The 70,783-nt window shown below is 48.0% G+C and overlaps 3 protein-coding genes across 3 annotated transcripts; 2 read left to right on the forward strand and 1 right to left on the reverse strand.

Annotated features, from left to right (window-relative positions):
* Nucleotides 1-18,151: 18,151 nt before the first annotated feature.
* Nucleotides 18,152-45,460, reverse strand: POFUT1 (protein O-fucosyltransferase 1). Its single transcript, XM_080814290.1, has 7 exons — nt 45,215-45,460; nt 43,449-43,570; nt 37,866-38,048; nt 36,386-36,498; nt 26,711-26,903; nt 24,236-24,478; nt 18,152-21,786 (listed from the first exon to the last, which is right to left on the reverse strand). Exons 1-7 carry the CDS (start codon nt 45,345-45,347, stop codon nt 21,598-21,600), a joined length of 1,176 nt encoding a protein of 391 aa, XP_080670416.1. The 5' UTR covers nt 45,348-45,460; the 3' UTR covers nt 18,152-21,597.
* Nucleotides 45,461-45,574: 114 nt separating this feature from the next.
* Nucleotides 45,575-57,825, forward strand: PLAGL2 (PLAG1 like zinc finger 2). The gene is made up of 3 exons (XM_080814765.1): nt 45,575-45,648; nt 51,031-51,404; nt 53,980-57,825. Exons 2-3 carry the CDS (start codon nt 51,145-51,147, stop codon nt 55,211-55,213), a joined length of 1,494 nt encoding a protein of 497 aa, XP_080670891.1. The 5' UTR covers nt 45,575-45,648; nt 51,031-51,144; the 3' UTR covers nt 55,214-57,825.
* A 3,679-nt stretch (nt 57,826-61,504) lies between these two features.
* LOC308349053 (putative testis-specific Y-encoded-like protein 3) lies at nt 61,505-62,521 on the forward strand (the record flags this gene model as incomplete). Its single annotated transcript, XM_080813599.1, is given in 3 exon segments — nt 61,505-61,980; nt 61,982-62,289; nt 62,292-62,521. Coding segments are annotated over 3 exon segments (1,014 nt in total).
* Nucleotides 62,522-70,783: the final 8,262 nt, after the last annotated feature.

The following is a 70,783-nucleotide window of genomic DNA, read 5'->3' on the forward strand; positions in this document are numbered from 1 at the left end:
GCAGTCTCCTACCAGACCAGGAGAAAGGCAAGTTCTAGCCTAGACACCCATGAACAGTTTTATTATGACCTCACCTAGAAAAAATAACTTCTGATGGGTTCCTCACAGGGTTGACAAATGACAGATGGTCTGGCTCCTCTCGCAAGGGGAAAATCATCCAATTTGCTCTCTTCTCTCTGACATTCAAGAGCAGCGCTGTCTAAAAGATCTTTCCACAGTGACAGAAATGATCTATGTCTGCAGTCTCTAATATGGTAGCCAGCAGCCACATGTGGCTATCGACCACTTGTAATGTGGCTAGCGCTCCTGAGGAACTGAACTGTAAATTACTCAATTTGAATTAATTTAAGTTTAAATGGACAGTGCAGCTCCAGGCTATGGAAAAATGACAAGCCTGGACTGTGGGGTCTGGATGGTCTTATGTTTAAATCCCAGCTCCTCCTCTCTCCAGATAGCTGAGTGACCCAGTGCAAGTCACATGAACTTTCTGGGAATCCAGAACTTTCAGCATCCCATCTGATATTAATGGTACCACTTGCATTTGTTGTGAGGATTGACTGAGATATGGTGTGGGACCGTGCCTGGAACTTAGTACGTGCTCCGTAAATGGTGGATCTTTTTCCTTCCTTGATTGGGTGAAGGGCCATACTATCCTCCAGGGAAACAATCATTGCAAATGTAAGGAGTCCTGCTGGTGAAGAGAGCTTGATCTTTTTAGAAATTTAATACCATTTGGGGAAGAGGGCTGAAAGGGGATCCTGTAAACAGACTACAAAGGTGAGTGAAGTAAGTCAGACCGAGAAAGAAAAATGCCCTATGATCTCACTTATATGTGGAAACCAAAAATCAAAATCAAAAACAAACAATGACAAAAATCTGAGCTCATGGATACAGAGCACAGATTAGTAATTACATTAGGTGGGGAGTGGAGGGTGGGCCACATGGGGGAAGGGGGCCAAGAGGTACAAACTTCCAGTTATAGAATGACTAAGTCCTGGGTAGGTAATGTACAGCATAGTCACTATAGTTAATGTTTTCTATAAAAGAGAAAGAGTGGATCTTGAAAGTTCTCATTATAAGAAAGTTTTTTAACTGTGTGTGGTGATGGATGCTAACTGGATTTATTGTGGTGATCATTTTGCAACATATACAAATATCAAATTATTACATTGTACACCTGTAACTAATATAATATTATGTCAGTTATATCTTAAATTTAAAAAAAAAAAAAGAAAGAAAGACCGTAAGGAGAATGATTTATTAGAACACAAGGAGGTGGCATCCCAGAGCCCCTTTCAGGAAGAAACAAGATGCCAGGCTTGGACCGAGGCCAAGCACCTGAGACAACCTGGATGGTTCTCGCTTGGCTGAGTGCCCAGGTTCAGTGTGGATGAGGCTGTGGGACCTGAGGGAGGCTCTACCAGCTGAGAATCAAGCTAATGCCTTCTAAATACACTAAGCTAATGCCTTCTAAATTCAGCTCTTCGATGTTTTCTGAAGAAAACCAGATGGGAGTTGGCTGCTAATTGCTTCCTCCTCAGGCACTTAACTGGCTCTATGACCTTGGGCAAGTTAGCTCACCTTTCTGGATCTCATTTCCCTATTTGCCCCCTGGAGGGCTGCTGTGAGAACTTAACCCAGAGAATGGGTGGGACATTGCTCTCCCAGCTATCAGGCACCATAAATCATGGGGGATGAAGAAAAAACAATAACTAACATCTCAGAGCCCGAAGGAGGTCATAGATGCCTGTGGCTGAACTAGTACCAGAATCAAGGTCCCAGGACTGGGTTTTGTCTTACTTACTTGTGTCCTCTGGGCATAGCACAATGCCCGGCACATAGCAACACACAGCAGACTATTAAAAAACATATATTGGGGCATCTGGGTGGCTCAGTGGGTTAAGCCTCTGCTTCAGCTCAGGTCATGATCTCAGGGTCCTGGGATCGAGCCTTGCATTGGGCTCTCTGCTCAGCAGGGAGTCTGCTTCCCCACCCCCCCTCTGCCTGCCTCCCTGTCTACTTGTGATCTCTGTCAAATAAATAAATAAATAAAATTTTTAAAAAAAATGGGTAGGAGCTCCTGGGTGGCTCAGTGTGTTAAAGCCTCTGCCTTCGGCTCAGGTCATGATCCCAGGGTCCTAGGATTGAGCCCCGCATCAGGCTCTCTGCTCAGTGGGGAGCCTGTTTCCTCCTCTCTCTCTCTGCCTGCCTCTCTGCCTACTTGTGATCTCTGTCTGTCAAATAAATAAATAAAATCTTTTTAAAAAATGGGCAAAGGACTTGAACAGACATTTCTCCAAAGAAGATCTACAAATGGTGAATAAACACATGAAAAGAAGCTCAACATAGCTAATCATTAGGGAAAATGCAGATCCAACAATGAGATCCTACCTCGCCCATTAGGGTGGCTATTGCCAGAAAACAGAAAATGACAAGAGTTGGTCAGGATGCACAGAAAGTGGAACCCTCATGCACTGTTTGTGAGAATGTAAAACGGTGCAATCACTGTGCAAAACAGTATGGTGGTTCCTCAAAATACTAAAAATAGAGTTACCATATGATCCAGAAATTCGAATCCCGGATATATACCCAAAAGAACTGAAAGCAGGGTCCCAAAGAGATATTTGTATACCTGTGTTCATAGCAGCATTATTCACAATAGCAAAAAGGTGGAATCAACCCAAGTGTCCATTGGATGGATAAACAAAATGTGATATAGACATGCAATGGAATATTACTCAGCTTTAAAAAGGAAGGAAATTGGGGTGCCTGGGTGGCTGAGTCAGTTAAGCATCTGCCTTTGGCTCAGGTCACAATCCCAGGTCCTGGGATCGAGCCCTGCGCCGGGCTCCCTGCTCACTGGGAGAAAGAGAAGAGTTTTCTCTTTCTCCCTCTGCCTGACGCTCCCCCTGCTTGTGCTCGCATGCTCTCTTTCTGTCGAATAAATAAGTAAGATCTTAATAAATAAATAAATAAATAAATAAACAAATAAATACTAAAAGGAAGACGATTAGGGGTATGAGCCTGGCTCAGTCAGTAAATCATGCAACCCTTGATCTCAGGGTTGTGAGTTCAAGCCCCAGGGTGGGCATAAAGCTTTAAAATAAGCAATAAAATAGAAGGAAATTCTGACAGAAGGAAATTCATGCTATCACATGAATGAATCTTGAGGACATGATGTTAAGTGAGGTAAGCCAGACATAAAAAGGTAACTACTGGTAACCCAAGTATAGGAGTTACTTAAAGTAGTTAAAATACAGAGACAGACTGCAGAGCAGTGGTTGCCAAGGGCTGCGGGGAGGGGGTTACGGGGAGTTGTTGTTCATTGGGTAGATAAACTGTGGCACATCCAGATAATGGAATATTACTCAGCCCTAAAAACAAATGAGCTATTAAGCCATGAAAAGACACGGAGGAAACTTATTAGTAAGTGAAGAAACCAAACTGTACCGTATGATTCCAACTCTGACATTCTGGAAAAGGCAAAACCACAGAGATGGTAAAACATCAGTGGTTGGTTAGGCATCTGCCTTCGGCTCAGGTCATGATCCCACAGTCCTGGGATCGAGCCAGCATCAGGCTCCCTGCTCAGCAGCAATCCTGCTTCTCCCTCTCTAACTCCCCTTGCTTGTGATCCCTCTCTCGCTGTGTCTCTCTGTCAAATAAATAAATAAAATCTGAACAAACAAACAAACAAACAAACAAAAAGATCAGGGGTTGCCAGGAGTTGGGTACAGGAAGGGAGGAATAGTCAGAGCGCAGAGGTATTTAAGGACAGTGAAACGTCTCGGTATGCTACCATAATGATGGATACACGTCATTACACATGTGTCCAAATTCATAGAATGCACAATACCAGGAGTCAACCTGACTGTAAACTTGGATAATCTCTGGGTGATAAGATGTGTCAATGGAGGTTCATCAATTACAACAAAGGTACAGCTCTGGGGATGTTGATAACACGGAAGGCCACACATAAGGGGACAGACAAGGAGTGTGTGTGTGCAATCTCTCTCTGTACCTTCCCCTCAGTCTTGTTGTGAACCTAAAACTGCTCTAAAGAATAAAGTCTTGGGTGCCTGGGTGGCTCAGTGGTTTAAGCCTCTGCCTTTGGCTCAGGTCATGATCCCAGGGTCCTGGGATCGAGTCCCGCATTGGGCTCTCTGCTCAGCGTGAGCCTGCTTCTCCCCCCCTCTCTCTGTCTGTCTCTCTGCCTATTTGTGATCTCTCTCTCTGTCACATAAATAAATAAAATCTTTTTTAAAAATTTAAAAATGGAAGAATAAAGTCTCTAAAAAAAGAGAACCTAAGTAGGTATTGTGGTCATAAAGCAATCTGTCATTGGTGAACCCACCATCCTGGTGCTGGTGATTACAGTTCCTGGGATGGCCATCACCTGGAAGGTCATGAAGATCCATCCGGACACTATTATTTCCCTTTCCTTCCCCTGAGCAGCAGGGCCATCTCTGGCGCCACTCACAACCAGGCCCAGTCTCTGCATAAAGCTGGCATCTGACACAGGGTAGCTGACCACCCATTGGGAAATGTTTACTTAAACAACCATGGGGTGAGCACGAGTAATTGTAGGAATAACAAGGCACCTGAAGGTGGCTAAGATGTGGAGTTTGCATGAGCTAGGGCTCTGGAAGCACTGGGAGTCTTGGATATACCAGTTCTGTGTGGCCTTGGGCAAGTCACTTTCCCTCTCTGAGCTTTGGTTTCTTCATCCACAACCCAGACGTGACTCCTGCTGGATGACCTCACAGAATTCCAACAGGAGAGTGGATAGTGAAGTGCTGTAGTAAAATGCTTCATTACTTAATGGCCAGATGGGAGGAGCATGGTGGTTATTCTAAAGGGCAATTAAAGATTCCGTATGAGAACTGGGGGACGCAGCATAAGAGAGAATCCCCAGGTATGGAGCCAGGCGGATCTGGGCTTAGATCCTAGCTCCGTCATTGATGCTGTGGGGTCTTGGGCAAGACACTGAATGTCTCAATGTCTCACAGCCAGTGAGTATCAGGCCCAAGGAGCACAGTGTGGCATCAAAGTTTATGAGCTGTTCTAGACCCACCTCTGCCATTTATTAGCTATATGTGATCTTTTGGCTTCTCCCAAAGAGCATCACAAGGAAAGAAACTCAAAGGCACATTTTTTTATCAGTAGGAAAGTGGGATCAGGGATGAAATGAGAAAGAGCAGATGGGTACAGATAATCCACAGATACAAGGTGGTGGCCTATGGCAAGGAGACAAAGCGGAAGGGGACTGGGAGAGCTGAAAGTTCCGGAAAGGATATTTATGGGGGACTTACAATGAATCAAGAACGTCAGTCCTCACAATTCTCGAGTATGAAGACACTATTACATCCCCATCCGACAGATGGGCAAACTGATCCCGGAGCCCACCCTCTCCCCTCTGCACACAGCCAGGTGTTCCAGTGCAGGCCCTTCACTCTCTCATGTCCTCTGCAGATAATGGGTGTGTCTCTAGGGCACAAACACACACACAAAAACATTCTATTTCCCCCTTCCCCAGAGGCTCCCAGACTTGTGGACAGGAGACACAAACCATACTCTGATTTGAGGTAAGGCCCGTGGAAGCACATTCAGTCACTGGCAATCCATGACAATTCTCAGTTATTCCTGTCCCACCCCTGCAGACCTGCCCCGCCCACACCTCTCCCAGGACTCCTCACCTCCCGGAGGGACAGGCCTGAGCTGCTCCTGCTGATGTGGACCCACCTCGCTTTTGGCCGTGTTTCTCTTTTCTCTCTGGCTTGACTCCACGAGCTCACAGGGTTCTCTGTGCCTTTGCTCTAGGGGTTTTCCCTGCCTGGAATGCCCTCTCCCCCAGATCCCCTCACACACACACACACACACACACACACAGAGGCACGGCACATCTCTGTCCCTATCCATTCATCACCTCCACCTGGATAGAGGAATATGCTGCATGTTCCAGCACCTAAGAGGAAAATGTGAACAATTAAACAATTAACATAATTAAATCACAATTAACTTAAATTTAAACAGTTATATTAAAATTAAAACAAAGTCCCCTAAACTTTGGAATGTACCTCAGAAACCCTTATCGAAAATCACCTTCATAGGCAGACTTGGGATCAGTGGATGGGAACCCAGACAGTCCCTCAAAGTGTGTTTATTTCTTGCATTTATTTAGCACTGTGTATTTATTTATAAATATTTTCCTTTCCTGTCCTGTCCTGTCCTGACCTGCCCTTCCCTCCCCTTCCCTTCCCTTTTTTTCCTTTTCCTTCCTTCCTTCCTTCCTCCCTCCTTCTTTCCCTCCCTCCCTCCCTCTCTCCCTTCCTTCCTTCCTTCCTTCCTGTTTGCTCACAGCACCGCATTTATTGGGCACTTCCTATCTATCAGATGCTGCGGTAAGGGCTTTACAGTCTTTCTTATCATGTATCTATCTCCTTAAGAGGCAGGACCTATTATTATCCCCATTTTACAGATGACAACTGAGGCTGAAGTGATTACCAAATAAGTAAGGGACAGAGCCACAGTCAAAGTCTGCTCTAACTCAACTTCAGAGCCCACAACTTTGGCCTTTTCTGGACTCACCAAATAGTGGACCATAGGTAGCATCTGCCTGCAGTTGTTTCATTTGGCCTACGGTTTTATAAAGAATTAATTGCCAATATTTAAAAACCATATTTTCCATATACATTGGGATATCCAACTTCTCTTGAAATACCCAAGGACTTGGCCATACTGGACCTGGATTTCCACGTGGCAATCATTAGCTGGAGGGAGTTACAGTTGCCCCAGATACAACCAATGTGTGTATTCCACTTGGTCATATGCTCCCCTGCCCCCCATAGACCCACCTTATTTATTTTTATTGCATGTCTGGCTCCTGGAAGCATTTCAGTTTATGTATGACTCCTGGGTTCATACCTTCTAATAGCTGGGTTTGCCTTGAGAATATCATGAGCTCCCCATCACCAGAGGTGTGCAAACTCAGAGTAGCTGGCTAGTCGGTAGGTGTGTTGAAAAGGGATTTCAAGGTCCAGTGGGGAATTGAGTCAAATAACACACAGTCCCTTCTATCCCTGCAGTGCCAAATATTTACTTAAGACTTTGCAGCATATATTGTTAAAAACTAACTTCCCCTCTGGTCTCAACTTACTGTTTCAACTTTCCCTTCACCCTGGTTTCTGATCTATTTCTATATTTTGATCATATGATTATGCTGTATGAATTCTCATAAGCTTCCTCAAATCCTTTTTGGAACAAGGCATGGGGAACAGATAAATCTATAATAAATATTTACATAAAGGGCTTGGTTCCACGAACAGAAAAGAAACAACAAAAAGAATTTTAAGTTGTATAACCTGTACAGCTTGTAAGTTGTAGGAGTTGTAACTATCAAGTTATCTCAGTTTCTCTGAAATTCTTGAGCTCAAGGACTTGAAGAACAGAAGGACCTAGAAGTCTGGATGTTATAGTACTAGTTTGTGCTTAGGTCCTCCCAGGAAAGGGAGCCTCAGGAAAGACAGCCTCCTAAAGTTTTATTTCCCCACTCTTTACCTGAAGTAGATTTTAAAATTATAAACCTTGGTAGGGGTTTCTGGGGGGCTCAGGTGGTTAAGTGTCCAACTCTTGATATTGGCTCAGGACATAATCTCAGAGTTGTAGAACCAAGCCCCACATCAGGCTCTCCACTCAGTGGGGAGTCGGCCTGGGATTCTCTCCCTCTGCCCCTCTCCTTGCTCGCATGTGCGCGCTCTCTCTCTCTCAAATAAGTAAACAAATCTTTAAAATTATAAAACTAACCATGGGGGCGCCCGGGTGGCTCATTCGGTTGAGCATCTGCCTTCTGCTCAGGTCATGATCTCAGGGTCCTGGGATCGAGCCCCACATCGGGCTCCCTGCTCAGTGGGGAACCTTCTTCTCCTTCTGACCCTCCCCCTGCTTATGCTCTCTCTTTCTCAAATACATAAAATCTTTTAAAAAAATTTTTTAAACCTTAAAAAAATAACAAAACTAACTACTGCAGGGTTTGTTTTTTTTTTCACTGCATATTTATTGAAACTCCTCCTGTTGAGAGGGGGAATCTATGTTCTCTTTCGTCAATTCTGAGTGGGCTTGTAGCTGACTTAACCAGTAAAGTATGGCAGAAGTTATGCTATGTGACTTCTGAGACTGGGTCATAAAAGACACATAGCTTAGTCTGGTTCTCCTGGAATATCTTTACTCCAGATGCTTCCTTCAAGGACACTTTCTCTTAGAGCACAGTTTCCATTCTGTGAGGAATCTGTGCCACACTGAGAGCATCTGTGGGTATTCTGAACAGTGGCCCTACCTGAGCTCAGGTGCCACAAATGAAGTCACTCACCTCCCACTGTCATAGTCTCCCACCTTTGGAGCAGAAACAAACCAGTTCTGCTGTGCCTTATCCAGATTTCCAACTCATAGGATCTGTGAGCAGAATACAAGGATTGTTGTTTTATAGCACTAGGTTTGGGGTGGTTTGCTCTCCCACAACAGAAAACTGGAACAGTCACCCAATGATCCAAACCATAAAGAAAAATATGTGTAAAAGTGGTAAGTTCCATTTTGTGACATTTCATTTCATGTCACTCCCCAGAGGTAACACTGTTAGCAGTTTTAAAGATTTTATTTATTTATTTGACAGACAGAGATCACAAGTAGGCAGAGAGGCAGGCAGAGAGAGAGGAGGAAGCAGGCTCCCTGCTGAGCAGAGAGCCCGATGTGGGACTCGATCCCAGGACCCTGGGATCATGACCTGAGCCGAAAGCAGAGGCTGTAACCCACTGAGCCACCCAGGTTCCCCTGTTAGCAGTTTTAAGTGTATCCTTCCAGATCTTTTTCTATACATTTATATATGTATATATAATAGAAATATATTAGGTTTTGTGTTTCTTTTTTCTTTAAGTAAGATTATATAAAATGACAATTTGCTTTTTTCCTCAATAACGATCTCTCAGTGATCTCTTTAAATTTTCAAAAGAACTTGAATGGGTAGTGATCCATTCACATGCTGCGGTAGTCAGCTTCCAAGGTCACCCTCAATGACCTCCCCCACCCCACTAGATGCAAATCCTTATACAGTCCCACTATATGCAAATCCCTGTCTAGTCCTCTCCCATACTGAACTGCAACAGCTTGCATGACCAGTAGAATATGGCAGAAATGTTGGTGTGCTCTTCTAAGATTAGGTTCTAAAAGGCACTGCAGCTTTGTCCCAGTCTCTTGCTCTCTCTCTTTTAGGTCTTTTGTTCTGGGGAAAACAGCTGCTGTATCATGAGCACGTCTGTGGAGAGGCCCACACGGGGAATAACTGAACCTTCTTGTCAACAACTCATGGCTCAGGTGCATGAGCCATCTTGGAAGTAGGCCCCCCAGCCCCAGGCAAGCCTTCTGATGAGTGCAACCCCAGCCAAACACTTGGTTCAACTTCATGGAAGACCCTGAGCCAGAACCACCCAGCAAAGCTGATCCCAGATTCCTGACCTTCAGAAACTACATGAAGTAATAAATGTTCATCGTTTTAAGCTACAGAATTTAGTCAATTATGAGTAAGTTGCAACAGTATAGTAATTGCAATAATATATAACTATATGTGGTTCAAGTTTCCAAAAAATATTAAAAAAAGATGTAGCAAATCTCTTTGTCACTTTGACCTCTAAACTCTCCCCTGGTCCACCATCCTCTCCCCCACCCCTACTTAACTTGGAGTAAGGTCTTGGGAAATGTTAGATTTATTATCTTGGGTATGGAAGCAGGCATGCCTTTGGTCCCTCTCACAGATCGTCTGACCCAAGAAAGGCTGTAGTAGTGTGGCGTTCCCTTTCAGCCGCTACAAAACTGTGCCCTTCTTTCTCCACAGAAACTGAGCCATTGGCCTTTTCAGCCTAGATGCCATTTTTCCCTGCCAAGGTCTGACACCCACGTGCATCCCCACATCCTGTCTCAGGTCTGGGGGTGGGGGCTTCCTTTCTGTGCACACTAGTGGAAAACATTACCTGGCCTTTTTCTTCAACCCATAGAAATCAGAAACCAACCACTCACTTCCCAGCCTGTAGTCCCAGCCTATTCTCCAGACTTCTCTTGCATCGTACTCCCCCTTCACCCCGTCTCAGTCCTAAAGCCTTCACCCCAGACTTCCGATCTGCTCTGAAACTCCCTTAAGACATCGCTCATGCTGATCCCTCTGCCTTGCATGCTCTACCGCACCCCCCCCCCCCCGCCCTTCTGAAAACAACCACCAATCTTTAAGACTCAAACCAGGGGTCATCTCTATGAATCTTCCCCTATCAATCCCACAGGTCTCCCTGCTTTCAACCTAGCCCTGTCGGTCCTCTGTGTGCTTGACAGCCAGAGGGACTGATGTGATGAAACCTAGGATCATGCTCCCAGTTCCGGTAAGATGGGTGAACATTCTCTATCCTACCTCTGCTGCTGAAGGTAGCTCCAAATTCTGGACAGAAGGCGTGGAGCAGTTAAGTCAGGCCTCAGAAAGTCAACAGTAGCAGGCAGACCAGGGAAGAAGTATCACCAATCTGGCAGTAAGTTTACACTTGTTGTTTCCTCTGATATTCCCTGGGCTGTGTCAGTGCAGCCTTGAACCTAGGACTGGGCATGGGCGCATGGGCAGAGGGTGTCAGGAGATACCCTCTAGTTCTGGCTCCAGAAACAGGAATGAAGAATGAGGTCTCCTAACCTCCAGAGAGAGTGAGGAAGATCCCCATTTCTTTTTTTTTTTTTTTTAAGATTTTATTTATTTATTTGACAGAGAGAGAGAGAGAGAGAGATCACAAGCAGGCAGAGAGGGGTGGGGAGGAAGCAGGCTCCCTGCTGAGCAGAGAGCCCGATGCAGGGCTCGATCCCAGGACCCTGAGATCATGACCTGAGCCGAAGGCAGAGGCTTTAACCCACTGAGCCACCCAGATGCCCCGAAGATCCCCATTTCTTTTCCTCATTTTCTTTTATCCTAGCCCCCAGGCCTCCCAGGTGGTGGAGGTAGTGGCAGGTGCCGACAGGAACCTGAAACTATGAGGAAGAAGAACCTTCCGCTCTAACTGAATGGTTAGATGGTCCCAAGATGGTGGGATGAGCCCATACTGCTTTGGCTCCAGATGTGGGTGTGGCTGTGGGAAATACGCATCAGAGTCTGGTAGACGAAGCCTCAGGGAACCACAAAGTCACAGGGAGTTGGCAAGGAGAGAGGAGTTTGGGAAAGTGACCCCACAAAGTTATTTATGGATTTCCGGGCTCACCCCCTAGGTGCGTAGAGTGGATCTAGCCTAAACAGCTCACCACAGACTTTGAGAGACTGAATCATAAACTAGGCCATTGCCTGAGTTGTGGCCAATGAGTGGCACTCCCAAGGGGCAGAAGCAAGCGGCATCACACAGGGTTTGAAAAGAGGACTGACACTGGAACCACAACCCAGAGAAAGCAGGCAGAGATTGCGGCTTGAACCCACTTTGCCAATTACCTGCAAAGACAAAAATATCAATATTCTCTACAGGATTTAAATACGACCCAGAGCTTATAACATATTTTTTTTTAAAAGATTTTATTTATCTATTTGACAGAGACCACAGCAGGCAGAGAGAAAGGAGGAAGCAGGCTCCCCGCTGAGCAGAGAGCCTGATGTGGGGCTCTCGATCCCAGGACCCTGAGATCATGACCCGAGCTGAAGGCAGAGGCCCCAACCCACCGAGCAAAGTACTTCCAGTATAAAGAAGTAGGAAAATTTCAGCTTGCTCGAGAAAAGACAGTGAAAAGATGCAAACCCTAAGATGCTGGAATGACCTGAAAAAGCCCTTAAAGGAACTGCTGCAAAAATCCTCTGGGGAGAGGATGGGGAGTCAGCGCTCGATGGGGATGGAGTTTCAATGTGGGAAGAAGAAAAAAGGCTGGAAGTGGATGGTGGTGATGGTACGCAACAGCGTGAATGCATTTATTGTCATTGGACTGTATACTTAAAATAATGAAAATGGTAAATTTTAAGGGGGACCTGGCTGGCTCAGTCAGTAGAGCATGTGACTCTTGATCTCAGGTTCATGAGTTCAAGCCCTAAGTTGGGCCTGGAGACTACTTAAAAACAAAACAAAACAAAACAAAACAAAAACAAAGCTCCAAGAAATAAGGATGAAGACTCTGAGTTTTCTTCAGTTTTTTATTAAATAGAAGATATATATTAAAATTTCCATGGGGGGGGTGCCTGGGTGGCTCAGTCGGTTGGGCAGCTGCCTTTGGCTCAGGTCATGATCCCAGGGTCCTGGGATCGAGCCCCGCATTGGGCTCTCTGCTCAGTGAGGAGCCTGCTTCCTCCTCTCTCTCTGCCTGCCTCTCTGCCTACTTGTGATCTCTGTCTGTCAAATAAATAAATAAAATCTTTAAAAAAAATAAAAATAAAAAATAAAAAAAATTTCCATTTGGTATCTGTATATATACCAACTATGTATTTGAAATACAATAACCAAAATTTAAAAGCTCACTGGAAGGGCTAAACAGCAGAGTGGAGATGTCACAAGAAAGAGTCTATGAACTCCAAGCTAGGTCAGTAGGTAGAAACTGCTGAATCTGAACAACAGAGGGAAAAAAGGTTGGGGAAAAAAAATAAATAAACAGGGTCTATGGGATCTGTGGCACAAAATCCAAAGGTCTAACACAGCTATCATCAGAGTAGCAGAAGGACAGGAGAAAGAGGCCAATGCGCGAATGCTTTGAACAGCTCTGTTCACCCTCTCTCTCAGTTTGGAAATGACCCCTCCAGTGAGTAAATCAATAAATAGAGTGTGGTACATCCATTCAGTGGAACACAGCTCAGCAATAAAAAGGAATGAACTGTTGACACTCTACAACTGAGATGAGTCTCAATGGCATCATTCAGAGTAAAGGAAGCCGTTTCAAAAGGTATGACATGCTATATGATTCCATCTAGGTGACCTTCTCCAAAGGACAAAACTTTAGCGACAGATCAGCGGTTAACACAGGTTAGGGGTGGGGAGAGTGTGTCACTACAATGGGAAACACGAGGGTTTTTTGAGCGGTGATGGAACTGTTCTGTTTCCTGTTTGTGGTGGTGGTTACGCAAATGTACATGTGTTAACACTCGTAGACTATGTACCAAAAAAAAAAAAAAAAAAAGGAGTGAATTTTTACTCTACGTTAATTGAAATAACAAAAAACTTGTGGTAGAGACGCCTGGGTGGCTCAGTTGGTTAAGTGTCTACCTTCAGCTCAGGTCATGGTCCCAGGGTCTTGGGATGGAGCCCTGCATCGGGCTCTCCGCTCAGCTGAGAGTCTGCTTCTCCCTCTTGCTCTGCCCTCCCTCTGCTCATGCTCTCTTTCTCTCTCCCCAATAATAAATAAAATCTTAAAAAAAAAACCAAACCTGTGGTAGTCAGACTCCAAGATGGCCCACAGTGATCCTCACCTCCTCATATGTCTGCCGTTGTGTGGAGGAGCCCCATTACATGGAAGAGGGTTGACCTGTGTGACCAATAAACGTGACAGAAGTGACGGGTATGACTGAAGAGGCCAGATCATAAAAGCCACCGCAGCTTCTGTCTTGGTCTCTTGAATCACTCACTCTGGGGGAAGCCAGCCCGTGTTGTGAGGACACCCAGACCATCCTGTGAAGACAAGCTAAGGCACCTTAGCAACAAATTCCACTGCCAGGAACATATCCTGCTGGTGTATTTGCCCATGTGGGAAATGGTGCCTGTTCATGGCAGCTTTGTTCCTGATGGCCAAAACGTCAAACTTAAATATCTCAGAAGAGGCTAACTGCATTATGGTCCATCATTCATGTCGTGGAATATTAGGAAGAGGATAAAAAGAATGAAAACGAGCTGCATATCTGATATTGAAAAAACTCTTAAGTGTGTCATATGAAAAAAGCAAAAGCCAGAGAGTACGATTTTGTGTTTGTTTTTTTTTCTTGGAGGATATACATATGGATGCATTTCTAGAGATAGCATGAAAAATTTCTGGAAGGCATTCAGCGTTTGCCTCTGGGGAAGGTTCTGGGCTACAGCAGGCACTTATTTTTCATTCTACAGGTATATTCTTTTGTACTTTTTCACTTTTGAATAGCTTACATAGCCAGAGCTCTGCCTTTGGGCATTGTCCTCAAAGGGCACCGTGGGGACCCCTTCAGTGAGCCCTGAAAAGCCTCTCCTACCACCAGCACCTACTGACTTGCCTTTGACCCAGAGACAAGCCCTGATTAAAATCTATCAAACACTAGAGCCTCCTCTGTCTCCCCAAGAGAAAACCCACACCTCTCAGTTTGGCATTTTAGGCCCTTCACACACAGCTCAAACCTTCCTGTGCTGCTTCATCTCCGGTCTCCGCCTCCCTGGATCCCCGCACGGCACTGCTCATGCTCCCCACAAATTAAGCTCTCTTTCTGGTTTTCACTTTATAGTCTTTCCTCTAGGTTATTTTAAACCCATAGTCACATCAACCTCCCCAATGCCCAGCTCTGCTGGTGCCACTCCGCTTGCATCACTGGGTCCCTGACGCTCCCAGCAGTACAAGCTCTTCACTCTGGCCTTTGAGCACCACCTGCCATGTTCCAACCTCAAGAATTCTCCACACTCTTTCCCCAATCCAACTAAACTAGACAAATTGCGAGCTCCTCTTTGTACCTTTGCTCATATGGTTTCCTCCATCCAGAATCCCCTTTCCTCTTTTGCCTGTGCACCTGTTGGTAACACATCCATCATTCAACTCAACTCTAACCTTCTCTGTGAATCTTGCACGAGGTCAGAAGTCATCCCAGCTTCCCAGACCGCTTTCTCTGCGTTTCGTTCATTCAACCCATACACAGTGAGCCCTCTTCAAAGCTGCACACTGGGTCAGATGCTAGTGTAGGGAGATACATCAAGCATGGTCCCTGCTCTTGGGGAAGCTCCAGTCAAGCTGGGGAAACCAAGAAGCAAATGTCCTCACATAAGCGACCTCAGATAAGGCAGCACAGCTCAGGGGTTAAGGACCCCAGCTCTTATCTCCTACTTCTAAGGTTCAAGTCCTAACTCTCCCACTCATAAACTGTGTGACCTTGAGCTAGTTGCTTCACCTCTCTGTGCCTCAGTGCCCTTATCCGTCCAATGGAGATAATAGGAGGACCAGCTTCACAGGGTTATTTGGTGAACTAGATGGGTTAGCTTATGTAAAGTGCTTAAACACAGGCTGGTAAGTGGTAAACAACACATATTGGTTATGACCACAATTTCCAGGTATTATGGCAGCTCGGGAGAGGAAAATTTCTTAGAGTAAGATCTCGAAACACTAATGAGTACGATATAAGCAGAGAGAAAGCCTCGGCAACAGTGTGGAGACGCGAAGGGCAAGTGGGGTATGAACGCACAGTAGAGTTTCTCTCTTACAGTAATTTCAGTACCTGTTTCTCCCGCCTTGACAGCCCCGCGGGGCTTGTTCTGAGGGCCTTGCAGAGAAACGAGGCTGACTGAGGTCTCCCAGATTTCATCTTCTCAATCCCCGCCACATCCTTTACTTAATGTATTTCTCTAAAGCGACTTGCTTTTTGTAAACTAAATACATTTCTTAGAAGGAAACCGTAAACCACATCTGTAAATGAAAAAAATTAAAAAACGCAAATATAAAAGTATCTCCAGCACCAATATAATGAAAGCAAAACAGCGTCACTAAATTCAAGCTAACTAATGTCTTACTCTGAGGTCTGCTCTCTGTTACCAGGACAGACTATTAGCAAATGGTGGAGAAATTAATGACATACTGGTGACGAACTGAGACTTTCTCTTTGGCATTGTTAGCAGGGCTGAGAAAACAAAAAGATAATTCTCTTTTTACTAGTGCCCTGTACCTCTGAAAACACAGCACACATTGTTAAAAAGGGAAATATCCCCTCCTCCCAAGACAATCCATGTGAAATTTTTTAGAGGCAGATTTTCAGAGAGGGATGGGCCTCTTCCCAGGCTCCTCCTCTGCCCTCCCCCCCGCAGGGTGGGCATTGTTTCCCACTTCTGCTGAGTCACCGTACTTGGTGAAGGAGGCAGTTTCTAGGGAATGCCTTTTGTTCCTGTCCATATTGCTGTTTACCTGGTTGGGCTTGGTGTCCTGAGCTGATGATCAATAAAGGATTAGACTTAAAAACAAACCAAACCTGCTTGTCCTTAAATAATGTTATTTCAAGGTAAACATCTCAACCCTGAAATAAACCAGGTTTCAAGTTATAATTTGAATTAATTCTGACAACATAATCCAGAGTGCAGGATTTGCCTTCAGGCTTTGTTTTTTTTTCCCCCACTGTCAACTCCACTAATGAAACAGAGAAAATTGAGGAGGAAGACGGATCTTTATTTCAGGCCAGGGAAATCTTATTATTCTCTAAGCTTTTTTGAAGTGATCGGAACACGGAAATGAGAGCTCACCTCTTCCGTCCTCCCTCTATCTCTCCTCTCCTTTCTTCTCTTTTCTTTCCTCCCTTTTCCTCCCCTCCGTTGCGTGTTTCTTTTTTTTAAAGATTTTATTTATTTATTTGACAGAGAGAGAGAGAGAGATCGCAAGTAGGCAGAGGTAGGCAGAGAGAGGGGGGGGAAGCAGGCTCCCTGCTGAGCAGAGAGCCCGATGTGGGGCTCGATCCCAGGACCCTGAGATCATGACCTGAGCCGAAGGCAGAGGCTTAACCCTCTGAGCCACCCAGGTGCCCCCGTTGCGTGTTTCTGAAGGATCTATGATTTATCAGGATAGCGTTTCCCAGCTTTGGTTCCATTGAATACCAGCTTCTCCAATTCTGCCTAATATATAACCTACCTCTACTGGTAGTTACTTCATTTTTTAAAAACGTAATTCCCATTGTTTTACTTATATAAAGTCGGTCCCATCCTAAAACAGTGAAACCCATTAAACCAAATTCTGTCTAGTTCTACATTTCCCCCAACACACAATTAAGAGGGAAAAAAATGTTACAAACCAAACTGAACACTACCAGGTACCTAAAGCTCCCTTCTAACTAGGGTTGGTAGAAACTTCAAGGCTTGCCAAGGAGGGGCCTGCAGAGAAGGCCCTCCAAGAATGCTTGCTGGCTGATCGCAGTGCCTAATCCCACATCCTTCCACGGTGTTGCTCCAACTTTAGCTCCTGGAGAGATTGTTAAAATATTCCCAGGGTTTCTGACTCACCAGGTCTGGGGTGGGGCCTGGGAGTCTGCCTTTCTAACAAGCTGCTCCAGGTGACGATGCTGCTGGTCTGAGTAGGTCTACTCCTACTCCTCCAAGATAAATAGGTCTTGGGCCACTGGGCATCAAAATCACTTATAGGTGCTTCTTAAGACGCAGATACCTGGGGGGTGCCTTGGGGTCTCAGCTGGTTAAGGGCCTGACTTTTGATTTCCACTCAGGTGATGATCTCAGGGTCATGAGATTGAACCCCACATCAGGCTCCAGGGTTCGCATGGAGTCTGCTTGTCCCTCCCTCTTCTCCTCCCCCTGCTTGCGTTCTCTCTCTCTCTCTCAAATAAATAAAATCTTTAAAAAAAAAAAAAAGATGCAGATACCTGGGCACTACCCACAAAACATTCTGATTCTTCAGGAGGTGGTTCCCTGGAATCTGCCTTGTCAACCAGCTCTCCAAGGAACCTCTGGAGACCACCTCTGAGAAAACTTGGAGGGAGGTGGCCCACTTCAAAGTCCGCAAATCAGGGACAAGTCCTTCCCTTTGCTTGGGCCCTAAACCTTAGCACACTCTGGACTTCCCTGTTTCCCTCCTAGCCTCCACTCAGTGGGTCAGCAAATTCTACTGGCTCGTCTTTCAAAACATATCCAGATTATCTTTAAAAGACTCTAGCACATGGACTTGGGGATGGAATGGTAAATGAAACAAGACTGGTAAAGTGTTGAGGATCGTTCAACCCGGGAATTCATTTCATTACTCACAATTTTTATGTAGATTTGAGTTCTTCCATAATAATTTTTTATCTTTAAGCCTTTGATGATCTAAAATCCATTTCTGGGAATTTATCTTAATGAACATTTTAGATACAGAAAAAAGAAGTGCAAATAAAAGTATTACTCAAATAATAATAGTGGAAAAATTGGGAACATACTAAGTTCTCCTAGTAGGACTATAAACTGTGGGACACTCATCACTGGAATCCTGTCATTAAAAACATTTATTCAGGCCATGTACCAACACGGAAAATGTGATATACTATTAAGTAAAAAACAAGACATTAAATTGTTTATGCTGCATGATTAAAACTATACAAAGACTCCTATATTTAAAAAAGATTGTAATTTAATGGGGTGCCTGGCTGGCTCAGTCAGAACATCCGACTCTTGATCTTGGGGCTGTAAGTTTGAGCCCCATGTTGGGTGTAGAGATTACTTAAAAAGAAAATCTTAAAAAAATAAAAAAGTTTGAACTTTAAAAATAATTTTACATATCCAGAATCTGCCCACTTTCTACTATCTTCAACGCAATGACCGTTGTGTGAGCCCCATGATCTGGCCTGCATCCTTGCTTCTACCCCTCTCATCTTTTTACCATGTGGCAGCTGAGGGGGGGTGTCCTTCAAAGTATGAACAGATCATGACCCTTTTCATTCAGAATCCTGCAAAGGCTTCCCATTTCTCCAAATACATCTTGACTTTATCACTGCCCTCCAAGATATAGGACCTTGCCTAATCTGTTCCCTGCCTTGCTCTGAATACTCCAACCATGTTGGTTTCCTTGCATGCTTCACTCACTCACTCACTCACTTCAGCTTCAGGACCTTTGCACCTGCTGTTTTCTCTGCCTGGAATGTGCTGCCTCCAGGTACCTGAATGAGTGGTCCCCTCCTCCCTCCTGCTGGCTCTTCAGAGAGTCCTAATGTGAACTCCTCATCTAAACCAGCACTGCGCCCTCTCTCAACTCCCTCTCTCAACTCCCTGAATGAGTGGTCCCCTCCTCCCTCCTGCTGGCTCTTCAGAGAGGCCTAATGTGAACTCCTCATCTAAACCAGCACTGCTCCCTCTCTCAACTCCCTCATACCTTTTATTTTTCTCCATAGCAGTTACTCAGTACCCTCCCTGATACTTTTGTTCATTGTGTCCTATACTTAATACAATGCAAATCCCTTGAGAACAAAGGCGTTCTGTCTGATTCTCTGCTGAATCCTTGTACCTAGCAAAGTGCCTGGCACACAGCAGCTCATTTGAATGAGAGAATGGTAGACTGACTGACTACTCAGAACTGTAAGCTTCATGTGGGCTTTCTTTCCTGGGGGATCTCTCCTTTCCCAAAACCTCCTGGCAGTGACAGACCCATAGACAGCAGGAGCCCAGTGGGAACTAAAGTGGCTGATGGTTCTCCCACCGGTGGCCTACTCACACACACACACAAACATACCCGTGTAAAGTGCATCCTGTGAGGTGGTGGCCGTAGGGTGTGTAGCTAACGGTCATGGCTTTGGAAGGGCAGATGCCGGCTTAACACCACCGGCTATGTAGCCTTGAGAAAATGATGAAAATTTTCTGAATATTAGTTTTTCCTTGTGCAGAAGGAGAAGGATAGTAACAGCTTCTACTCCCGAGGGCTGGAGTTGGGACTCAATTTCCATAAAGCATTTAACAAGCAGAGTGCCTGGCACAGAGTAGGTGTGCGACAAGAGACCCCCAAATTAATCACCAGTCATATACGTGCCTTTGGCTCTTTCCAGTTTACAAAGTACTCTTATGCCTGCTTTATCTGATGGGAGCCTTTCAACAACCCTGTCGGTTTTATCAGCATTTTTATAGGTGAGGAGGAGCAAAGTGCTCGCCTATGGACACAACTGAATCTGACTATAACCCCGGACCCTCTTGTCCAGAAATACACCTGTTATCACTCCCAGTGCTAACCAAAGTAGTCTGGACAGCCCACTAGAGCCCCCAGACTCTAAACTGTGTGCCTAGTGTGAGCCTGTGATGGGCAAATAAATTCAGCAAACAAAATCAGCCAATGAGCCAGACCTTCCCAACAACCCCACGGAGGTGGGGGTACATAGGCGGCTGCACCTCTGAATGAAGCCTGCAAACAAGTCCGGACAGACAAGTCATCTCTCAGAGTCCACCCAGGATTTAGAACATTTTACTGGTTTCCCTAGAGGGAAAACACAAAAGCCCTTTCTCTAGTTTCTCCGTTTCCAGTTGGGCAGCAGCTCTGAGCAGCAAATGCCACCTTTAGTGTTTGAGATCCTTATTGCTCTGCCACCTCTAGCCTACTCTGCCTTGACAAAGACAGTGTTTCTTCCCAAAGGGAACCTGAGGGGGAGGCCCTGCATGGAGCTCTGGGCCTGGCTCACATCAGTTTCCTCCACCTTTCTAGGATCGAAGGCCAAGGGAAGTCACGTGGTGGGGAAGAGACCAGCAGGTGTTAGATGTGAATTTTAGGACCACAAGGCCAAAACACCACAGTCTTGGGAGTCATAGATTATCACAACTCCAGCACCTGAGAAGCAGAGAAACTCACGACTTAATACCTTAAGCCTCATGGGGTTGGCAGAGATTCCCCTGGACGGGAAGGGACAGACTGGGAATCTGATGGCTTCTGGGTCTGGGGCATCTCCCACCCGGTCAGAGGCTTAGCCAACAGGCACAGGTGAGAATACGGCCGGAGGGCTCCAGCCCCAGGAGGGAGGCTCAATGGACAGGCCTTGGATAGCAACTTAATGGCAAAATTCTACAACCAGGCCCCGTGGGAGACAGATGAAAGGGGAGAGGCAGGCTTCAGAAGGATGCTGCCAGGCCATCCAGCCAGGCCAACCAGCCCTGGCCCCTGGGTGCGCCAAGATCTCAATGGAGCCAGGTTTGTGGCAGGCACCAATCACTAGGAGACCCTGACAGCAACACCATGACGGTCTGCTGGATGGCACTTGCTCCTTGCTTGGAACGTGGTATGTGAGCAGCACTGTGTCTGCACAGCACTGCACAGTAGCCTGATTGATAACTTCCATTTGCATAGTGTTCACAATGGAGATGCGCGCTCATGCCCCAAACCCTGGAAATGGCCTCAGAAGATGGGTTGACAATGGCTCTGGCCAGGCAGTAGGGGTGGCTCTGGCCTGGTCTAAAGGCTACTTTGGGTCATCTGGAAAAAGGGTCAATACAACCACTCCAACCCTGGCCTCATCCTCGTTCAAGGTCACTTTAGGTATCTACGTTAATGAACTTCACTGATTTTTAAAAATGAGGGAGAGTTCTTGGGTAATCATGATCTCATATTAAAACTATAAGAATCTCTGTTGCTCTCTCTATAAAAAAATCACTGAAGAGATTAGCCCCCCAGGCTGCTCAGAGCAGGGCAGACCAAGAGACAGAGGCTGGGCTGCTTTGCCAGTGTGCGAAATTCCCAGGAGAAACAGCAGGAGGCACACGGGGAGTGGAAATGCTCCAACTCCAGGAGCCTGAAAGCCCTGTGCCTTGGGAGTTGGAGTCCTCCTCCAGAAGTCCCTGATGCTTTTCTGTCTCTGGAAGGAGAGCAGAAGAGCTTGTACTCTTGGGAATCAGTGCTGGGAACACTGCTGGCTGCGAGGCCTGGCAAGTGGGACCAGCTCAGACCGGTTATGTGCTCCAGCCAGGATCAGAACTCATCCCGCAGCTGAGGGGGCTTGTCCATGCCGAAGAAAGAAGACGGCTTCCCCCGGAGGTCCCGTTCCCGCTTCACGAAGGCAGTGAAGGAGGAGACACAGTTGCCAATAAAGTGGTCAGCTTGGCCAAGGATGTACAGGTCGATCTGGGCCACTTCAGGCTTCAGGCTCACCACTTTTACCTACAGGAGGAAAGGCAGAAGGTTTGCACCAGGGTGCTGACCAGTTCGGCCAAGACCTGCAGCCATACCCTTCCTCAGCTTTCTTCCCCTGTATGGAAGTGACACACACAAAAGGTGGGGCAGGGAGGATTAAGACCTGGGGTCGGGCATTCTGGCAGCAGTATCGTCCAGCAGCTGGGGAGAGGCAGAGGGAGAGGGAGAAGCACATGGGGCTCGCTGAGTCAAAGAAAGACATGAACTCATGACCTGAGCCAAAGGCAGACGCTCAAACCACTGAGCCATCCAGGAGGCCTAAGCTGAATACTCTTAAATGGTGCCCTACTGCTCTTCACATGAGGATGACAAATCTTGAATGGGGCCTACAGAGCCCTGGTCAAGTCACCTCTCTACCTCTTATTCTCGCCACTACCCACCAGGCTCCTTCCTGCCTCAGGACCTTTGCATGTACTCTCCCTCTGTTTGGAGAGCTCATCTTTTTGTCTGGTTAATTCTTACTTAACCCTCACTCTGCAGCCCCAGTCTCACCTCTGTGGACCCTGATCTAGGGCAGAGTCCTATGCTCTACATTCTCCCAGAACCACCTTCCTTTACTTTGGAGCACACATCTCAGTTTGTAGTTTCTACTCTGATTAAGATCGGTCTCCTGCACCTGATAGGGTTAGGGCTATGGCAGCCTTCTGGTCACTGCTGGCTGGGGCCAGCCTCAATAAACATCCACTGACTGGACAAGTGAATGAGTGAGCCCCTGCCCCTACGTGAGCTCCTGGACCTCTCATGCAGCATATATTAGAGTTCTGCGAAGTCTCTTTTCCTGAGTCTAGACTGGGAGCTGTACAGGGCAAGACCACATCTTACTTACCAGTATCTCCAGCTCGGCAGGGCCCCAGCTTAAATGAGGAGCAACGACGGGCTCTGAGCCCGTGGAGAAAGGGGCTGAGGAGTGGGGAAAGGCAAGAACGTGGCACAGGAAAAGGAAAGAGAAAATGGCAAGAGGCTCAAGGTGTAACAAATATACCAACTCTAAAAACTCACAAAAAAACTCCCTGGGACTCTCCAAATGCTTCAACTTAGTACAGAGGTGGGGGTGTGGGCAGAGCTGGGGCTGAAAGTGCTTTGCTGTCACACAGAGATTTCTGATGTAACAAAAATCATCATCTTGCTATGTGGATGGTAGCAAAGAAATAATACTAGTTTAATCACGGCCAAAATCCCCGAGCAATTCCACCTACTTTCTGAAACTTACCCGCTCTGTGTCATGCCCACTATAATTAGCTCTGAGACCTCTTGGGTAAATTCTATCCCTTCTCGGGAGTTTGGTTTCCTCAACTAGATTATGCAGAGGTTGGGTTGGAGGAGCCCCGAGAACTCCCGGCTCTGAGGGTCTTCTAAAGAGTGGGTGGGAGGGAGGTTGGCCGGGATGCTCGGCGTCAGCACCTTCTCTCCAAGTCAGGGCTTCCAGCCTGTGTCTGGGGTAAAAGGGAGAACAGGGCCCCTCACATAAAGCCATGGGTTCTCACTGCTAGAAAACAAACCTTTTAAGGTCTGTGCAAGCATTTAGGGCTTTCAATCACCCATGAAATCTTACTGAACACTTACCATTAATTCAGTCATTTTACCGACACATACTTACTTATTACCTACCCTCCACTGATACGGTACCAAACACACTCGTTATTCACACACTGAATACATACTATTCACCACTTCCTTGAGCACTTACTAAGCACAAAGAGCCTTCTCTTTATTTGTCACTTACTCCTACTATCAGTGACCGCTAACATTATTGAGGACTTGTTTTGTCCTGAAACTGTTTTAGTTTCTTCATATCTGATCTTCACAACCACCCAGTGAGATAGGACTGCTCTCAGTCCTATCCCACTTTACAGAAGAGGGAACAGAAGCACAGAGAGCTAAAGTAACTTGCACAAGACGGCACAGCGAGTAGCGCCCACATTCTCTGGCTCCAGAGTCCAGGCCTTTAATCTCTCTGCTACGCTGGATTTCTCCCGAGGGCCCACTCTTTACGTGCTTATTTGAGTTGCTGAGCGTCTACCATGGTAGGCACCGTCCTAGACATTGGTGAAGGCAAGGCCCCCAGACGCTGAGGAACAGAACAGTGAGTCAGCCTTGGACTCTGCCTTTAAGGAGACACAGCTCTTGGGAAGAAGGCCGTGTTTCTGGCCTCATACAGACTCAACAGTGCCTCCAGAGCAGATGTGATAAAATCCTGTGACAGTTCCAGAAGGGACATATTAGCTACAAGAGTGCGGGGAAATCTGGAAAGAAGGTGCCAAGATGTTTGGGCCGGGGTTTGAAGGAAGGATAGGAACCAGAGCAGAGGTGGACATCTAAGTCGGGAGGACATGAAGCATGAAGAGGGAGTGGTGGGACCACCCTGGAGCTTTCTTCAATTCCCTTCCCCTTACACCCCCATTGGGACCATACACACCTTCTCCTTAAAGAGCTCTTGGATCTCGGGCACATAACTCTCGGAATCTGTGGCGATGTAGACCGACTGGGCGTTCAGCGTGTCCACCCAGAGCTTCACAGCCCGTCTGATTTCCTTCAGGTCAGGGAGGCACATGGTCACGGTGAGAGGGGCAGCTGTGCTGCGGCTGTAGCCCACGCACTGTGGGGAGGCCATGAAATGCGAGCCCGCGGTCCCATCCTTCAGCATGGCGCAGGCATTCTTCTGCAGGGTTGCAGGGGGACAGGGTTAAAGACGGCAGTGGGCCTGGGACCCCAGAAGCAAGAGCCACTGAGTGGAAAAAGGCAATACAGAAGCTCAACTATGTTTTTAAAAAAAGTATTGAGGGAAGAGGAAAATACATCAAGACAGTAACAGTGGCTGTCTCTGTGTAGTGGCATACTGGCTTTCTACAAAATATTTTTTTCTTCGTCTTACTTCATTATCTGGGACCTCCAGAATTCTAAACCGCGGGGGTTGATAATGGGCAGCTTTATCTGATTTCTGACTTCAGTGGGAACACTTCTGATAGCTCCCATGAAGTGCATGTTTGCCATGGGTTTTGGAGAGATAGGCTTTATCAAGTTAAGGTGGGTCCCTTCAATTCCCAGTTGGTTAAGAGGTTGCCTTTTTTTTTTTTTCTAAATCATGAATGAGTGTATCAAATGCTTTCTTGGCCTCTATTGAGATGATTATATGATTTTTTCCTCTTTGGGTGCTAGTATAGTGAATTTCGTTGCATTCAGGTATGAAGTTTACTTGTGTCGTATGCTCTTTAAGATTTTACTGGAGTTTACTTGCATCTGTGCATCTATGTTTGTGAGAAAGAGCTCTACCCTTCTGAACTGACCTTATCCAAGTTTGGTTTAGTGTTCTACTAGCTTTATTAAAAATAGCACCTTACATATTTTTATGTTCTTAGCATGTATACATGGAAAACTGTTTCTTAAAGGTTTAGCTGAAACCACTCATAAAATATTAAGGGCCCTTGGGGCACCTTGGTGGCTCAGTGGGTTAAAAGCCTCTGCCTTCAGCTCAGGTCATTATCCCAAGGTCCTGGGATCGAGCCCCATGTCATGCTCTCTTCTCGGCAGGGAGCCTGCTTCCTCCCTTCTCTCTCTCTGCCTGCCTCTCCGCCTACTTGTGATCTGTCTGTCAAATAAATAAATAAAATCTTAAAAAAAAAAAAGATATTCTAGGCCCAGTTATTCTGAGCCTCGCTCCTTTTCTTTATGGAAGGAGGGCAGAGAGGGAGTCAAGTGCATAAACGTGTGACTACGGTTGACCCTTGAATGACACAGGGCCTAGGGGCTGCCATCCCCTACCCCGTGCAGTCAAAACCCTGTGTATAATTTTTGACTCCCCCCAAACTTAGCTACTAACAGCCTACTGTAGACCAAAAGCCTTACTGATAACATAAAGAGCTGATAAACACATATTTTATATGTTACATGTATCACATACTGTATTCTTACAATAAAGAAATCTAGAAACAAGAGAAAGTTACTAAGAAAGTCATAAGGAAAAGAAAACCCACGTACAGCACCTCCCTGTAAAACCTCATCGGCATGTTCAGGGGCCCACGCCATCTAGACCCATGTTGTTCAAGGGTCAACCGTACCTCCTCAGAGTGGATTTTGATCTAATTTCTATCCTTTGCAGTATTTTTCAAGTTTTCAACGATGAGCATTTCTTTTTTTTTTTTTTTTTTTTTTTTTTTTTTTAAAGATTTTTTATTTATTTAACAGACAGATCACAAGTAGGCAGAGAGGCAGGCAGAGAGAGAAGGGAGGAAGCAGGCTCCCTGCTGAGCAGAGAGCCCAATACGGGGCTCGATCCCAGGACCTTGGGATCATGACCTGAGCCGAAGGCAGCGGCTTTAACCCACTGAGCCACCCAGGCGCCCCAACGATGAGCATTTCTAACATACACACATACATATATCTTCTTATGTAAGTTAAGGAGACTGTCTACAGTTCTCCTGTTATTTTTACACAGAAGATAATCTGATGAGGTTTCTGCACATTTAAGCAGTCTCCAAATTTGGAGGATGACATCTTCAGTTCTTGGGGGCCCCACCCAATCTCCAGAGCCTGTTTTTCAACAAAGAGTCTACTGGCTAAACACTGAGCTGGACCACAGGACTCCTGGGCTGTGGGTCTCTCTCTGGCTGGCTGCCTGACTTGGCGTCTAGCCTGATGTTTATTTATCCATCTGCAAAATAAGGACAAAAATGGCAATTGTTAAAATGAGGGCTGGCAAGCAAGCACTTTGGAGAGCCGCATTTCTGATGTGTCTAAGGCAGGATCGTGGAACATAGCCCTGTGGACTTGGCTGAGTGAGACCTCTCTGCCCTGGCTGGGACTTGGTGCAGTGGGTTCAGGGTTCAACACCTACAGGCATGGGCCCTAATCAGGGACGCGTCCAAGCCAGCCCTGAGAGGAAGGGAGAAATTACCCAGTCAGAGCCAATGCGCAGATGAATGCCCACGTAGGGTCGGACGAGGTGGGTGCGGATGTGGGCCTCTCCCGTCCTCACCATCTCCTCTGACCACACCATGTACTTCTGGAGTGGCCTGTGCTCCTCCAGGACAGGGAACTGGGCCGGGGCCCCTGGCAGGGCCAGCACTGGATGTTCCTTTGCAGAAAATCTGGGCATGAGACGGAATGAGGGGAAGTCAGACAGAGGACACACAGACAGCGGGGCCGCCGCCCCCACAGGACAAAGGATGGTGTTGCGCCATGCCCCACAGACCCTGCAGAGGGGCCCCTCTAATGTGCAAGAAGCACAAGAGGCTGAGAAACCCCAACAGGCTGATAAGGAACCGTGGCAGCGACAACAGGCACCATATACAATACTGTCCCGCCGCACGGAATTTACAACCCTCTTTGCTTGCTTAACAATTAAAAATTTACAGTACAGCATTCCAACCTTTTGTATGTCATGCTGGCTTCCAGTCTGTGGTGTGGTAATTCACTCCAGGGTGGGGTGTCTGGACCGTGCCTCTGCCCTTTTACCTACATGGTGGGACCGGGACATGCTGCAGCTTCCAGAGGGCCGTGGACAGGTCAGGCTCACAAGGAATGTGTACGCACTGGGTGAGGCCATTCGCTCAACATTTAACATATACTGGTTGACTGCCTACTGTGTGCTGGGGCCCGGGTGAGAACAAGACAGGCATGGTCCCTGCCCTCATGAAAAGCACCTGCCATCTGTGGACGCCCCTGTCGTACCCTCCCAAAGGCTCTCCTTCCCCCTTGCACACTATGCACTTTGCAATTATCTTACCCTGTCTTTTCTGTAGGACACAGCCTTCTGAAGGCAGAGCCTCCATGAGCCTAGGGCAGTGTCTGGCACATGTCAGAGCTCAGTGAATATTTGTTGAGCGAATGAGTGAGGAGTGAGCCTGTGCTCCCTCTTCAGCTAAATCCAGAGTCTGTCCTAGCAACACGAAACAGCCTGATGGTTCCATCAGTTCGAACGCACTTTCAAGCTCCAGATCTCTGTATGCTTCTTGCCTTGACCTGGACTGCCTTCCCTCTGTCAGCCAAAGACCTTTTCTTAAAATTGTGAAATCAGCGCAGCTACTCTGGAAAACGGTTTGGCAGTTTCTTGTAAAACCAGAATGCAGTTACCATATGCCCCGGCAATTGTCCTCTTGGGCATTTATCCCAAACAAATGAAAACCCATATTCACACATGAACCAGTAGACAAACGCTCATAGCAGCTTTGCTCATGATAGCCCCAAAATGGAAACAGCTCTAACGTCCAAGAAGTGACTAGCTAACCAAACCGTGGTGCATCCCCGCATGGAATGTGACACAGCAACAGCAAGGAACAAACCACTGAGACAGGTGACAATGTGGGATGGCCCTCAAGGGAGCTATGCAGAGTGAGAGAGGCCAAGCCCTCAATCTTACATACCTTGTGATTGCATTTATGTAACATTTCTGAAATGACATAATGGAGAAGAGGACAGAAGTGGAGAAGAGGTTAGTGGTTATCAGGGGTGTGTGCGCCTGTGGTGTGTGCACGTGCATGGTTAAGGACATGGGTGTAGTCATATATTGGTCACAGAGAATCCTCGTGAAGTTAGAACTGTTTGGGTATTTTGACTGTGGTGGTTACACAAGCCTACATGTGCATAAAATTGAACAGACCTACACACAGGCACGCGCGCACATGCAGAAGTGAGTACAAGTAAAACTAGGACGATCTGAACACGATGGGTGGATTGTATCAGTGTCAACATTCTGGTTGTGATACTGTACTACAGTTTTGCAAAATGCCAGCACTGGGCAAAACTGGGTAAAGGGTATCTGGGAATCTCTTTGTTTCCTTCTTTCTTTTTTCCTCCCTTTCTTCCTTCTTTCCTTTTCTTTCTTTTTTTTTGTCTTTGTATTATTTCTTACAACATGTGAATCTACAATTACCTCAATAAAAATTTCAATGAAGAGCTATTAAATATCTCAAAGCATACAGAAAAATACAATAACTTTACAACCCACATACCTATGACACAAATTAGCAGATATTAATACTTTGCTGGGTCTCAGATTTTTAAAAAAAGAGACACTGAAATAAAAGGTCTATCTTATCATCTTTCCCTCCTTTACTTATTCCTCCCAGAAGATACAGTGGCTTTATGCATGACTATACTTTTACTATTTATACAAAAAAGTATTATTCTGTGTGCTTTTCACACACTGTAATGGTACAGGCCCAGCTACTGAGGCAGACGGCCTTGTGCTCGTGTTGACTATGGCACCTGCTAACTTGGACAGGTGACGTACCCATTCTGTGTGGCAGTTCCCTTATCTGTATAACAGAGCTAATAATAGCTCCTGACTCGCAGGACTCTTGAGAAGATTATATGGATTAATCAGGCAAAGACTTTAGAACAGTACTTGGCACATAGAAAGCCCTTAAGAAATTCTGACTATCACTATCACCATCATTGTCCTACTGCACGAAACCCACTGCAAGTCTTTAGAAATTCAACTTCATGCTTTACAGACTTGGACACGTTGACCATGTTAGCTTCTAAGTTTTCCATTTTGCACGAGTAAGCACAGCAGCCCTGTAGTGGGCACGCCCCTTTCTTCACACCCAGCCCAAACACCTCGTTCTACAGACACCTCCCAACTCTCCAAGACCAGCTGCCACTCCCAAGCCCCGGCTCCTACTAGAGGGCTCCCTGTCCCACTTCTCCTTTGCTGCCTTCTGCCCACTGATGCGCTCCACAGCCATCTTCCCTGCTCCACCGCCAGCCCACGAGGGTAGGGGCCTGGGCCGTTCCACTCACCACAGTTCCCACACACACTGGTCCAGGGCTTGTGTCAAGGAAGCAACAAGCAAGTGCTCACTGACATCCTGGCTCTGCATGACACTCGTTTCATTACAATAATCTTATACGTACACGTATGGGAATCACAGATTGAGCCTTATTACGTGACCGGCAACGTTCTGCTTGCTTTACGTGTGTGAACGCGTTTGGTTCTCACAGGAGCCCGGTGAGGTAAGCACTATTGTTATTCTCCTTTTACAGATGAGGAAATGGAGGCACAGAAAGGTCATGCAACCAGGAATTGGTGGAGCTGGGATTTGAATCCAGGCTGTCTGCTCTGGAACCTGGTCTTCTTAACTATGTCCCTCACTCCCAGCTCCCTCACTGCCATCGGTGAGACCCTCAAAAGCAGTCTGTGCCCTCTGTTTCTGATCTGTAGCCCCTAGCACAGGCCTCAACACACAATGGGTACAATCAATACTTTTAGAATGAATGATTGAGGTAATGAGAAGGATTCATGGGTCTTACCAGAAACACCAGGCCAAGTTGTCAGGGGTCAGCAGAAGCAGTGCATATGAGCCGAACACCTACCACCGGGCCCTCGGCCAAACTCCTTTCTGACGTCACCTCAGAAGATTTTGAAAGGAGAAAGCCAGAGTTTGTGATCTCCCGGGCGGTGCAACACTAGGATAAATCGGGAACTGTGCGCTCTCTGACCTCTTGGAGAGAACCTGCAGTTAACCGGTGGTGAATTCTAGATTCGGAACGTCCATCCCCTCTCCCTATATCCCGATCAGTACGTGGCTGCCCCACTGGGACATCAGCTCAGACCTGATGAGCATCAGGAGGCCCAGACCAATGTGTTCATTTACCCCCAATGAGAGAGGAGAGTGCTGGCTGTTTGGAAAGAAAGGGAGTACTTAAAAAAAAACCAAAAAAAAAAAAAAAAAAAAAAAGAAAGGGAGTGCTAAGGGTGTTGTTTGGAAAGAAAGCCTCAGCAGCTCCATCTGCCCCTGAGCGCCCTAGGTCAGGCCCTTAGCCTGGTCACTGTCCAGCTGAAAAAGGCATATGCCCTTGCTGCTGGGTGCAGTGAACCTCCGGGGTTCTTCCCTTCCACCCCTCAACTACTGAGATGCCTCTGCCCAGCTGAGGTTTCTCTACGCGCAGCATCTGCTCATGCGCCCAGAGCACACATGTGGGGCAGTGCGTGAACACCACACTGAGTGCGAAGGATGCAGGGACATGAAGGAGGCAGGCCCTTGTCTCAATGTCCCTGTCAGGAAGGACTACCTTTCTCTCCCACTCTTTGCAGGAATGGCTCCTCAAATTTCAGGTCGCAGTCTGGTCCCAACCCTGCCAATTACATGTCACCTGTTTATGGCCTCTGAGGAAGGCTGCAGCCTGGGAGCTCCGTAACGATAAGGGCTGGCGGTGGAGCAGGGGAGATGGCTGTGGAGCGCATCAGTGGGCAGAAGGCAGCAAAGAAGTGGGACAGGGAGCCCTCCTGTAGGAGCCGGGGCTTGGGAGTGGCAGCTGGTCTTGGAGAGTTGGGAGGTGTCTGTAGAATGAGGTGTTTGGGCTGGGTGTGAAGAAAGGGGCGTGCCCGCTGCAGCGCTGCTGTGCTTACTCGTGCAAAATGGAGAACTTTGAGAGAAGCGAACACGGTCAACGTGTCCAAGTCTGTAAAGCAGGAAGATGAATTTCTAAAGACTTGCAGTGGGTTTCATGCAGTAGGACAATGATGATGGCGATAGTCAGGATTTCCTAAAAGCTCCAAATACCAGCTAACTTCATGCCACGAGAATGGTTCAGTATGACGGCCCGTGGCCTTTCAACATTTGATGTGTGATCAGTATCTATTGAATTAAACCTCTGCCAGGGTATTCACAGACTCAGAAGCAGCAGAGCTAGAAGAATTCTCAGAAACCACCTAAGTGGGGAAGAAATGCCTCTTTATCCCGTTCTCCTCGAATTAGCTGGACACATGGCAGCCCCCAAAGAGAGATTTCTTTGTACTTCTCACAGTTAAGGTACGGCGACCATGTGTCTAGGAACTAGCCAACGAGATGCAAGAGGGTTACATGGGACTTGTAGAAAGGTTCCTTAAAAAGGGGAGGCTGTGCCCCCCTTCTGCCCTTTTCTCCTTCCAGCTGCCTGGGGCAAGGTTGTAATGGCTAAAGTTTCATCAGCCCTGTGAGAAGACAATGAAGATAAAAGCTGGTACTGGGATGGCTAGGTCGGGGTGGGGAGCCTGAGCCCTGACCACACAATGGAGCTGCCATCCAGGAGCGGGTTGCAGACCCAGTACTTCTCCACCTTAAGAAAACAATACATTTCTCTCTTCTTAATCTGTTACTATTTGGGGTTTTCTATAACATGTAGCTTAAATTAAGCTGTTATACCTAGACCTGTGGCCATCCAAACATTTTGTTGATATACAAGAGGATTACTGGTTAAAGATGGTGGGAAGGAACCTGAGCCCCTCCAAGCTGGCCCTGCGTTGCCAGCCTCATGGCACTAGAGGCCCTTCTCAAGAACTGAGGAACAGTACAGAAACCACAGACCCTGGTCACCCTCTTCATTTTATAGATGGAATGCTGGCCAGAGAAGGGAAGCAATATATCTCATCCCGCAGTGAGCCAGGGAAGAGCCTGGCTCTTTCCAATGCCATTCTCCCTACACCCATACCCGTGCCCCCAAAGGACACCTTTCTACAACAAGCGAGTGTCCACTATTTTAGAAAATGTTTAGAATATATACAATCTCCAGCTCCCTCCTACAAAGCACTGAGGCTTCTTATCAGCCTGCTTCTCCAGGGCCTACAGAGCCCTGTGTGGTCTGACCCCTGCCACTTCTTCTCCAAGCTCTGCACCTGTGTAAAAGATTAATTCTTCAAATCTCCCCTCTTAGGTGGGCTCTATGTTCCCTCCCAACTGTATGAAGCAAAAGTGACTCTGTCCCAGTCACCAGGCCCAGGTTCTAGGGGCCAGCAGCGTCTACTTCCCATCTCTGGAAACATTCACTCCCTGGTTATACCCTCTCAGAACTTGGCTGATATACTGTCAGAAGTCCAAGCCACATGGAGAGGCCGAGTGTACTCACATCAACCAACTGCCCAAACTGAGCTCCCCGAAGAGAGCCAGCATTACCGGCTAGCCATGAGCGAGCTCTCTTGGACATGCAGCCCAGCTGGGCTTCCGGACTCCAGCCTCCGCTGACAGCTGACTGCGACCACATCAGACCAAAAGCAAGAAGTGCCCAGCTAACCCAAGTGTCCATCAACAGATGAATAGCTAAACAAAATGTGGTCTGTGCACATAATGAACTATTCAGCCTCAGAAGGACTAAAATTTTGATACACAGCACAATGCAGATGAGACCAGAAGACAGTATGCTAAGTGAAATAAGGCAGACACAAAAAAACGAATATCATATCCCTCCACTTCTATGAGACCTAGAATAGGCAGAGACAGAAATCAGAGACAGAAAAGTTGAATAGAGGGATGGGGTGGGGGGGTGTGGGAGAACGGGGAGAAGCTGTTTAATGGGTACAAACCTTCTGTCTGGAGTGATGAAAATGTTCTGGAGATGGAAGATGGTGATGGCTGTACACAACACGGCACAGTCCTTAATGGGACCGAATGTATGCTTAAAACAGTGGTCACAAAAATAACAAAATCACACACACACACACACACACAGACAAACACACCCTGGTAACCACTTTTTGAAATCTTGTGTTTATGTTTAGAACTGATCCTGCCAGCAGTATTTTCTAATCCGATAAATATTGAGATTAATTCCTCCTCAGAAAAGACAGTTAAGTAATACTCAATTACAAACTACACCCAGTAGTTTCACATTAAGCTAATCTGTACAGGTGCGTATAAAAGTACGTGGAGGATGGAAGTACATACATCAAGCTGCTAAGAGTGTTTTTTGAAGGGGGGAGTGGATTACGAGTAAATATAATTCTCTCTCTCTTTTTTTTAAAGATTTATTTATCTGAGAGAGAGAGAGTGAGAGAGAGCATGAGAGAGGAGAGGATCAGAGGGAGAAGCAGACTCCCTATGGAGCCGGGAGCCCGATGTAGGACTAGATCCCAGGACCCTGGGACCACAACCTGAGCCGAAGGCAGTCACCCAACCAATTGAGCCACCCAGGAGCCCCTGTAATTCTCTTATTAAAAATTTAGAAATCTCAAAAAAAAATTAAAAATCTCCCACCAAATCTGTGGTGGGTTCTAAAGGATATTTATACCAAGAAGTGAGATGTTTAACATGGATGGAAACTTTGCACAGTTGGGATTCCGGAAAGAAGAGGGAGAACCAAAAACCGGAAGGACTGCCTCACTGAGCACCGCCAACCTAGGCAACTTGGAAATAACTGCCTGCTGCTTGGGAGCTGCTCCCAAACTGGCTTATTATGCAGTAACAGATGACGGAACGGTCCCCACTCTCCTCCTCGCTCACTCCGCACCAGCCACACTGGCCTTCTGTCGGCCCCTCCACCACACCAAGCCTGTTCCAGAGCCTCTATGCTCCATGTCCCCACCAGGAAGAACTATCCTTCCCTCCAGTTTTTCCCATGGATGGTTCCTTCTCTTTAGGTCTCCCATGGACTGAAAGTTTGTGTCCCACTCCCGCCCTACCCCTCGATTCATAGTTGAGGTCCCAATCCCCAAAGTGATGATATTAGGAGGTAGGGCATTTGGGAGGCAATAAAGTTTAGTCGAAGTCCTAAGGGTAGAGCTCCCATGATGAGATTAGTGCTTTGTAAGTGAGCCTACTCTCTCTCCAACATGTGAGGGCACAGCATAAAGACAGCAAGCAAAAATCACCAGAATCCAACCATGGTGGCACCCTGATCTCGGACTTCCCAGCCTCCAGATGCACAAGAAATAAGCATGTTGTTTGAGCCTCCAGGCTGTGCTATTTTGTTATAGCAGCCAAAGCTGACCGAGACAAGGTCTCAGCCCTCCAATCACACATCACCTGTTTATGTCCTTCATGGCAGGCACCACAGCTTCTGAAAACAAGGAGGTGATCAAACGGAAATGCCCATCAGAGATCAGCCACGAGCGACGAGTAGAACCTGCCTTGACTGAGTATCCTCAGTAGCTCCCGAATTCCCAAAGGGAATTAGCAGCTGTTACAGGCACAGCTACTGTCCAAGGTGATTAAGAATGGGTGCTCCTGGGGCACCTGGGTGGCTCAGTGGGTTAAAGCCTCTGCCTTCGGCTCAGGTCATGAGCCCAGGGTCCTGGGATCAAGCCCAGCATCAGGCTCTCTGCTCAGCAGGGAGCCTGCTTCCCTTCCTCTTTCTCTGCCTGCCTCTCTGCCTACTTGTGATCCCTGTCAAAAAAATAAATAAATAAAATCTTATAAAATAAAATAAATAAATAAAAATAATAATAAAATCTTCAAAAAAAAAAAAAAAAAGGGTGCTCCAGAATCAGACTGCCTGGGTTCAAATCCTAGCTTTGCCACTTCAAGCTGTGTGACCTTGAGCAAGAGACTTCACTCCTCTTTGCTTCAATTTCCTCACGTGTAAAGCACAGACAACAGTAACTCCTGTTGCACAGACTTGTGGAAGGATCCAGTGAGTTATCACCTTAGAAGACTTACATAGTGAAATGAAAGCTTAGAACGGTGTTTGGTACACAGTAGGCACTAAATAAACAGCAGCTTAATACACATTAAAGAGTTACATTTGGCCTGCAGATGCTGTCTCAACAGCTGGATGACCCTGGGCAAGTTATCTTACCTCACTGAGCTGTTTCCACACCTGCCAAATGGAAATCAATCATAAGACCCACTTTATGGAGTTTCTCAAAGTTTCTCTTTATATGAAATAAAGCATGTGAATAATCATATTAACAGCTAATATTCGTTGGCTCCCTACTATGAACCATGCGCTCTATGCCCTAGGAGACAGATGCCACAGGGCTCCTTCCAGTCAACCATGAGAAGATTCAGGCCAGACAGCTGGAGAGGCTGCTCAGGGTCTCCTGAGAGAGAGGGACAGGGCTGAGTCTGATCCCAGGTCTGTCTGATCCTAAGCACAGGCTCCTTTCTCTACCTCAGCCTACCCTTGGTCTACAGAACGCCGAGCCTATGACCACGTATGAATTCCTATGTTCCTCACAGCCCTGAACCCACGTCTGACTTTCAAGCCCACGTTCCTTCTTGCCAGGCTATAGCATCAAGGCGAAAGCACTCTGTTCATTAGTATCATTATAACTAGCCTGTGGATCCCTGAAGGCTGAAGCTGGATCTTCCTCATTTTTATATATCACCTCTGGCCTTTGAGCACTATGTCTCATATGTGACAGACGCCCTATAAATATTTCACAGCCTGTGCCTGTGCCCTGCTAACCTATTTTTTTTAATAGGGCTTACTGGAGTGCAATTAATAAAGCACATCCAATTATTATCAGGATGACATCACTTCTCAGTCTGTACCCGAAGTGGCTTTTCTCAAGAAGCTGCTTCCAATTTTCACCTTGCAAAGAGGAAGGTAACAGGGGAGTGATTCTCACGCCTAGAGGAGGAAATCGAGACCCATGTGACTGCACAATATTCTTTTTATGACATCCTTTATCGGTCGATAAACTCTTGCTCAACCTTGTGGCAGGTCAACGTCTAACCGTGTCAGGCGTTGAGATGGGAAAAGATCACACAGGATCCCAAGTTCAACAGACAGAATGGCTGTACCTTTGTTCTCAAACATCAGGGTGTGGCACGGGGGGAGAGCGGTGCAGGGAGAGGGCCAGGAAGGTGCTGCCTTCTCAGGGGCCCCGTGCCCCTCCCCTAAACCCAGCAACATTGCCCCCTCCAAGTACCTCTGGATCCACTGGTCTTTGTAGGAGGCACTGAAGGAAATGCCAGAAAAAAGTTCAGACTTGTTGAAACTCACATAAAACTGATCCCAAAATGGGCCAAAGGGATTTCCTTCCTGCAGAAAGAGAGAGATCAAAGACTTACTGAGAAGGAGGGAAAGCCCTCTGGGGATGGGACCAAGGAATTGTTGGTGGGGGAACCCTGGTCGACTAGACTTCGGTTGAAACACCTCATAAGATGGCCCAATAGGAATGTCACTTTATAAATCCTGAGCTGGGGACTGAGGAGAGCAGCTCAGCCTCCAGTCTGGTTTCCTTCTAATGTTCCTCACAGTGTCTAAAGGAGTCTCTTCTACTGACATGCCGCATCCCACTGACCGTGCAGCACTGGTGGGGGTAGAGGAAGGAAGTGGATCTTGAATTTGGGCTTTAGATCTTGGACTAGACCTTTAGAGACTTTCAGGACCAGCTAACACAATGCCCTTATTTTCAAAAAACGGAAACCAGGCCCCAGACAGGCTAAGACCCTTGTCCAAGGTCACACAGCAAGTGAGGACAGTGTCGTGGCTACAAGTCAAGCCTCCGTTCTCAAATTTCATGGCTCTTTCAACTGCCCTCCCTAGACTTCAGTATAAGCACTGAAAGACACACTGGGGATCGTCTTATTCCCAAAGTGGCAGAAAATTACAAATTTCTCCTGATAAAACATGACTGTTTCTTATTTACCTGCTGAAAGGCAGGAAAGTATGCAAGTTAAGAGGGTGGATAATGGAGCCAAATTACCTAGGGTTGAATCCAAGCTTATTTGCTATGTGACCTTGGGCAAAATATTGAAACTTTATGTTGCACTCAGTGTCCTCTCTATAAAATGGGGATATTAATGGTACTTTCCTCATGGAACAGTTTGAAGATTAAGTGGGTTAATATGTGTAAAGCACTTAGCATAGCACCCAGCATGTAGTAAGTCCCATAGAAGTGTTAGTTATCATTTGGGGCACTTGGGTGTCTCAGTTGGTTAAGTGTGTCTCTTGATTTTGGCTCAGGTCATGATCTCATGATTGTGAGACTGAGCCCCAAGTTGGGCTCTGTGCTAGGCGTGGGGGCTGCTTAAGATTCCCTCTCCCTTCCCTCTCCCTCTGCCCCTCCCCCCACTTTCTCTCCCAGTCTGGGAAAAAAAAAGTATTAGTTATTATTACTCCTGTGGCACTTTACAGTTTATAAACAATTTTGTAGCTAGCCCTCGTGACATTTATGAATGAGACAGAGCAGGGATTGTTGTCTTTATTTCGCAGGTAGAAATAAAGGCTCAGTGGAATCAAGATCCCCTGCCCCAACTGACACTGATGATGAATGTTGGAAATGGGACTTAAATCTCCGTCTTTCTATTCCAAGCCCTTCTAGTGCCTTTCCCCACATAGTGCTGCCACAGTGTTTCAGGGGCCTAGAGGACATACAGCAGGCAGAGAAGGTCTCCCAGACCTACCTTCATGGGGCATGTCTTCTTATCGGGGCTTCGCTGGGCTGCCACCTCAAAGCAGTATGCCACCCGCTTCTCAGGGGGCCAGTGAGTGGGTGCCAGCTTCTCCATGAAGTCCTCCAGGCTGATAACGCGATGGTAAGCCTGGAGGGGCTCCAGCTTGAAGTACTTCTGGTAGGACACATGGAGCTACAAGAAAAGGTGCAAAAGGAGGGGCATCTCCTCAGTATCCTAGTGACTCTTTTATTTTTTATTTTTTTAAAGATTTTATTTATTTATTTGACAGGCAGAGATCACAAGTAGGCGAGAGGCAGGCAGAGAGAGAGGGGGAAGCAGGCTCCCTGCTGAGCAGAGAGCCCAATGTGGGGCTCGATCCCAGGACCCTGGGATCATGACCTGAGCCGACAGCAGAGGTTTAACCCACTGAGCCACCCAGGTGCCCCTTTAGTGACTCTTTTAAAGACATTAGTTAAAACCATACACTCCAAGATCCAGATTGCTCAGACTATAAGCCAATGGAAAAACTTCTGGAAAAGGACACCAAAGCTAGAAGAGAAAAAAGGCTGGGAGAAATGATCTGCAAACTAACGAAGCAATAGTTGACATCTTTTATGTTCAAAAACACTTGCTGATCTAGATGAAAAAAAGACAAACAATGTAAGGGAAAACCCGAGCAAAGGACAGAAGTGAACAACTCACAGCAAAGAAAACCCATATAGCCAAAACACTAAAAAGATGTATAAACTCACTAGTAATTAGAAAAATGCAAGTCACCATTACAACAAGAACACTTCTCACTTATTAGACCAGCAAAGATTTAAAAGCTTAACTTTACTTATTAGAAAGGAAGCGGGGAAACAGGCTGCTACATATGGCTGGTAGTCGAAATGAACATTCTGGAACAATCACTTTGGAATGTGATCTTGCAGCATCTACCGAGAATTTAAAATGTTCCTTCTACCTCTGTGTATTTTCCCTGCAGAAGCTCTTCCACTTTGCACTGGGAGATGGGTACAGGTACGCTCAATGCCATAGCAGAAGTACAAGAAATAACTCAAAAGAAGTCACACTGAAGACATTAAGTTTACAACAAGGGTTGCCTCTGGGGCTGGGAGGAGGGGGTGGGACTAGCCTTGGGAGCCACATGAGACTTTAGCTTTTTACAACTTCATCTGTAATATTTTATTTCTTTTATTAAAAAAAAAAAGAAAGATGAACCAAAGAAGAAAAAATGTTAAATGATGATCACATCTAGTGGTGGGTACATGGATGGTGATTGTATTAATCCCTATAGTTTTCTGGATTTAAAAAAAAAAATTCTTAGAACACCATGGAATAGGGATGCCTAGGTGGCTCAGTGGGTTAAGCAGCTGCCTTTGGCTCAGGTCATGATCCCAGAGTCCTGGGATCAAGTCCCACATCGGGCTCCTTGCTCAGCGGGAAGGCAGCTTCTCTCTTTGCCTCTGCCTGCCTCTCTCCTGCTTGTGCTCTCTCTCTCTCCCTCTCTGACAAATAAATAAATAAATAAAATCTTAAATAAATAAATACCGTGGAATAAAAATTCAGACTTTATCCTATAGGTCAGGGTTCCCAAGCATATTCCACTAGTTCATGGGGATAAAGAGTTCTGGAATGCAAAGGTTCTGGAGTTAAACAGACCTGGGAAATGCTGTGTTATGCTGACTTCTTTTTTTTTTCTTTTTACGCTGATTTCTTTACTACAGGACTTCTCCATATGCTAATGTGTATTCTGAATCACCAATTTTGGAGGATGGGAAATTGAGACTATAATTTCCCAAACTGATTTAACCATTGCCCCCTTCCTTCATGAGCCTTTGGCATTTCAACAAACAGAATTTGGGAAATCTAACTATTAGCAACAAGGTCTTGCTGAGGGATTTTATTAATTTTTTAAAAAGATTTTATTTATTTATTTGACAGAGAGATCACAAGTAGGCAGAGGCAGGCAGAGAGAGGGGGGAAAGCAGGCTCCCCGCCAAGCAGAGAGCCCGACGCGGGGCTTGATCCCAGGACCCCGAGACCATGACCTGAGCCGAAGGCAGAGGTTTAACCCACTGAGCCACCCAGGTGCCCCTATTAATTTTTTAAAAGATTTATTTATTTACCTTTTTTAAAAAAAATTTATTTATTTATTTGAGAGAGAGAGATGACAAGTAGGCAAAGAGGCAGGCAGAGAGAGAGGGGGAAGCAGGCTCCCCGCTGAGCAGAAAGCCCGACACAGGGCTTGATCCCAGGACCCTGAGATCATGACCCGGGCCGAAGGCAGAGGCTTAAACCACTGAGCCACCCAGGCGCCCCTATTTATTTACCTTTTAGGGAGAGAAAGAGAGAACATGAGCAGAAGGGGAAGAGGGAGAGGGAAGACCTCAAGCAGACTCCAAGTTGAGCACAGAGCCTTATACAGGGCTCAGTCTCATGACTTTGAGATCACAACCTGAGCTGAAAGCAAGAGTCAGATGGTTAACCAACTGCACCACCAAGCACCTCTTGCTGAGGGATTTTAAACAGAAATAATAAGAGATCTGACTTTTAGAAAGATCACTCCGGTGGAAGAGGAGAGAACAAATGGATGGTAAGCTTAGGGGAGGAAGAGGACTAAGGAGGCTACTGCAATGGTCCTTTTATTTGTTCAAGTACTCACTCAACGTGTATTTTTGAGCATTAAGTCCAAGTGAAGATGGAGGGCATGGACAGCTTAGGAGAGGTAAAGGAACGTGGAGTAGAGAGTAAAAGGAGGCAATTAGGATGACTTCTAGGTTCCTGGCTTGGTATCCAGGTGAATGGAGGTAACATAAACTAAGGCTAGGAATATAGGCAGTGACACAGGTTTGAGAGGGAAAGATGCCATGTTTAGTTTTTTGTGCATCTGAGGTATCTCTGGGACATCCATGTAGACTCAAGGACTTAGGAATTAGAAACACAGGCTATGATCAGGGGAGAGTCTGGGCCACAGATAAGATTGGGAGGTATGTGGAGAACAGTGAAAGTCACAGGACTCAACAGAAATTTACAGCGAAACAAATGATGATAATAATAGCAACTAATATTTATTGAGTGCTGACTTAGTGCCAGGTGCTGTATTCATCACATTTCATGGACTTGCTCATCTAATTCTAAGAGGTGGGAACATAAACCATCTCCAGTTTACTGACGAAGAAACCCAGGCAGACAGACTCTAGATAACTCATCTGAGGTCACATAGCTAATAAGCTAACAGAACGAGGAGACACACCAACATTTATTTTTTATTTTTACTTATTTATTTATTTTTGAGAGAGAGAGAGAGTGTGAGCGAGCGCATATCTGGAGTGGGTGGGGGTAGCAGGAGGGGCGGAAGGAGAGGGAGAGAGAGAATTTTTTTTTTAAATTTTATTTATTTATTTGACAGAGAGAGAGTGTGCACAAGCAGGGGGAGCAACAGGCAGAGGGAAAGGGAGAAGCAGGCTCCCTGATGAGCGAGGAGCCCGACACAGGGCTCAGTCTCAGGAGCCTGGGATCATGACCTGAGCCGAAGGCAGATGCTTAACCCACTGAGCCACCCAGGAGCCCTGAGAGAGGGAATCTTAAGCAGGCTCCACGCCTAGCACAGAGCCCAACTTGGGGCTCAATCTCACAACCATGAGATCATGATCTTAACTGAAATCAAAAGTTGGATGCTTAATTGACTGAGCCACCCAGGCGCCCCAAGGCACACCCATATTTAAACAGTGGGTAGAGAGAGAGAAGCCCCACTTCCAGCACAAAGAAGAAAATGCTGAGTGGTGAGGGCTAAAGCAGAAAACAGGCTATGTCTTAGAAGACAGGAGAGTAGGAATGAGAGGCTCACAGGCCCAGGTACCACTGGGAGGACAGCTGTAAGACTAAGAAATGACCTATAGATTTGGCAATTCTGAGGTCCCTGGTGGCCTCTGTGAGAACAGTCCCAATGGGGAAGGTGAGCCTAATGGGATAGGTTGAGTAACCCATACAAAGCAAGAAATAGAGACTCAGAAAGATTCTTGGCTGAGAAGGCAAGGCGAGAGAAAGAAAACAAGGCAGAAGGAGACAGACAATGTCTAAAATATAATAGTGAGTGCAAAAAATCAGCACATTGGGGCACCTGGGTGACTCAGTGGGTTAAAGCCTTTGCCTTCAGCTCAGGTCATGATTCCCAGGGTTCTGGGATCGAGCCCCACATCAGGCTCTCTGCTCAGCAGGGAGCCTGCTTCCTCCTCTTCTCTGCCTGCCTCTCCACCTACTTGTAATCTCTGTCAAATAAATAAATAAATAAACTGTTTAAAGATTTTATTTATTTATTTCACAGACAGAGATCACAAGTAGGCAGAGAGGCAGGCAGAGAGAGAGGGGGAGCAGGCTCCTTGCTGAGCAGAGAGCCCGATGTGGGGCTCGATCCCAGGACCCTGGGAATCATGACCTGAGCCGAAGGCAGAGGTTTTAACCCACTGAGCCACCCAGGCACCCCTAAATAAATAAAATCTTAAAAAAGAAAATCAGCACATCAATGGCTCCCAGTTACAGAGAACATCCTATATCCTAAGCACTCTGCATTGATTAACTATTGGTTCTAAGAGACAGGCATACAATGTTCAAGGCATGCTACAATTGCTAACTTATGATGGAAGGTAGCCACCATTACTAGAAGCCTTTTCTACAGATGAGAAAACTGAGGCACAAAGAGATCAAGTACTCTGTCCAGGCTACATGGCTAGTTAAGTGGCAAAGACAAACTACAATCTCCGGTTCTCTGACTTTTCACCTCTAACTGATAAAAACCTCTCTAAATATAGGCATGCATAGTAATAATAATAATAATACCTACTCAGAGAAAAGGCTGTAAGAATGAAATACAGTTTTGTACATAAAAATGTAGTTTTTTAAAGTTTATTAAAAATTTTAAAGTCAGTGCATTAGATTAGTTTAGTTCCTACTGCCAGGCCCCTGGGGATATAGTGTGAACAAAGACAGACATGGGATCACAGAGGGTCAGTGGAAGATACAAAGAAAAAGCAAAAAATTAGAGGATGTTGAGTATCACCATGATGGTGGATACTCCAGAGCAAGACAGCTCTGGAGCGAGACTGCCTGGGTTTGTGGCCTTGAACACAGTATTAACTAACCTATGCCTCAGTTTCTCCTTCAAACTGACAATAGCACCCATCACCCTTTGACTAACGGGATGAGCAAAGAGTGGGCTCAACCAGGGGTGGAAATAGAGCTTTAGGTTCAGATCACAGGTTCTGGAGTTAGACAGACATGGGCTTGAGTTCCAGCTCTACTATTCACAAGCTGTGTGACCTTGAGCAAGTTACCTAACCTCTTAAAACCCATTTCCTCATAGGAATATGATGATGGAGAAAAGAGCTAGTCCTCCTGCGGTGCTCAGAACAGTGCCTGGCACACAGAAGGCACTGGATAAGTTAGCCAGTTAGCCAGGGAAGAGAGTTTGGGGTGACTGGGGAAGGTTCAGAGGCGCAGGAGGTAAAGGCCAGAGAAGGACTTGGGGTCAAGAGGAAGTAAGCAGGATTGGGGCAGGATGGATAAGGGCTAAGGCCAGTGGGAGGTACTCACATTGGTGAAGGGAGGCCTGTGATGCTGGTACTCAATCCAAGGGGGTACAGCCAAGGTGCGGTTCAACAGCTTTGCAAAAGCCAGGGAGCCCAAGAAGTGATCAGCCTGGTTCCCGAAGCGCCCTGGATGGTATATGGTGGTTGAGGTGAGGCCTAGGGCATCAAGGGCATGGGGCACGCAGTATTTGGAAAGGTTGCAGGGCCAGGGGTGGGGAGGGCCAGGACACCAAGGAGAGCCAGGAGAGCTGGCAGGATAGGATCAAGTCTGGACTGATCCTACTGGGTCTGACACTCAAGGCCCCTATCCTTCTGCCTCAGCCGCTCCAGGTTCCTTGCCATTTCCCACCTCCCATCCTGACCCCATGCCTTTGCTCCTGTTGTTCTCTCATCCAGGGGTGCCCTTCCACCTCTATCTCCACTCATCTGCGCATGAAGGGGCAACTCTAATGCCTCATTCACCAGAATCACTTCGCCAACCCTCTGCTATACTCAATCCCCTTCTCTGCCTCCCATCTTGGATTGGAGCTATTTATAGTTCACTTTTTCTCAAATGTCCTTTCCCACTTCCTGGCCTTTGTACTGGCTCTTACTTCAGCCTGTGAATACCTCAGGAGCAAGAACCCTGTCTGATTATTTTTGTTATCCCCAGCATGACATCCATTCATCCGTTCCACGAATATTGAGAAGCCACAATGTGCCAGGGTCTCTGCTTGGTGCTGGAATATAGGATTCAGCAAGAAGGATAAGGTCTCTCCCTTAGAGGCACTCACAATCCAGCTAGAGAGACAAGTATATAGTGGTAAACAAGGATATAATGGTAAATTCTGATAATTTCAAGGAAGAAATGGAAAAAGGTTGGTGATAGAGAACAGTAAGGTGGAGATTGGTGTTGAGGTCAGCAAAGCCCTTTCTGGTGACATTTAAGCTGAGACCTGAGAATGAAAAGGAGTTGACCTGGCAGGAGTGAAGGGGAAGAAAGTGTTTCAGTCAGAGGGAATAGCAGGTTTCAGGGCCTGAGAATGTATGAGGAATAGAGAGGGAATAAGAGTGGCTGCTGCTGGGGGATCTGGGGAGGAGGGAGTGGTGGTAATGACGGGCAGAGGGCCAAATCAGCAGGGTCTGGAGTCTGGAGGGTTTTAAGAAGGAATGACTTTTACAATGACGATCCACCATCCCATCTGAATTGCAGCTTTTAGATTCTCCCTTACTTTTTTCTATTTTATTTTCCCATAGTGTTCATCCTCTTCTAAGACATTATGTATAATTACTTATGCTTTATCTTTTATTGTATCTTTTGCCCATTGTATCTTCCATTGTCTTTCCCAGCTTAAATGAAGGTTCTACAAGGGCATGGTATTTTCTGTCTTACCACTGTCGTATCCCCAGAAAAGAAAGCAGGGCTAGGCACAGAGTAGGGGTCCTATAAATATTTGTTGAACGATGAAAGAATCGTCCAGAGCCAAGGCTGAGTCAGTGACACTAAGTCCTGTCCCACTAATTCCATTTACTTAAGTCTGGGCTGGCTTAGACCTTGCACAAGACACATAACCTCTCCTGGCCTCGGTTTCCTCATCTGCCAATGGAAGGTTGGACACAGAGACCCCTCAGGGCCGTTGCAACTGAGGCAGAGAGGCAAGGAGCAGGCCATGGCCCGCGCTGCGGTTCTCTCCTGGACATGTCAAGATATCTGTGGGTGCCTCAGAAGAGGGCGTTCTCCTCTCTGGGCCTCAGTTTCCCCATTTGAGAAGAGGGCTCGGGAGGCCTTACCCATGCATGGGCAGTAGAGCAGGTAACCGGCCGGGTCCCAGGAGCCTGCAGGCAGCCCCGGGAGCGGCAGAATCAGCAGCAGGAGAGACACACGCAGCAGCACGGGCGACGATGCCCACGCGGCGGCGCCCATGTCGGCTCCGGAGCCCAAGCGCGCCGCGATGCGGAGGCGGGGAGAGAAGGAGGGGCGCGAGCGTCCGCCCCGCTCCCGGCGGTCCCCACGCGCCGCCCGCGCGCCGCCCCGGCCGCTCTAGCCGGCAGGCGGGCGGGACCATAGAGAGCCCGCGGCACCGCCCCCTCCACGGCCCGAGCGCCCGCTCGCGCGGCTCCCACAATGCACCGCACAATGGCCCGACCGCCGCCACTACCGGGGCCTGAACGGGCCTGGCGGAGCCCGAGCGCGGCCCGGCCCGCAGCGCGGGGCCCCGAGCGCGGTGAGTGCCGGCGAGGGCCCCGGGGGACGGCGGGGAGCGGGGCGGGAGGCCGTCTCGCTGTGCCCGCGCGCCCGGCACCCGGAGCGGCGGCGCCTCTCATCTCGGGCCCCACGGCGCGGTCGCCCACATCCCCGACCGGGGGCCCCCTTCACGCCAGTTCGGGCTCGGATAGGCCCCATGGTGACGAAATCTCTCCGCGGATCCGATACCTGGGTTGGGGGACCGGAAGAAACCCCACTGGTCCCCTTCCTACCGAGACCTGGAGACTCAGCCCTGAGGGTCCCCTACTCTCGACCCCCAGGTTCCCTGGAGACCCGGATAACGCGCTGCTGACCTTACGAGGGACCCGGGTCTGGGGGACGCAGATAAGCTGCACCTGCTCCCTCCCCTCGGACACGCCTACCCGGACCCACATAACCCCCTTTCCTGCTCCAAATACTCCGCTTTTTACTCTCTGTTTCGTTTTCCAGAACCACACAACCCATTTTGAGGCTTCCGTCAAATACCCCGTTCTGGAGAACCCCAGTAAACTCCATTTATAATTCCCTCCTCAGTGACCATAACCTTAGATATCCCTCCCATACCTTAGATATCTATCTGGTTACCCTTTTGAGACTTTGGAAATTCAGAGAATTCACTTCTCTTTTCAACTCCTGGAATCCTCCAGCCCTTATAGTCCCCCCATCTCTTTTGGGGGTGGGGGGAGGTGGTCCCTTAGAGACTAAGTTAACTTGCTAATGATTCTTTATCATACTTTCCCTTCCTTCCCATGCCTGAGACCTCCTCCAGACTTCTCCCTGAATTTCTGTCCCTTCTCTGGCAGGCATCCACTCCTGTCTCTCCCAGCTGCAGGGGAGTTGAACCTCTCCCACCACACAGTGGAGTGGTCTAAGAAGCTGCCCAAGGAGCCTGGTTATTCCCTATAAATCCAGTCCCAGGCTCTGGACCCAGCTGGTTGGGGAAAGGCACCTGTAACGTGGAAGATAAGGGGACAACTGGTGTGGGGGAGTTGGTGCTTTCACCTCCAAGAGTAGCCTGTCTTCTGGCTTGTATATTTTTCCACCTGTTAGTTTGGGACTGTGATAGAGACTGGCCTTGGATTTCTAACCCTGCCCCTCACGGTGAGGCCACTCCATTGTGGGGGGAGTCCTTGGGGGTGTCCAGCCAGGTTTCCTGGTAATGAAAATGGGGCTATAGTGAGTTGCAGCCATTTGCTCAAGGCCTCCTCAGGAGGGAGAGGCAGCGGGAAGGGAGGAAAGAGTGAATCAAAGGGACTGCAAAGAGGGCCCATCTATAGTGACAGAAGAACTAGCAGCCCGAGAGTAAATCCAACCCCTGTTAATCCTGTTTGATGTCTCTTGGAATGATGCAAGTCATTGAGACTCTCTGGCCTCCCTGTAATTTAATTCTCCCACCACTTTGGAGTGTGTGTGAGGGAGGGAGTGAGAGGGGCTGCTCTTCCCATTCCTCCCTTTCCTTCTCACTGTTTTCCTGCCAGTCAGTGTGTCATTTGGATTTGTTTCTGGTGCTCGGGTCAAGACCTGGTTTTTTTGTGTGTGTGGTTTTTTTTCTCTCAGTCTATTTATAATTTCCCAGTTGCTATTTTGGGTTCTGCTTAAGGGAAGATTCTGTCCACCCTAAGGAACGTTCCAGGGTGTGTTCCCGGGTGTGTTTCCTCCTCGGCAGGTGTTGAATTGAGTTCTTCAGATCCCCAAGTAGCTCTTGGGCTGGAAGGATAAAAGCTATTTTAGGGTAGTCACTGAAGTGGAGCTGTTAATCCTCTATGGGTCTCTCTAGTTAAGAACACTTAGAGGTTAACCCTTCTCTTGCTGCGGGGGTGGGGGAGGCTTCTCCACGGTTTTGGGAGGGTTGGGAGAATTTCCTGCCACAGCAGAAGGTGGGATAGGAACGTGCAACTCAATACAAAGGCAAAGATAATAGCTGCCTTTTGTTGGGTACTTACAGCACGCCAAGCACTACGCTGTGCCCTTTGCATACCTGACTAAAATAATCCTCACAACAAGCCTGTGAGGTAAGTATTTTTAGCTTTACAGATGAGGAAACAGGCTAATAATGGAGAAAGAACGCAGTTTCTATAGAGATGATGTAACACCATAAAAACTATCCTTTCGTCAGAGGGCAGCAGGCATCATGGCACACAGCAGGACAGACAGACTAGGGAGCAGTTTGTCTCCTTTCAGCTTCCAGAGAAGGCCTTCGAGTTTTCGTTTTCGGAAAGCATTTGTGTTTGGGGTACAGAGCCTTAGTAATAGAAGAGATTCCTGAGGTGAGAGAACTGCCCAGGATGTGGTGGAGGAGGGGAGCGCAGCGGGGGCTGGTTAGAGGGGATGTGCTGTGGGTTGACTGTGAGGGAAAAGGGGAAGGCTGCATTCTGGGGAGATGTTGTGAAGGGAAGGAAACTCACTCAGAGGCTTGAGAAGTAACATTAAAAGGGGAAAAAAAGAAGTACTACTCGGGCCCTGTGCGGAAAAGAGGCAGACACAGTGTAGACCTCAGAGACAGCACTGCATGTACTCACATACTTTAGATCAGACACTTCATCCTCTGTGAGACTACTATAGGTAAGGAGAATAAATCTTCAGTTTAGAAGTTGAGGAAACGGAGATTCAGAGAAACAAAGTAACCTGCCCATGGTTTCACAGCCAGTGAGTGGCAGCTCTCCTGATAGCAAGTCCAAGGTTCTTTCCATGCTGCCTCCCTCTTCAGATCAGGCGCCAGAAGAAATCTTTGGATGAAAATGTACTGAGTTATACCAGTAACTGGGAGGGATTGATTGTGTTTGTTTTATGGGAACAGGTTCCGTCAGCTTCTCCACAGTTGTTAAGGTTAGAGTGTGAGACCAGAAGAGCAGCTTTGAAAGAAGCAGAATTCTTTCAGTTTTGCCGAGGAAGAAGTCTGAAGGAGAGGGGCCCAGGAACTTTCCTGGAGGAGAGGAGTTTGCAGACAAAGGACAGAGGGAGAGAGACTAGATTCCCAAAAGGGTTCCTAAGGTAACAGCGGCAGCTTTGGTTATCCAGTAGGCTATTGGTGACTATAGGTAAGGACTTCCACTGTGCCTTTTTAAAAGGGTAGGGGGAATAGGATCAGGGTGTTGGCTATTTCCTTTTAAAGTCATAGCCCCATTAAACCCAGATCAAGGCAAGCACATGGCTGCCTCCCTCCTTTGGTTCTGTCAGTACAACCTCATGAGCTGTCCTTAGCCACCACCGGCCTCTTTCCTAGAAGCCCATTACTCACGCTTTCAGAAGCAGCGTACTAAACTGCTGTGTCTTGTTTGTGCTTGTTCAGGAGAACAGAAGAGGTGGACGTGTGGGAGGTGGGGGACGTCCTGTTCTCTTTCTGAGTTTGTGTGGAATTTCCAGGGCTAGGCTCCCCTCTCACGCTGGCCAAAGTGATGTGACTTGCTTCCCTCTGGCTGCCATTCCCAACTTTCCAGGGGCTGATTTTGGGTAAGAAGGGGGAGCAGAATTTGACTTTGAGGGTAGGGGAAATTCCCTCCAAACTAGATGTTTAAACTTGTGCTTGCTTTCTACCCAGTTCCAAGGTGCGTAGTAATCACTGGTATTATAAACAGGTAATTCCACCCTTGAGAATAAGGAAGGACTTAAACCATGAAAGGCAGACGTCAGAGGCCTTTGAGATTTATAGTGAAGCAGGCAGATATACCACGATGACTTGAAGGCTCAAGTGGGACTAGTTTTTAGTACTGCCTACCCCTCCCCAGCACGTGACTCATGCATAATGCAGCCACCTTTGTGCGGATCTTTCTAGGCAAATCTCCACTCGTGATGGGGAAGTGTTTATCATATTACATTACAGTGTTTCTTCAACAAGAGGAATGGTTCCTGAACAGGACGTAGCTCATGTTAATGATGAGCAAAGCTCTCTGGGGCATGAACCCGCTGATCCCATCATCTCGTTCACGGCCAGTCTGTTGGATGAATGGTCACTGTAAGCAGCAGGTGCTAATGAGCTGAGCAAGCATTCTGTGGCCCACAGCTGTTTGTGTGGTTGGAGCCTTCCCCAGATTCTCATGGACAATCCCCAGATACCCCCTTTGCTCCCTTCACATGGAAAAGCCTCATGACCAGATTTTGGCATGACCACTTCAAAAGGAATCCCCCTGTTGTAGCAAGTTGCTTTGCAGTTGGTAATCTGTGATGAGTTTGTGAGTGAATATGGGTCTGTTGTCCCCCTTTTGACAGTCCGTACAGTAACTCCCATCCTCTCTTCCTTTGAGTTCATGTCAGGAAAAAGGCTCCGTCATCTTTGCTCCAGTTTTCCCCCTTCCCACACGCTTCCCCTCCCCGTGCCTCAGCAAGAGAAAGGATCAGACTTCAAGATATTGGCTCCCCACCTTGGAAGGGCTGCGACCCCAATTTAAACCCGAACTTTCTGAGCATAAGTTAGCCTTGCATCAACTTGCATTCAGTGACTCATTCACCCATCTAAAAGAAAGTTGAGAGTCCTTTTCTAGATGCTAAGTGTGTGGAAATGAAAGAACTGTGATCTGACCCTTCAAAGAATCAGTTTGGTGAGGAGTTGTAATGCAAGTATGCTACCTGCTCATAATGGAGAAATGCATGTGTGCTATGAGGGTCTGCCAGCAGCGGGGTGGGGGAAGTGGGGTGGGGGTTGCACTCAGCACCTGGGGTCTTGGATGGGCTTTGCTAAAGAAGCATGGCTTGGGGACACCCAGAGAGGTGGTGGTGGGTAGGATGGGACCAGTACTGGTTTAGGGGAAATGTGGAGTCTGCTGTTCCCTCCTTCGGCAGACCTCTCATTGATGCTCCGCTGAGAAACACATCTGGCTCTGGAGCTGACTTTCCAGGGTGTAAATTCCTAAGCAAAGCCTTCTTCCTTCCATGTTGCCTTTTGGGCATTTTATTGCTCTTTAGCACCTCCATGAGGAGAAGAATTGTGGAAAGTAGTGGGTGAGGGGGAGATAGGGTAAAGAGGAGGAGGAGCTACTATCTCTAAATTTAGTGGAAAGGATATAAAAGTGAAGTTGAAAGAGAATAGTTGGAGGTTAGGGCTTTTCCTTCCTCAGATTATCTTGCTTACTATTCGCCTAGATAGTACTACTAATAATAGTTACCATTAAGCACTTACTGGGTGCCCAGACTTCTGCTGAATGCTCTCTCTTCATTATTTCATTCAATCCTCAGACCATTCTTATGATTTAGGAGATCATTAAGCCCATTTTCTAAATGAGGAGATAGCTCAGGGAAGTAAGTAGGTGGCTGAAATTCACATGGCTTTGAAGTGGAGGGGCTGGGATTGGAACGGGATCTGTCTCCCTCCAGAGCCCATGTTTTCATGGTATTGGGCTCCCTAACACCAGGTGTTCTGATGTTTCAGGTGAAGAGATTGTTTTCTGAAGGCTGCGTTGGAGGCTGTGACAGAGCAGAGAGCCCATGTGGAGCTGATGGGGAGGCTTTCTGAATAATATGGCCCTTCGCCATTAGTCTTGCCATGACCACATTTTTCACCAGCGTCCCCCCCTGGATTCAAGATGCAAAGCAGGAGGAGGAAGTGGGCTGGAAACTAGTTCCCAGGCCTCGGGGCCGGGAGGCGGAGAGTCAAGTGAAGTGCCAATGTGAAATCTCGGGGACGCCCTTCACGAATGGGGAGAAGCTGAGGCCTCACAGCCTCCCCCATCCAGAGCAGAGACCGTATAGCTGCCCTCAGCTGCACTGTGGCAAGGCTTTTGCCTCCAAGTACAAGCTATATAGGTAGGTGACTCTCCCGTACCTATTCCTTCTGTGGGGTTCCCAGAGGACAGAACCAGAAAGACTGAGTATGAGGCTTTATCTGTGACAGAAGAGTAGAGGTTAATTGGCCCATAAGTGTACCCTGAACACCAACCACTTGAAGTCACTCACTAAAAGCTAATACTGGTATTTGTAGGCAGACACTAGACTCTGATGGGGAAATACCAGCCAGTCATGAACAAACCAGATTGAACAGTTTTGGCAATACTACTTTCCCCACCTTTGTCAATTAGCGGTGAGAATCTTAGCCAGAAATTATGACTCAGTCTTAGAACTTTAGAAGGAAAAGGAGACCCTCTGGTCCAATCTGTAAATTTTAAAGTGGAGGCGCAGGGTGGGGAAGTAATTTACCCAGGGTCACATAGCTTCTTTGGTCCTGCAGTGCCTCTTCTGAGCCAGTCTGCTGCTCGCATGATTCCTTCTCGCTCCGTAGACTCCATGGTGTCCTCTGGGTCAGCAGCTGATCTAAAACTTGTAAGCCCAAGAGCCCTATATAAAGTGACATGGAATGTGACAGTGCAGATACAGCAGAGCAGCCTGGCAGGGTTGGGGTGCTGCTCAGATTTTATCCTTGCCTTTCCACCAGAGGAACAGGAAGATGCCTTTTACAAATGAGGCAGACTACCTGATGCACACCCCTTTGTCCGTTCATCTAGCCAGCTATGATTTATTGAGCTCCTGCTATATGCCAGCCACAGCATTCAGTGCCAGAGACTGAGTAGTGAGCCAGACAGATGAGGGTGCTGGCCCTCGAGTTCACTATCTTAATAGTGGGGACAGACAGCAAACAAGTAAATTCATGAACAAGATGACCACAGAAAGCCTTAGTTCTTTGTCTGGAAAACAGTTGATAGGAAGGAACTAAAACAAGTAACGGGGTAGTGGGTGACCAGGATTGTCCTCATGACAGTTCTTTGGTCCTCAGGACAGAATCATGCTTTGATTCTGGGTGTTCCCTATGTCTTAGGTGGACTCCAGTTGGGTTGTCCTCTTAGTACCATCTGGGTGTCCATGGGAGGCTGCAGGAAAGGTCCTGGTCTGGGGGGCAGGAGCCCAGACTCCAACTGTAGTCACTGTGTGAGCTTAGGTGAGTTACTAAACTTCTTAGGGCCTCAGTTTCCTCACTTGTAAAATGAAGGAAATGGACTGTGGATCACCTATTACCTCCCTCTCATACATTATCTTGTCAGTTATGTCCCAGGAGGTTCACAGTAACTCTCAGGCATGGGCACTCACACGTAGCATGAGTGTAATGGCTGTTTGATACCTTCCAGGTATGATCGATCACTGGGTGCTATAGTGGAGGCAGCAGTGGCGTACCTAAGTGAACTCAGGTTGCAAGAAGGACTGTTCAAATTCAGCCTCTGCTACTTACTGACTGGTGGGTGGGGCTGTCCTATGCTTTGGCCTCTTGTGGAGAACGAGGTAAATGACAGTTCACACATGGCCTGGTAAATGTGGGTCCTTGAAGTCTTGGTGAGTTGATTCTGAATGTCCTGTGGAGCTCTGGATTGTAACTCCTGGACTCTGAGCTGCTGTCCCTCCAGATGGGAGCAGGTAAACCAAGGGGGGCACTGAGGTGCTATACCATGGGAACACTTTTTTAAGTGTTGCTGGTTTATGTGGCAAACACTTTAAGTTGTACAAATGGGCATTCAGTGAAAAATGAATTGTCCTCATGCTGGAAGCTACCATTTTCCTCCCCAGAGGTGTCCAGTGGGGTCAGTTTCTTGGGTATCCTTGCTGAGACATTGAAACATATACTCCTTCCCTTTCTATTTTCACAAGGGATTGTATTATACACACAGTACCGAACTTCCTTTTTTGACGTAGCCCCTTATATTCTGGAATTGTTCTAGATCGGGAAGTTTAGATATATTTCTTTTTTTTTTTTAATTGTGCCATTTAAAATTTTTTAAATATAATTTTTTGAAAAGAAAATACATTCACATAAGACAAATTCACCAAAAGGCATACAATGGAAATTCTCCATGATACGCATAAGCTTCTTATCTCTTCTCTGCATAGGCAGCCAGTGTTGTTAATTTCTTGTATATCCTTCCAGAAATATTTTTGAGTGCGTACAAACAAACATTTGTCTATTTTCCATTTCTTTCCTATGCATAGTACCATTCTGCATGCACTGTTCTGTCCCATTGCTTTTTACCACTTCATATATCCGAAGAGCTTGTTCCCTAGGGCATATAAAGCTACCTTGTTTTTTTTTTAAGTTGAGTCATTTTATGACCTTACCATAATTTATTCGCCAGTTCCCTACTGATGGACATTTAGATTGTTCCTGACTTTTTACTACTACTAACAGTGCTGCAAAGAGTAGCAGTACGTATGAGATTTTGCAGGTGGGCGAGGACAGCTATAGGATTTAGGTACTGATTGGCACGGGACCCCATTGCATTCTATCACATGGCTCGGCCATAATTTTAGTATCTAGTTCCGTCGGTGGACGTCTCGGTTGTCTGGCCAGCCCTTGTGATCTCCCTTCTTTTTCTCCTCTATCCTCCATCCCTACCCCCAGGCACATGGCCACCCACTCAGCCCAGAAACCCCACCAGTGCATGTACTGTGATAAGATGTTTCACCGCAAGGACCATCTGCGGAACCACCTGCAGACCCATGACCCCAACAAAGAGGCCCTTCACTGTTCTGAGTGCGGTAAGAATTACAATACAAAGCTAGGCTACCGGCGCCACCTGGCTATGCATGCCGCCAGCAGCGGTGACCTCAGCTGTAAGGTGTGCCTGCAGACCTTTGAGAGTACCCAGGCCCTGCTGGAGCACCTGAAGGCCCACTCACGCCGAGTAGCAGGCGGTGCCAAGGAGAAGAAGCACCCCTGTGACCACTGTGACCGGCGGTTCTATACTCGCAAGGATGTGCGGCGGCACCTGGTGGTGCACACGGGCCGGAAGGACTTCCTGTGCCAGTACTGTGCCCAGCGGTTTGGCCGCAAGGACCACCTGACGCGTCATGTCAAGAAGAGCCACTCACAGGAGCTGCTCAAAATCAAGACAGAGCCAGTGGACATGTTAGGCCTACTCAGCTGCAGCTCCACGGTCAGTGTGAAGGAGGAGCTGAGCCCTGTGCTGTGCATGGCCTCTCGGGACGTGATGGGGGCCAAGGCCTTCCCTGGCGTGTTGCCCGTGGGCATGTATGGCGCCCACATCCCCACCATGCCCAGCCCGGGCGTGCCGCACTCCCTGGTGCACGGCACGCTGCCCGTGGGTATGAGCTACCCGCTGGAATCCTCGCCCATCTCTTCCCCAGCTCAGCTTCCTCCAAAATACCAGCTTGGATCTACCTCATACTTGCCTGACAAATTGCCCAAAGTGGAGGTGGATAGTTTTCTGGCGGAGCTTCCTGGAAGCCTCTCTCTCCCGTCCGCTGAGCCCCAGCCCGCCTCACCTCAGCCGGCGGCGGCGGCGGCGGCCCTCCTAGATGAGGCACTGCTTGCCAGGAGCCCCGCCAGCCTCTCTGAGGCCCTCTGCGCCGCCAACGTGGACTTCTCCCACCTGCTGGGCTTTCTCCCCCTCAACCTCCCCCCGTGCAACCCGCCGGGGCCCGCGGGAGGCCTGGTCATGGGCTACTCCCAGGCCGAGGCGCAGCCCTTGCTCACCAGTTTGCAAGCGCAGCCTCAAGACTCCCCCGGAGCTGGGGGGCCGCTGAACTTTGGACCTCTGCACTCCTTGCCTCCGGTCTTCACATCTGGCCTGGGCACCACCACCCTGCCTCGTTTCCACCAGGCGTTCCAATAGCCCCCAGGGAGGCCCTCGGTCCAGGCTTGGGCTCCGTCAGGGAGCCTCTGTGCCCACCCTTTCTGCCTCCTCCACGAAGGCAGCTGAGCTTTCAGAGCTGGGTTCAAAAAGAAAAAATTCCAGTATCTGTATGGAGCACTTGGTTTGGGGGTTCAAGGCTCCAGGATCAGTTCCAGGAGGAGCCCTGAGCCCCAGCCCCATGAAAAGATCTCATACCATAGAACTTCAGGTATTTTTACTTTTACTTTTTTGATCTGAATCGGGAGCCACACTCAGCCCTCTCCCTCTCCAGAACGTCAGAAGCTCCTTCTCTTCGGAGAAGGAGGCAGTCTCTTGGAGACAGAGGGTTTCACTTTGGATGACCTCGAGAGAAATAGTCCAAGAAGCCCGTCTCCTGGTCCCAACCTGCAGACCCCACAGCAGTTGGTCGGGCCCTGCTGCAGAGAAAGGGTCACTTGGCTCCATCACCTGCTTCCAGCCAGTGGGCAGGAGAGAGGGCCTCTTCCTCCCACCACCCCCGTCCCTCCTGTACCGACACCTCCACTTCCAGTCAGTGTTGTCCAGCAACGGCACCGTTTACACAGTCGTCTCAGACACACCATTCACCTCCCTTGCCAAGCTGTTAGCCTTAGAGTGATTGCAGTGAACATTGTTTACACGCCGTGAGTCCATTCCCACCAGTCCATTCCAGTTGGCACCAGCCGGAACCATTTGGTACCTGGTGTTAACTGGAGCCCTGTTTACAAGGCGGAGTCGGGTCTTGCTGACTTCTCTTCACTTGAGGTCACGTTTTTCCCCTGTGGGGAAATAAACTGACTTTGGACTGCTTCAGTCTCTGCCATCTTCCATGACTGTGTCTGTTTCTGCCTTCCTCGGCAGTGTCCCCGAGACAGGCAAGAAGACTGGAGCCGTTTTCTCACAGGTCTGCAGTTCTGTTTTTCTCCAAGTACATCATGACCCCACCCCCTCCCCTTGAACTGGAGAGGGGAGACCTGAAAGGCATGGCCGCTGCTTTTGCCCCCACTCCCATTGCCCCCACTCCCCGACCCCTACCCCAGACATCATGAACTGTTATCATTAGTCTCGGAAGGAGGGACTCAGGTTCTAAGCTGGTGTGGATAGCAAAGGAGAGGGTGTGAAGCCCTGATTTTGTCTCCTATTTATCCCTTTTCCAGGAAGTTGTGGAATTGTTGGAAGAAGAGTTTTCAGGAAGTTAGGGCTGGGCAGATAGTTGAGTCCTAACCTGTGGGTATGTCATTGGCTGCCATACTAACCTTTTCTCCACAGTGTCCCCTCTCTCTCCACTCCTTTGCAGTTACTGTGGACTCGGGGTCACTGTGCATAGGCCTCTCTGCTCTTCATCAAAGAAATTCCACCTTCTGTTTGTGCCCCCCACCCACCCACTTAGCCCCGATACTTAGCAGGGTTTCTTGCAACAGATGATCTGGCTTGTGGGGCTCCCTGCCACAGACAGTGCAGCCCTTGCCCAGCTGAACCCCATCCCTGCTTCATTTCTCAGTTCTGCGTGGGCTTCGCTCTTCCCACTCAAGGGAGGGAGGCAGCTCGGGGCCCACTGATGTGGGACCCTCATGAGACACCTCCACTCTGATTCAGAAACACACTTCTACCTCTTTACTGTTAACTCCTACAAGTGCAGCCAGTAGTTTCTGGGCACCTCTCTCAGCCGTGCCTCATGCTGGCTTCTCCACGAGGGTTTCAGGACGAACTACCAAGGAACTGCCTCAGCCTCCTCCCAGTCCTCCTACTCTCCCTTCTAGAAATCACTTCACTTTATCATCAGGAACTGAGCAGGTCCAAGACCCAGGCTTCTGCTTCAGCCCAGGCCAGTACTCTTTGAGGTGAAAACCTTAAAATGTAGCTCCCTGGCCCTTAATTGGAAGTGATGTGACGTGAATAAGCACGTTTTGATTTAGGCAGGGTAGCTTGGGATACCTTTAAAAAAAAACGAAACAAAACAAACCAGATATAAAAATGTCTGGCAAGGTTAGAATCAGACTAGATGATTTGCTTCTAAAAATTAGTTTCAGTGAGTCCCAGGGACTAATTAAGGTTTATTTTTAAAAGCGTCCCCCTTGGTACGCAGCCACCTCCTGCATGCTGTGCATGTTACTGGGACTCGTATTACAGGAAATGGCACGTGAGGGTCTAAGCAGGACTCGGTGCTGCCATTCTTCTTATTGTCTCTGGTCCTCATCACTAGACCCAGCAGCCCTTTACCTGCTCCCGGCCACCTTCCCTGCACCCCTCGTTTATAGAGGCAGGTGGGCCTCTGGCCACAGAATAGAAAGTCTCAGGCTTAGAGGAGTCCACTCTTCTTGCCTGTCCTTTCCTGTCCCTTCCTTGAATTCTCTGCCCCATTAGTGATGCTGGGAAACTCCTGGAACAGGCAGAGCAACTATTTAAAGCCTTGTAACTGGGGCCTTGCCCCGTCCCCCCTTTCCATCCTGCCCCTCTTTTCCTTCAGTGCCCTCATCACACACAAGGAATTTCTCTATCACTGTGAACTTTGCTGGTACAGAGGAACATCTGCCTTCACCTTTTTTTGGACCATAGTCACCCAGCCATTTCTTAAACTTCCCTTCCCCAAATTTAAGGAGAAAAAAAAAAAAAAAAGCCTTATTGGCCTGGTTGTTCAAAGGATAAGAATAGCCTTATCCTGCACTCAGTACCAAACCCACTTCAGTACCTTTACTGAGGCCATGAGAGCCTAAGGGGTGTCTGCCCAGGACAGGAGCCATGGCATGTGGCAGAGACCAAACAGGGACCAGGTAAAGGGGTGATGTCCCCTTTCCCTACCACCTCCTCCAACTTCTGTCATCGATGAGTTGCCCTGAACAGGGCAGGCACCTCCCATCCTGTACATAGCTGGTCCAGGCTGAGTACAATTCTGGGGGCCAGGGATGACCTGCCCAGCTGTGTCAGCTCAAAGGTTCTGTGCACATCTTAAAAGGGGAGAGGTGGGAAAAGGAGCACCAATGAGATTCCCCCACCCCCCAAACTTTTACAAATGGCATTTAATGGAAATCCGGGAAGCAGGTGTGATTACTTTTTTGCTCGTAGATATTGTCCTAAGTTGAAATTCTTCCACTGCCCTAAACTTCCCCTAGTAGTCTGAATCCCTGCCCCCCCTTTCTTTTTGGTAGCTGTTTTACCCATTCCCTCTACCTCCCCTCTTATCTAGGAGCTGTTTTTAAGCACGATTTTTTTTTTAACAGTTTATATTGTACAGGATCAATATTTTGCTTTTTAACAAGGATATTTATGTAATAAGAAACTTTGCCTTAGGCAGGTGTTGGCCAGAAAAGTCCAGATTCCTCTGGGACCCCACCCTGGCCTCTCCTGGAGCTCTGAACCTGCTGTGGAAGGAATTGGCTATGACCTTCACCACTGGAGAGAAGGATCTGTGGCAAGGGAAGGGGTGTTCTGGTTCTAACAGGAGAAAGATTCACCATGAAAATCTAGTGCCTCTGTGGAGGGGTTTGGAAGAAGTATTCCAGCCCAGTTTCTTCAGATGCAAGCTCACTTCTGTAGCTGCCCCCTCCACCTGTGCCTGCTTGGCACTAGAACTCCTGAAACACGCTTCCCGTTCGCCTCCCTCCCTCCCAGTGATCAAGGCTTTGGGGCCACTTTCGTAACGCCAGATTATTTAAAGAGAGAAAAATACAAGACAAAAACCTTCTAGCACTTTGTAAACACAGTGAATAACCTCTTGGAGTATTTTTGGCTTTATATAAAACAAGGTTTTTAATTGTAAAATATAAGTGCCATTAGAAAATGCACAGGGCATATCTTTGTTAAAGTAGATTTTTCAATGTTTTACAGAATTACATTTTCAAAAAAAAGTTTTTATAATGAAGTTGTTTATTAAAAACTTCTGAATGATGTGTTTGGAAGTTGTGAACCTGTCTGATTGGGAAAGGGCTGGAGAGAGCCTGGGGAACTAGAAACTCCAAACATATCTAGCCCCCAAGGGGATGGTAAGTGTAAGGCAGATGGTAACAGGCCTTCACAGTAGCACCTACAGACTTTGTACTTTGAAATGAAAGATCGTAATGGGATGTCTTTGAGGTAAGTGGCATCACATTATCACTTAAACTTGGACGCAAGGGTCAGAAAAATCAAAGTGGCTTAATGAAATTTCATATAACGAAAAATGCCAGGTGTAGCACAGTTTTTAGAATTGGTTCAGCCACTCAAACATGGCTGGCTTTAGCATTCCTGTCTCTCTCGACCCTATCTTCTGTAGAAATGACTTCATCCTCAGGCTCTACAAAGTGGCTCCCTTTGTGTAGGAGTAAAACACTGCCATGATTCCATCCCTGTCACTCTCATAGTGCTGACCAGGAAGAGAAAGAAATTATATTTCTTTCTTATATTCACAAAAGCACCACTAGGCATCTCCTGTCTCACTGGCTTTGATAGGGCTCTGTGCCCTCCCCAAAACTAGCTGGCGACGACAAGGCTGAGTGAGACAGGAGGAGTGAATGGTTTCTCAAAAGAAATTGGGGCTACAGTTAGAACGATGGGGAATGAATGCTGGTTGTCCAAGAAAAGACATGCCAACCGCTGCCCAGAGTGCACAGCTGGCAAGTGACAGAGCTCTAGGACCTGACCTTGCTTACACCTGGGCCTACCCATTGGGTGTAGACAAACTGTTGAGACAGTGACGTGGCTTCTGACTTTGCTTCTTGGCCAGTCTCTTAACAAAGGTAGTCCTCACCACCCCAGGCCCTGTAACTTGTACTGCGATCCTCCTACCCAGGGCTAAAATTGAGCTTGCTTTTCTGTGGTCTGGGGCCAGTGTCCAGAGCCACGCAGTGTAAGTCATCTCTGAGTCCAGCCCAAGAGTCCATGGGACAGTAACAAGTGTTAACGTCTGTAACAGGCATTTTGTGTACAAAGGCACTGGGCTGGCCCTTCATCTCTTTGGCCTTGCATTTACTTCATAAATATTCACTGTCGACCGCAATGCCTTCAGATCCCTAGCTGGGGCCCCAAGGGAACGCACCTTGCACTCTAGGGAGTGTACACCCCATGGTGGGCCCAGGGGCTCAGAGCACTTATTCATTGGGCAGGAGGAGGCTGAAGGCTCTCTGGAGGAGGTGGCAGTGACTTCCAGGAAGAGGGGCCATTAGATGTGCTGACCTGCATAGACCCTGAGTTTGGGAGGCATGACCACGGGAGTGCAGATGCATTTGCAGGCTCAGGGCTGCATGGCTGGTTGATCCAGGCTCATCCCAGCTCATCCCACCCAAGCACATTCCCTGCAATTTAGACTGGAGTTCACATAGGTGAAATGTCTGGTATAGAGCAAGCAGCCAGGGTTGGGGCATCTGGGTGGCTCAGTGGGTTAAGCCTCTGCCTTCAGCTCAGATTATGATCTCAGGGTCCTGGGATGGAGCCCCGCATCAGGGTCTCTGCTCAGCAGGGAACCTGCTTCTCCCTCTCTCTCTCTGCTTGCCTCTCTGCCTACTTGTGATCTCTCTCTGTCAAATAAATAAACAAAATCTTAAAACAAAAAAAAAAGAAAAAAAGAAAAAAGAAGAAGAATCCTGGGCCTGGGACAAGTAGAAACATCCACCTTGCGGTCCGTAAGCCCAGGAGGCTACAGTTCCTACAAACAGGTGTCAGTTTTCTCCAGGTTCACAGCATTTGAGACATTCCCTTGCCCCAAATCCTTGTACTCTTAAGTTTCTTCCTTTCTCCATATAAATATTTCCAGTACCTCCATGTGCCAATCAGTTACCATCATTTGCAGCTCCCTGTTTGAGGCTGGTTAGCCTCTTCTGCATATACTTGAGTAGTTAGTCCTATGCAAAGCTGCTAGTTTCCTACAGCTGTCCCCAAACCGCAGTCGAATGTGGGCTCCGCCCGGTGCCCACTGCCCACCGCAGGCGGGGCGGTTTTGGGGGGGGCGGTTTGGGGGGAGAGTAACCACTCGGTGTGGTGGTTGTGATGGAAAATTCTATCTGTCCGTGACCAGAGTTATGCCTGATCCTTAGTGCTCGCTCTGAGCTGCTCCTGGCTTGGTACACCCCTGCACTTCACCCCACTGGCACCTCCAGCGCCCTCCTAATCTGGGGCCAGTTCCGTCTGGCGCTCGCGGTTGCATCCCTACCAGGCAGCCCCCTGCCACTCCGCCAGGCTGGGGCACCCCTGCGAATCACACCCTGAAGTGGGGCGCGAGGGGCGGAGCGCGCCAGGAGGGGGAGACCGCGCCTCTTCACCTCGCGCCACGCTGCCCCTCTGGCGGGACCCGCAGTGTCGCCGATGCACGCTGACCCCCGCCAGGCCAGAGGCTCCCGCAGGAGATCACAGCTGAGGGGACCTGGGCCCTGGAGCCGCCACGCGCCAGTTGCCGGACCTCGCCGCTGGGACCCGCGAAGCCGCGGCACGCGGGCGCCCCCCCTCCCACCCCAGGACCGCCCCGCCTGCTCCGGGGCGCGGGGCAGCCGCCTGGCCCGGGGCCGGGCCCCAGAGACCAGCGGAGCCCAGGGGCGGGGGGCGCGGGAGGGAGGTGGCGGGAAGGCCGAGGAAGTGACTACTGGGCAGGGCGCCATCTTCATGGAAGAGGTGGAGGGGTGGAGAAGCTGCCCCTCGCGGAGGAGGAGGAGGGCTGGGGGAGCTGGGGGTGTGGGGGCGGGGGAGGAAGAGCTAGAGGTGGGAGCGGCGGCGCAGCAGGGCCCAGGGCCCCTAAACCTGGATGGCCCAGCCGTGCACCCACCGGAGGCCATCGAGTGGGAGCTGAGGTGCCCAGGCGGACAGGGCCTACCTGTGGCTGCAGCGCAGGTCTGGGCGCATCCACCGTCTGCACCTGGCCGGTAGGAGTTTCGTCATCCAGAATATTCCTGGCTCCTGGGTCACCGCCCTTCTGAACCACTCGCAGCTGACAGCCATGATCATGAGTGGTGATGAAGACATGCTCTGCTACCTGATGCGTTTGGAGGTGAGGGAGCTCAGGCACGCCAGGACCCAATGCAAGTTCAAGTTTCGCTTTTGGAACAACCCCTACTTCTGGAACAAGGTGCTCATAGAGTATGAGCGCAGATCCTCAGGACTGTGGTATCAGTTCTGGTTTGCCAGGACACGGTCCGCAGCGTCTTCACCTGGTTCTGGCAGCACAGCCTCCCAGAGGCTGACAAGGTTGCCCAGATTATTAAAGAGGACCTGTGGCCCCGGCCCCTGCAGTACCACATGCTGGGCGATAAGCGGCCCAGACCCAGGAGAAGCCTCGCAAGGTGGCCCACAGAGACTCCTCCTAGGCTCCACAGGTTCCAGTCTGGCTAAGTCCCTTGCTAGGACCTGGCCCCTACCTAAGACTCCTTTCTACCTGTGTTTAGGCCAATGACATAACCCTGCTCTCTGCTTGAGCTTTCAGGCTCTCTGGCCCCTCTGAACGTTCAGTGGACTCTGCTCCAAGGCTGTGGCCTCCATGCCCAAGCTCTTCTGTTTCCAAGTGGCCTTCATGCATCACATAGCTGTTACATGCCACAGTGTCTACCAAGGACCCAGTGCGAAGGATGGGCACCACCATCATCTTCCTGGTCCAGGTCTACCTCTGATGGTGGCCTTCCTTCCCACCCTCTTTTTTTTTTTTTTTTTTTTTTTTTTTAAGTAAGCTCTATGCCCATCGTGGGGCTTGGACTCATGTTTCTGAGTCCAAGAGTCCCAAATGCTACCAACTGAGCCAGCCAGGCACCCCCTTCCCACTCATTTTTTTAAAAGATTTTATTTATTTATTTGACAGAGAGAAATCACAAGTAGGTAGAGAGGCGGGCAGAGAGAGAGGGGGAAGCAGGCTCCCTGCCGAGCAGAGAGCCCAATGCGGGACTCGATCCCAGGACCCTAAGATCATGACCTGAGCCAAAGGCAGAGGCTTAACCCACTGAGCCACCCAGGCATCCTTCCAACTCATTTTTGACATGGGCACCTACAAGTTATTGCTAGAAGGACCAGTGCCTCTGAGGCCTGCTACTTCAAGGCCACAATATGCTGGGCTTCATCATGATGCATCCAGAATACTGGCTGCGGCAAACTGAGTCTCATCACCCGAGAACCAGATGTGTTTGGTGCTGGCTGTCAGCCAGCCTTGGACACTCCATCCTCAGGACCGCAGGACCACAGCCCCTGCCATCCCAGGCTGCTGGCTCCTGGGCATCTGGTAGAATGGTCACACAGCCAGTAGATGACTACTGGGCATTGGTGAGGTCAAGAGCCTGAGGCAGTGGGCAAGGCATTCTTTGTAATCACTGCTCTTCTTACCCCTGTGCTGGTACTGTCTCACAGCCGACTCTTCTGCTGGTCAAGATCCGTGGTACCATGCTAGTGTCTGGCCATCTCCCTTCCTGAGTTCTGCCAGGGCTGCCACCAACATTGTTGCCTGCTCCCGGGTCGGTAAGTGTCTCAACGACCACCTGGCAAGGCACAAGAAAGCCCCCAGCTCCCTAGGAGCTCTGGCACGCTGTCATATCTGGGCATATGCTCCAGCCAGGGGCCATGATGGGGGTCCCTTCTAGAAGCCTATCTTCCTGAGCCCCGTCATGGGGCTCACACAGAATCCAGGCCCCAAACGCCACCCTCAGTCTCTGCCTGTTTTTAGGCTGCCGGGCTGCAGGTACAGGAGGGGAGTTTCTAGTCGTGGGGCCTGTCTATACCTGCCCAGATCTCACATCTTTTTCGTTTTCTTTAAAATGACAGCTCAGAAACAAACAACTGAAGAAGCAAAGTTCTTAAAAACAGCTAAGCAGGCCGTCTTTCTTGTTGAATCTGCTCCTCTTTGGCTCGAGAGAAGGAGGGTTGCTCTGCACACTGCGGGAGGGCCCCTCTCTATTTTTGCCACCTCTTTCTCATGCCCCGCCTCCTTTTGCAAGGGCACTCCCCCAGGGGCGGGGCTAGTTCTTTGTTCTGTTCTGCGCTGTGTTCTTTTAGACCAACTCCTTTCTTCTCCTTCCATCAGGTCCAACCCCACTGTGGGACTGTGTAGGTGGAGGAGTTCAGTTGCCTCCCCCGGTCCTCCTTCGGGAGGAGGGCCTTGGCTTTTGCTTCCCGGGACCTGGGGAGGCCTTGACACGAAACATGGTGGTGGGTGCTCTCTGCAGGGGAATGCGATGGAAGCAGAGGCAGCTAGGAAGTTTCCAGTGCTGAGAGACCGTGGCGTGTAGGGAGCAGAGTCCCCTGGTTCTTCTGAACTTTCCTGATTCATCAAAATGTTTTTTAAATGAGAAGAATTACTAACCGACCACTGAAACTTGAGAGGTTCTCTTGGTCCGGGTGTGAAAGTGGAAAGTGAATGCTGTTTTTCATTTCACGGCTTTTAAGTAAGACCCTATGCATCTCCTCTCCCGTTTCTGCCCAGTGGAGACATTGAGCTGTCCAGGCCTGGTTATTGCTTTTAGTTGAGAACATTTTACAAGAATGTCCATGTAATTTCTCTCTGCCGCGCCATTCGGAGACTTCAGTGGCCATTCGTGGTGGTGACCAGGTTGTTGTGGCCTGTTAATACAGCCCTGTGTGGTCTGTAGGACTTAAAACTGGGAGCTGTTAGCATGTTCTGTGAGGATAGCCTCCAGAAAGAAATCTGCTAAGCTCCTGATGACTCTGTGCCCTGGCCACCACGATGTAGCGGGCATTGCTGGATCTCTGCTTCTAAACAGAGAAATATCCATGGGATGGCTTTGTCTAATCAGAAGAAGATTCATGGCACTACTGTCTCCTATCTGCATGGTTAAAAAAATAAAAACCTTCCAGTCTGGGGAAAAAAGAAGTCGGATGATATTATTCCCCCATCCAGAACGCTCCATTGGCAGAAAAAAAAAAAAAAAAAAGTCCTAATTCTTTAACATGGCCGACAAAGCCCAGGCCTGTCTGGCTCCTGCTGACCCCTCCCACTGATCTCCTCCTCACTCACACCCAGTCACCTCTCTCCTCCTAATGCAGCACATTTTGGCCTCAGGGGTTTTGCACTTTCTCTCTCTAGAATTTTCTTCCTACAGATACTCTCCTCTCTGGCCCCCTCCCCTCTTTCAGGCCTTAGTTAAATGCCACTTCTCCAGAGGCCATCCCCACCTTGCCTGTCTAAAGTCCTTCTTCACCCGCTTCTGTCTCTTCTCCCCGCCCCTTCGAGATTTCCTCCAGATCGCTGTAACTCTCTGAAATGGTCTTGTTTCCTCTCTTCTCCTTCCTCCTCTGACGAGTCAGGAGAACAACGACCTATCCATTGGCTACTTGGCCGTGTTATGCCTCAGAAATTACTTGTGCGAGTGAATGACTATCCAGATGTGTCCATAATATCCAGAGCATTATCCCAGGCCCCGAAAGAACAAAGAATAAGGCATAGTTCCCACTGGAGACCTTCAGCTGGGCAGTGACGGGTCTCCTCGTGATTTGTTGCACAGCTGGAGCACATCTGGGAGTGAAAGGGGCACTACTAACAATGACACCGGGACAAGAAGCCTAACTGGTACAGAACCATCACCCCAAAGAGACGGGACCCAACTAAGTCCAGCTTGGCATACAGCTCACCCCAAATGTGTGTGATGGGGGATCGGAGGGTGGAGACTCCCCTGATGTTGGACGTGGGAGCTGGGCCTTGAGGAAAAGGCAGTTGTTTAGGTAAAATGCCCTTAGGGAATTCCTGAGGGAGCAAATGGCAGGACCAAAGGCACTGGGATAGAAGATGCCTGATGTGTTCAGGGCACAGCATGGACCCTGGATATGGCTACTTGGAAGAGGCGACGCTGGATGGGTAGAGTAAGGCCATTTTCTGGATATTCAAGCCAAGGCATTAGCCCATGGATAGTGGGCAGGGATATCAGATGTGGTTCAAAGGTAGGAGAGAGCTCATAGGGCAGCTGGCCGCAAGGGGAGGGGAGTGTCTGTAACTCCAGCTCTCTAGTAGACAGTTTGACCCCAGGCTCTTCCAGGAAGCCCTTCATGATTGCCCTTCCTTGCAACAATGTCTGCCACCTCCGAAGTACAGCCTAGAACCCAAATTTTGGATACTTCTGCCTGGCCGGGCTACCTCCTCTGGATTTCTCTATTGTGTTAAACACCTGTTTGTGATGCTCCCAAGGGAATCAGAGTGAGCCTCTAAACATCCTGGGGATCCTAGAAACTGGTGCCCCAAGTCATTTGCCTGCCCTGCACCTGGTGGTTGGCAGGTGCACTTAGGCTCCTGCAGGCCAGATTTGGGCCCTGTCGCAGCCTGCACGTTCTCAGGCCCTGGACGATGGTGCTTACCAAAAGGGGTGTTGACTGGATCTTTCTGCTGCCTGGCCAGGGCCATGCTTCTTTCACTCTGTGACTTATCTCAGCAAGGGGCCATGGCAGCCGTGGGTCCTGGCCACCCATCTGGGGCAGGAGTCTCGTCCTCAGAACCCACTCCTCCTTGCTCACACTTTCATGTCCTGAGTCACTCATTTGTTTACCCACATATTTTAGCAACCACGCCAGAATGGGAACCGGGGGTACAAGATGACTGTTTTGATCTCTGCCCTCAGTAACCTCAAGAGCCCAATGATGAGGCTGAAAGCAGTGATACTAACCACCAATGTTTAGTGAGCGCCTACTATGTGCCAGGGCTTACATGGACACAGTAGCCAGAGTGGCTCTCTAGACCTGAGTCAGGTCATGTCCTTAGTTCTAAACCCTCCAAAGGCTCCAATCACGTGGAAGAGGAAAAACTAACCCACTCCTCACAACCTGAAAAAGCCTCATGATCTGGCCTCTTGTCATGTCTCTAACTTCACCTTTTCTGGCTCCCCTACTCCAGATCACTTTTCAGTGACACCGCCTCCTGCTGATCTTCAAAGCTGGCTCAGAACCTTGCTTGCTCTGCCCTCTGCCTGGAACCCTCTTCTTCAGATACAAGTATGCATTCCTTACGGTTTCTCAGCTCATCTGTTACAATTTCACCTTTTCAGGCAGCCTTCCCTGATTACCCCTTCTCAAAACTACCCTGTTGGGGTGCTGGGGTCACTCAGTCGGTTAAGTGTCTGACTCGTGATTTTGGCTCAGGTTTGTGATCTCAGGATCATGAGCTCCAGCCCCGCGTCAGGCTCCTCACTCACAGCAGGCAGTCTGCGGGACATTCTTTCTCTCCTGCTCCCTCTGCCCCTCCCCTCACATTTGCTCTTTCTCTCTCTAAAAGAAATTGCCCTGTCGCTCTCCCTCTTCTGTGGTGTGAATTTTGTTGGAGCACTTAAAACCATCTGACATTACATTCTTACGTACCTGCCTTTTTCCCTACCCTTGCGGGGACGTCGTTCTAATCACTCCTGAGTACCCCTCACCTAGCTAGCACCGGGCACGCCTCGGGCTTCCGAAACTCGAAACTCGTTGTTGAATCAGTGAGTACTTTACGTGCTCCTGGTTTAGGACGCTCTTCCAGGTGGGCCAGGGGAAGATTATCTCTGGGGATAGGAACCCTGTGCGGCCAGCGTAGCCCTTCTCCAGGCAGTGTCTGTGCCCATTTCTGGTCCCTCCTCCAGAGGGATGGCTGCCTGGCTTACACCTGCTCTAGGGTGGAGGAAGGAGGTCAGAGTGAGGAGGGGCTTCCTGCTCCCGGGTGGAGAGCAACACGAGCCTCTGACCCCAGGGCGCTGCTCGCCTCTGCTCTCAGGACTCTGCCCTGTTCTGTTGGCCTGGGGAGGAACTTTGGACAAGTTTTTACAATCAGAAAAATCTGTCCCGAAACTAGAGCAATTAGCTGTTACCTGTAACCACCCTGATTAGAGTTTGGGGGACTTTGATTTTTTCCTCCAAGGACATGATTTCAGCACAGAAATTCAAGGAAGTCTCTGGTATCTGCTTGGCCTTGCTCAGCAGAACTGAACATTGACTTGGGCCGGTGAACTCTGAGGCCCCCGTCCCCCTGGCCCCCCCATCACTGCTGACTCAGGATCTCAAGGGCACGGGGCTGTGGTGGAGCAGGCACCCTCTGGAAGGCTGGTAGGCCTGTGTGCTCTTGATTCCCCACTGCCGTGGCCTTGGGCACGGCTTTCTGCATTTCTCAGCCTGTTTCTCATCTAAAGGAGAACTTAGAATTCCTTAGCAGGGGGCCAAGGTCCCTGCAAGGTGCCCTTCCTGCATGTACACCTCTAGCCCACCAGGTGGCTGGCTCAGCAACAATGCTTCCGGTTGCATCTAAGAGAAATTCTAACTTTAATTGACTTAAACTCTCGTTTTTTCCTTACGTGAACATCCAGAGGTGAGAGGGGCTCGGGGGCGATTTGATTCAGCAGCTCAATGATGTCTTCCAGGACTTAGACCTTCTTCTCTGATTTGCCATCCTTCCCGTTGGTTCCATCCTCAGCTTGGTGCCAAGATGGTGGCACTAGCTCCAAGAGTCAGTTTAGGAAGTGGCAACTCCAGAGAAGGCTGATTGTGACTTCCCATGGCTCCCTTAAAATGGAGGAAACCTTTCACAGAAACTACTCTAGACTTTCCAGATTGTGTATCTAGTTGGCCGGAACTAGGTTAACATGTCCACTCTTGAATGAGTTGTAGGCAGAGGCGGAGCACAAAGCCATGACTTGCTTGGAACAAGCATCAGGGATGAAATGGATATCTGCCCACAATGTCCAGTAACTTAACTGCCACAGAACAAAGTTCAAGAGTATTTGCAGGATTACAAAAATATCCAGCACCTATCAAGGTAAAAATCACAATGTCTGGCATCCAGTCAAAGATTGGCAGACCTATGAAGTGGCAGGCAACATGATCCAAATTGAGGAAAACAAGCCATCAAAACCAACCCACAACACAAACAGACGTCAAAATGAGCAGATTAAGGACATTAAAAGTTATAGCTATATTTCATGCCTTAAAAAAGTTAAATATACTCTCACACGCACAGTCAAATGACCCTGAGATCAGGACCTGAGCTCAGATCAAGAGTTGGACACTTAACCAACGGAGTTGCCCAAGGGCTCCTAGGGTTAAATGATTTTTGATAGAGCCGCCAACCATTCAGCTGGGAAGGGACAATCTTTTCAACAAATGATGTTGGGAAAACTGGGTATCTACACACAAAAGAATAAAGTTGGACCCTTACCTTATACCATATACAGAAGGTTGTATGGGGCCAAGTTTGTATGTGGAAGACAATATGGAGGTTCTTCAGCCTCAGTTGATATTCCAATGTCAATAATGATCAAAATAGATCACAAACTCAACTGTGAGACCTGAAACTATGGGACTCTTAGAGGAAACATAGGGGAAAAGCTTCATGACATTGGATTTGGAAATGACTTCTCAGATGTCACACCAAAAGCAGAGGCAACAAAACAAATAGATAAAATGCACTTCATTAAAATTGAATTTTGTGCATCAAAGAACATTATCAACAGTAGGGACAGAGAACTTGGAGTATATGGGAGAAAATATTTTGAAAATCATGTATCTGATAAGGGATTAATATCCAGAATATATAAAGGACTTTAACTAAAAAATGAAAAAAATGGGCAAAGGACATGAATAGACATTTCTTCAAAGAAGACATACAAATGCCAGTAAGCACATGAAAAGGTGTGCAATATCACTTACATTAGATAAATATAAATAAAAATCATGAGATATCACTTCACACCCACAAGGGTGGGTATTATTAAAAAAACAGAAAAGTAAGTGTTGGCGGGTATGTGGAGAAATTGTAATTTTCATAATGAGAATGTAAAATGGTGTGGCTGCTTGGAAAACAGTATGGTGGTTCCTCAAAAAAAATTTAACATAGAATTACTGCATGATCCAGCAATTCTGCTCCAAGGTATCCACCCCCAAAGAACTGGAAAGCAGGGACTTGAACCATTATCCACAACAGCCAAAGATGGAAGCAACCCAAGTGTCCACTGGTGGATAAATTGATTAAGTGCGGTATGTACATAAAACGGATTATTACTAAGCCTTTAAAATGAAGTGAAATTCTGATACCTGCTACAATGTAGATGACCCCTGAAAAGATGCTAAGTAAAATAAGCCGACACAAAGGGAAAGATATTGTATGATTCCACTAAAGTAGTCAAATTCAGAGACAGAAAGTAGAACAGTGGTCACCAGGGGCTACAGCGGGAAGAGAATGAAGAGTCAGTGTTTAATGAGTACAGAGTTTCAGTTTGGGGAGATGAGAAAGTTCTGGAGATGGCTACTGGTGATGGTTGCACAACATTATGAATGTATTTAATGCCATTGAACTGTACATTTGAAAAAGGCTAAAATGGTAAATTATTGTATGTTATGCATATTTTACACAAAAAGTTAAATAGATAGAAAAAAAAACACTTAAATCAAGTTTCTGAGATTAAAAAGGCAATGTATGAGATGAAGACCAAACTGGACGGGAGTAATAGCAGAGGAGACATGACAGATTAGTGAATTTAAAGACAAAGCAAAAGAAATTATCTAAAATGAAACGGAAAAAAGAATGAAAAAAACAAAAGAAGAGAAAAGAAAAGAGGCTTAATGGGTGGGCATCAGTGGTGAGACAACTTCAAGCAGCCTAACATATGGGCAATTAAAATTGCTGAAGGAAAGGAGATAGATGGGGGACAGAAA

The sequence above is a fragment of the Martes martes genome (assembly GCF_963455335.1).
Source record: "Martes martes genome assembly, chromosome: 9".
Taxonomy (NCBI): domain Eukaryota; kingdom Metazoa; phylum Chordata; class Mammalia; order Carnivora; family Mustelidae; genus Martes; species Martes martes.

Excerpts from the sequence above, each read along its gene's own strand:
- POFUT1 (XM_080814290.1), bottom strand. The coding sequence starts at position 45,347 with ATGGGCGCCGCCGCGTGGGCATCGTCGCCCGTGCTGCTGCGTGTGTCT. Across the intron at positions 43,571-45,214 it reads GCTCTACTGCCCATGCATGG|GGCGCTTCGGGAACCAGGCT; the intron begins GTAAGGCCTCCC and ends TATACCATCCAG. Across the intron at positions 24,479-26,710 it reads TGCGCATTGGCTCTGACTGG|AAGAATGCCTGCGCCATGCT; the intron begins GTAATTTCTCCC and ends GCAACCCTGCAG.
- PLAGL2 (XM_080814765.1), top strand. The coding sequence starts at position 51,145 with ATGACCACATTTTTCACCAGCGTCCCCCCCTGGATTCAAGATGCAAAG. Across the intron at positions 51,405-53,979 it reads TCCAAGTACAAGCTATATAG|GCACATGGCCACCCACTCAG; the intron begins GTAGGTGACTCT and ends CCCTACCCCCAG.